The following is a 72,089-nucleotide window of genomic DNA, read 5'->3' as shown; positions in this document are numbered from 1 at the left end:
AGGAGGTTTTGGGCATGTGAAAAATACAGGGTATTGTGCTAATTTGAAAGAATAAAAGTTTGAGAAAATCTATGAAAACAACTTTTGTTCCACAATTTTTGCAACAACCTGACATGCACGACTGTAAATTTTTGAGAAAAAACAAATAGGTCCATGTGAAAGTTCATTGAGAAAATTAAATGATATACTATAAAAATTTTCATAATCAATTTCACAATTTATTGACATGTTAAGTCACGATTAGAACAACATTTGTATATAGGTCTATTATGACATGACATTGTTTTTACTAACACTAATTACAACATGTCATCTTAATAATTATAAAAAAATTTGTGTCCCTAATTATAAACTACTTTTTGATTCTTTCTTCTAAAAAAACACTTATCGAATCTGAAAATATATTATCATCTCTCTATCTCTCTCAATCAGTTATTTAATTATGGGTCATGCTAATGAGTGCCCTTAAGACAATGGCTAATAATTTATTTTAAGAAAATTTTGACACCACTTTTATAGAAAATGAAAAAAAAAAACTATCAAATTTTTTTTAAAATTAGATTATTAACCATTACCGTAAAGTAATCTCTCAACATTTCCTTTTAATTATTAATTAATTTTTGAACCTCTCTATTGCTGCAAGGTTGATGATACTTGTGGATACTTTGCTTGGTTTGACCCTTCTACATGTGCACGTGATAGAGAATTGCTGCCTTTGCTTAGAGAGAAGATAGATATCTTAGAGAAGGCGGTGGCAGCAGCTCATGCAAAGGAAATTAAGGGTGTTTGGAAGAGTAGTTTAAATTATGTTGTTTGAGTGTTTTTGATATACGTGTAGGTGAAAAGACATGTAATATCATTTAAAATGTGTTGAAATGTGTTAAAACTATGCTGTGAGATGGGCCCTAAAATTTCTCCACTTTTCACTTTTATAACTAATACTATTTTTGGGTTTTTTTTTTTATAATAGTCTTCTGGGTCTATTTATCGGATGATATTTATGTACTCTTAACCGGGATATAGTTTAAAAAAAAATAAAAAAAGTTTGGTGGAATAAAAATTCTCACTTTTTTTACAACCAGAGAATGTCTTACACAATGCATGAATATTTTGCAGTTTTTATATATTTTTCTTTTATGTTTTAAAATATTTTGCAATTGTATAATATCTATAATGTTTTTTTTCATAGTTTTGTAATCCGAATCAGACCGTACGGTCTGGTTGAGTTAACCGAAAACCGTTCAACAGTCCAGTTTTTTAAACTAATAAAATCGGATATTTGACTTTTGCTGGAAACTGCGTGAACCGCGGTTAAAACGTACGGGCTTCTAAACCGGTCACGGGTTTACGGGTCGGTAACATATTTTCTTTAAATATTTTCAACAAAAAAAAAAACTGGTAATATATTTGCTCGCACAGCCGAAAGTCCAAACTGTCAAGACCGTTTGGACAAGGAATGAACAAACTTGACTCCATTCCTTTTGCTGCAAACAACTTACCATCGCAAGATCTTGATTTTGGTCGGAGGGGAGCTTGACTGTCGTACTCATGTTCGTTGTGAAGAAGAGAGAGAGAGAGAGAGAGTGCATGTTGAGGAAAGAAAAATCTGAGCCTCTGAGAGAGAGTAGGTGAGTTCTGAGTCTGTGTGAGAAGGAGCAGGTGGGTTTTATATTTATTTTGGGGAAGAACACCTAAGCTTTGGGAATTGGGGGCATAGTGATAGTTCTTATCAGAAGCTTTGGGAAGTGCGGTAATATATTTAAAAATAATATATATGTTAAATAAGACTTTTCTCTTGGGACGAGTGAGTGAGCTCTAGTTTTTTAAATTTTAAAGTGCATTGCATGTTTTATATTTTATTATTATTATTATATTTTGGTTAAGAAAAGGTTTGTTATGTTTAAAACTTTAAATTTTAAACTATCAGTATTAATTTTTATTTATTAAGATTGAAATATGAGTATTTTTTATTATAAATAAAAAATCTGACTATTTTTAGTTGAGATTAGTTTTTGAAATATTGTTATGTTGTACTATTGTGCTAAAACAATTGAAATAATAGAAGAAATATCTAACTAATCTTTGAAGATTGCTAATTTTACATTTTTATTTTATTTATTTTTATATTAAATTAATTATTATATCATCACGGTTCAATATCAGTTCGATCTCAGTGTAACTTTAAAAACTTTAAACCTCTATCTTTTACGGTTTATTGAACGGTTCGAATTTTAAAACTATAGTTTTTTCATGCTATTGTTGAATACTTTCAAATTTGATTTCTTAATTCATATTTTGTACTCTAAATAGGTGTTAGGATAAGATGTGTTCTTGAAGGTACAAATCATGCTCATGTCTCATAGATATATGTTAATAAATTATAGAATAATTTGAACAACAAACAAAAATGTTTCTAATAGATTCTGGCATATTCTGTTTGAAATATAAAAAATCAATTTATATACATAACCAAACTTCAGCAAATACTACATACCTAATTAGTCAAACTGTGCATTGAGCGAAACAACTTTCACGCAAAAATGTTAGCAAATTAAGTCAGTCGACCAAGTCAGTCGACTATACTCCAACCAAGTCAGTCGACTTTCATATTTTGGAGATGTTTGGTAGAGTAGTTTAAAATAAAATTTTTAAAATTTTTTAAAATTTATATAGGTAAAAAAATATGTGAAAAAATATATAAAATTGTTTAAAATATAAAAATGTGAGTTTAAAATTAGAGACCAAACAACCCCTTTATGTCACAAAAAATGCCCCTCAAAGTCAGTATTACTATTCCCCAAGGGTCCACACTCACATCGACAACAAAGGGGCTGGAAAATCCTTCATAATCATAATTTTTTTTTTATAATTATAATAATAATTTAATTAAATGAACGATTCAATGATACCGCATGAAAATTTTAAATCTCTAAAGATTAACCAAATCTCTCCAATATTATTGTCAACCAGCCTTAACCAATACCAAACCAATTTTTTTTTCTTTAAGAAGAAATGGCCGGCACCAAATCCTAAAAATTAAAAGATTATAAAGTTACGAACTAAGTTAGTACTTCCATAACAAAATTCTACAAAATCACATTGTGCTCTTTATAACAACAAGGTTACGGATGTACTAACTTGATTTTTTTTTTTTTTTTTTTTTTTTTTTGAGAATATACTAACTTGATATGTTTACAATTTTTTTAGCATTATTTTTTCCCCAAATTTCAGAGATTAAAATAAAACATGATCCAAATTCAGTAATTAATTATATATTTTCACCTTAATTAATTTTTTTAGAAGATTAATTAAGTTAATTATAAGAAGGTTACACGGTCTACATTTTCAATGATCTTATTGGGTAAGTCCTATAGGGGGGCTGACTTAAATGTAATCTTTGGTTTGTTAATAGAGTTATTAATGTGCTTTTCCCTAACAACAAATAAAATTACAACATCAAAAACAACAAGAATTAGTCCAAAAACTATTGGGCAAGGTTATAAATCCTTAATAGATTGGTTATAGCATGCATTCCTTTGCGTCATTTTATTCTATTCAAAATCATACTTCTGGTAAATTCTTTAATTAATACATTTTTTTTCTTCTCTTTCTACTAATACTATTTTAGGGTTTATTCATTTTCTTAACTTGATTGAACTCACTCTTTTTTAGTAGTCATGCTTTGATCGCTCTCCTTTATACATGACCAAACAATCTCAAATAACTCTTTATTATCTTTTTATTAATAGGGGCTCCTATCATTAAACAAAATTTCTTATTGTGAATCATTTTTTTTTCTTAATATATACTTTTATTTCAGTCACACTCATTTTATGAACATATTACTTCTTAAAAATCAAACATTCGGAACTATAAAGCATAGCTTGTCAATTAAAATATGGCCAAAAAAGAAAAATATGAGGGGGCTTAAATTTTAAATGACGTGGGAGACTTAGAAAAAAATCATTATAAGGCCCAACCCATATCCCTCAAAGTTGATGCCTTTACCTAGGCCTAGCTCCTTCTAATCGGCTCGTTGTCAAATCTCCTGTTAGCAACAATAATGATGGGAACTTGCTTCATGCTTCCTGTCCCACTTACAGAAAAGCAGCAACTCTCTTGGTAATTAGGGAAAATCAAAGCAATTGATTGTGAATTTTTTTTTTAAAAAAATTATTCTTTTTATCTTTTGAATTATATAATAACAATTGATTATGAGGGTATAAAGTTAATTTTATACAAAATCTAACTCTCCTCCATTTCACAAGGTAATAGATTAAATTCGCATAAAAATTAATATTTTTCTCCTCTTTTCTATCCAAATTGGATGGAAAGCAACAGAGTAACACTACAAATATAATAATTTTTTGCAATAGTTGAGTGATCAAGTTTCTACTAATTCTTATTTACCACACAATTAACATTAATTTTTTACTTATCGATAACAATTTGTCACCTCAAAAATTGTGAAGCTTTTTCATATTTCTAGACTTATTGAAAGGAATAGGTGAGAAATTAAGAATAATGCTAGAGTCAAAATATTTTTACAAATTACTGACATGGTCCATATTAGCTATTAAATTATTAAAATACCATCAAATCTTTAAAAGAACTCTAAAGAAATTTCATCTAAAAATATATATATATAGTGAAATTTTTTTTAGAACAATTTCTTATATTGTAATTACAATTTATTATAAAAGTGTTATGAATATAACATTTTTCTATATTTATTACATAATAGCCTATTCTTTATTTACTTTATTAAAATGTAATGTCACAAAAGATAACTGAGCAGAATAAATATTGACATAAAATAAAACACACTAATCATTACCTTCATAAGTCATAAGTCATGTACTCCGTTTGAAACAATGACATGAATATACTTTAAATTTTGAATTACAAATTCTCAAAATTTAAAAAAAAAAAAAAAAAGAAGTTTTTAGTCAATACTTTATGATGCGGCATAAAAGGTTAGCAGGGTATGTGTGCAACATATTCTTGACGCAAATGCACATAAAAATTTGGACGCAAGTGATGCTGTAGCCTGTATATGAAATTAACAGCTTATGCGTGATACATCATATATATATATATATATATATATATATATATATATATATATATATATATATATATATATATATATATATAAAAGTTAAATCTCGTAATTAATTCAAAAGTGAATTCACTAATAACTAATTCTCTCTTAATAGTCCCAGTGCGCTCCAAAAGCCTGTCAGCTAGCTAGCATGAGAGAATAATTTGGATTTTGGAGTCTCAAAAATTGACCTCATATTCATCATCTCATCTGGACAATATATGTAACCATGAATTTAAGACGATATTTTTTGACAAGTTGTATTGTATCATCAAAAAATATTTGGGGTTAAGGATTATATTTATGGTTCATGATTTTTTTGGAGTAATGTATAATGTTACATCCACAATATTTTAATAACAATTTCATAACAAATTATCAGTAACAAAAAAAGATGATGGTATGCCTCCTATGCTTGGAGTTCAAGGCCAAAGAGGTTACAAGAGCTAGCCCTCAAACAGATGCATCTAAAAAAAGCACCAGGACATGATGATATGCCTCATCTTTTTTATCAATATTACTGGTCTTTAGTTAGAAATTGTGTTACACAAGCTGTTTTGGATTTTCTAAATCATGGAACTATCCCACACAAATATAATGAAACCCATATTACCCTAGTCCCCAAGTGAAGAATCCAACTAAGATTACCCAATATAGACCTATTAGTCTTAGCAATGTTGTGTCTAGGCTTGCTTCGAAGGTTCTTGCTATAGATTAAAAAATTTCATTCCAAATATTGTTAGTGAGAATCAAAGTACTTTTATGTCCAAGTGTCTTATCACTGATAATGTATTGATGGCTTTTGAAACAATGCATCACATAAGCCAAAAGAAGAATGAGAAGGTGGGAGAGATGTCTTTAAAATTAGACATAAGTAAGGCTTACGATAGGGTGGAATGGGGATGCCTAGAAAAAATTATGCTCAAGGTGGGTTTCAATACATATTGGGTTGATCTTATGATGAGGTGTGTGCACTCTATCACTTATGCTGTTAAAATCAATGGAAAACCCCGAGCCGTTATTATCCCAACTTTAGGACTATGCCAAGGGGACCCCCTCTCCCCTTACCTTTTCTTGTTTTGTGCAGAAGGTTTGTCAACCCTAATTAGAAAATTAATGGAGCATGGTGCCATTAAGGGGATTGCCACCTGCGCAACGAGTTCATCGATCTCCCACTTATTCTTTGCTGATAAAATGTCCAAGATGAGATCAAGAATAGATTTGGAGTAGAGATCTTTTAACAACATGAGAAGAATCTAGGGCTTCCATCACTGGTAGAGAAGAATAAATGTAACACCTTCCATCAATTAATGGAGAGATTGGATAACAAACTATCTGGGTGGAAAGATAAGCTATTGTCTAATGTAGGAAATAAGATATTGATGAAAATAGTGGCAAAGGAAATACCAAGTTACACTATAAGTGTATTTAAACTCCCAAATGCTTTATGTGATGAAATGACTAGTATGGTTCGCAAGTTTTGGTGGGGACAAACCAACGAGAGAAGCAAAATGGCTTGGTTGTCTTGGGACAAGATGTGTTTACCAAAGGAGAAGGGTGGCTTGGGTTTTCGCAATCTCAAAGCCTTCAATCTCACTTTACTAGCAAAGCAAGGCTGGTGCTTACAAACTAATACTACATCACTCGTTCATAGGATCTTCAAGGCATGGTATTTCCCCAATGAGAACTTTATATCGACTGAATTTGGCAACCATCCGTCGTTTGCTTAGCGTAATATCTTGATAGCACAACCCATTGTACAAAGAGGGCATCACTGGTAGGTTGGGAATTACCATTCACTAAATATTTTGAGACATGAATGGCTTAATGAACCATGTACATTTAAACTTACATCCAGACCAATTAGTGTCCCATTTGATGCTCGAGTGTCTTTGCTTATCGACCTTTACACTAGGGCTTGGAAGGCTGACATGGTTACACAAATCTTCTCCCCTTTAGATGCCTCTGTTATTTTTAGAATTCCCCTTAGTTTTTGACTTCCAAGTGATCGGATAATATGGGTTTATACCAATGGAGTCAATCTCGTATCGTACCGGCCGGTATGGCCGGAATATTTCGTACCGGCGCCTGAGACGGTACAAAAATGTGTTTGTTTCGTACCGATTTAAATACCGGCTATACCGAGTCATTTCGATTATACCAGGAAACAAATCGGATTTCGGCCGGAAACTTCATACCGGACCAAAATAACAAACAAAAATTTTTTAGATCTAATAATCTCTCTCCTTTCTCAATAACTTACTGACTTGCTCTTGCTCTTGGGTCACTGCCGTCGCTAACACGTTGTCATTGTTGCCACCACGTTGCCTGTAGCATCTCATTTGGCGATGTTCTCTTCAGCTTTTGCTGCTGCTGCTTCTTCTTCTTTGTCTGCTTAGAGTTCTCAGTACATACGTTTCTTCCTCTTTTTGCCGTTTATGATTCTTTTTATTTTAATCTTTAAGCTTTTGCTATTTCATGTGCTTGACAAGTGACAAGTCACTAGTAGCACACTTGAACATCAATCAAAAATTCAAACTCTACCATTTTTTTTTTTTTAATATAACATTTTAACCACTTATGTGTGCTTTGCCCCACACATCAGAACACTGCCACTACAAGTACAATGACTAGACTACTTATTAGAGGCCTATTTTAGTATTTTAATACATCAATATCAATTTTTTATATTTATTTATAAGTATCAATATCAATTCTATTATAAATATTATATATTATTTCTTTTTTGACAAGAATACTATATATTATATGTTACTTGTATAATGAATTAACATTTTAGCTAGAGTTTAAATTATTAAATAAGATATGAGTTGATAATTTTAAATATTATAAACAAATTATATGGGCCTTGACTAATGGATATACAATTAATATATATATATATATATATATATATATATATATATATATATATATTTAATACTTAGCGATAAACCAAAAACGGTACACTAGTATTGACTGGTATCCGAAATATATCGTACCGCTGGCCAAACCGGTACAGCCTCCGGTACAGTATTGACTTCCTTGGTTTATACTCCAAAAGGAGATTTTATTATTCGCAGTGCTTATAAGATCGTGTTGGATGAGGTGATTAATGGAAACCCGGGGGAAGCATTAGACAACGAGGATTGTAATATATTTTGGAAGACACTCTGGGGTCTTAACGTTCCTAATAAAGTCAAGTCATTCGCATGGAGAGCATGTAGAAATATCATTCCAACAAAGGGTAACTTGCGTAGACGAAAGGTAATTGATAGTTCCATTTGTGAGGCATATGGGTTGGAACCAGAAAGTAGTGGGCATGTATTCTGGGGTTGTGAGAAAGCACGAGAAATCTGGGCACTATCAGCTATTCCTTTTGAAGCACATGGAGTTAACTTCCCAAAATTTGAGGACCTGATTTGGTATTTGAAGTTCAAACAAAAAAAAGGGAATGACCTGCTGGAACTTGTCATTATGGTATCTTGGGCCATTTGGTTCAACCGTAATGAAGTGTGACAAGGGAAAACTAAAAAAAAATGACCTAGCTATTTTGCAAAAGGCACGATACATACTAGAAGAATTCCAAATGGCCAATCTGAAGTTGTTTAAGGTCGGAAATAAGGATAAGGTCCGATGAGAAGCTCCAATTGCACCATGGTTCAAGTTTAACAACAGTGCTACAATTTTTACTAGTAACAACTCAATCGGATTGGGAGCTATTATTCAAGACCATGGTGGGCGTGTTGAAGTAGCTCTTAGTAAATCACTTCTATCACTGTTGGGGCAATTGGAGGCTAAAGCGAAGGCATTGGAGGAGAGCTTACTATTTGCTTGGGATGTGGGAATTCATGATGTTCTATTTGAATGTGATTCCAAGATTGTCTATGATATTGTGATTGAATTTAGTGATCCTCCTTCAGTAATAAGCAACATAATTGAAGTTATTCGATACAAATTGCAAGATTTTCAACAGGCACAAGTATCATATGTTCATCGACAAGGTAATCGTCTTGCCCATTTATTAGTGCAATATGCTAGGTATATCATTGATTATGTAACTTGGATAGAGGAAACACCTCCTATCGTTGAGTTTGCTATGACTCATGATGTAATGATGTTATATTCGTTTTAATAAAAGTTACAAGTTTCTTATAAAAAAAAATTATAGGTAAAAAAGTGATGTTAATAGTATGTCCAGATTAGAACCAGTACAAGCTTGCCACCTAAAGTTTATTGTGAAAATATTGTAAATGCAACATAACTCTTATTTTTAATGAACCAAAATTTTTGAAATTTTTTATTTTCAAGTGAAGATATTCTGTCAAATTCTTTAAATTTTGTTTTTCCAAGTCAAGGTGTTACCATGAACACCATACTATAATGTAGAGCCGCCACTAGCACAGGCTCTGTGTCAAAGCATTTGACACATTGCGAAGAAGAGTACTTATTCACTCTTCACGGAAATTATTAAACCCATGAACTCATTTTTCGTGGCAACATCAGTTTTGTCCGGCCCTTTCGGGTAATTGAAAATGTGGTAAATCAATGTAATTATGATCCCATCTTGAATTTGAACACGATTTCAAATCAATACTTTGCTGTCGCTAGCTATGTTATGGGCACGTGCTTGTTAGCACAATATTACATACGTAGTTGGTTTTGTTTTCTTTTTTAATAGCTACATAGAATAAGTGGCTTCTATACAAAGGAACACAGTTTATGTTACAACATGTAACACACTCTAAATATTCCTCAAATCAAAATATCAAAATTACTATACTCCAACCAAGTCAATCAAGTTACAAATTTCAGCTCACAAAAAAAGTGAGTTTTTACATTTGGTGTCCAATCTTGATAATGTAGCTTTATCATCAGACTAAGACATCAATTAGTTTTTGGTGTAGGCAGGAATTAAATTCGAGATCTCTTATTCAACTATTAGAGACTTTACCAGTTGAGCTAACTAGAATCTACTTTTCCTAATTCTTCTTCTAATTGGCTCGTTATTAAATCTCCTCTTAGAATAAGAAACAAATAATGATGGGAACTTATGGCATGCTTTCCAGTCCCACTTCCAAATGCATTAACTCTCACCACAAAAAACGGGGTCTATAGGCTATAGCCGCGTTTACAATCCAGGCCTAAGCGGCGCAGCAATAGCCCCTGCGAGTCTGTAGCCGCGTTTTTATAACTGCGGCTATAGATCAGACCTATAGCCACGTTTTTAACCGCGGCTATAGGCTTCGGGTCTATAGCTGCGTTTCAAAAAAATGCGGCCATAGTTTGAGACCCATAGCCGTATTTTTACAAAACGCGGCTACAAACCCGTTTTGAGCTGCATTTAAACCACGGCTATAGGTTTTTAAAAAAAAAAAAAAAAAATTACTGGGGTTTTTTTTCCCCAAAAAATTCAAAAATTCAGGTTTTTTTAAAAACAAAAAAAAAAATTCTGGGTTTTTTTTTCACCAAAAAATTCAAAATTCAAAATTCAAAAATTCAAAATTCAAAATCAAACACAAACCCAAAAATTTTAAAATCAAACACAAACCCAAAAATTTTAAAATCAAACACACCCAGAAAATTCAAAATTAGACACAACATACTGACAATACAAATACAACGTGCTCCAAAATATAACAATACAAACCCAAGAATCTCCTCTCATTCAACAAAACCAACCCAAATTTAACACTAAATCCATTCAAAGAACACAAAAGCTCAAGAACACAAACTCATTTAAACATAAGCACAATATCAGCAACACAATAGCAAAAATAACCTCTAGCAAAAGTATAATACCCATAAGAAGGTTAGAGAATTTTTACCTCAAATAGTAGAGATGAGTGAGCCTTTAGCTTTTCTTATGAAGTTTTCTAGTGACCCTTGCTTGAAAAATGAAGTATATGGTGGTGTGGAGTGTACCGGTGGGACACTGAGGGAGAGGAGTGTGTGCGTTGTGTTGAAAGAAAAAAAGAAGGAAAGAAAGAAAAAAAGAAAAGAAGAAGTAGCAGCAAAGAAACAAAGAAAAAAAAGGAGCTGTGTTGGAGTGAAGAAGGAAAAAACAAAAAAAAAAAAAGAGAGAAAAAAAGAAGAGCTGGCTGTGATTTGCAGAGAAGAAAGAAAGAAACCCAAGAAAGCAGACAAGAATGACCAAAGAAAGAAAAGATAAGAGTGGGGGTAGGTGGGAAAGTGGGGTTCTGGGTTTTTTTAATTGGTGTTACCTATAGCCGCGTTTTCGAAAACGCGGCTATAGCCCCTCTCTTATATAAAAAAATAATTTATTTGGATGCACAGGTCATCTTTTTTAAAAAATATATATTATTTGACTGGACCTATAGCCGCGTTTTTGAAAACGCAGCTATAGCCCCTTCCTTATATAAAAAAATAATTTATTCGGATGCACAGGTCATCTATAGCCGCGTTTTTGTGAAACGCGGCTATAACCCTCCCTTATAAAAAAAATTTGTTCTACTGTAAATACCATCCTCATAAAAAATATTTTTTGCCTGGACCTATAGCCGCGTTTTTGAAAACGCGGCTATAGTCCGGACGTAAAATGCAGGTCAAGGTACTTAGAAACACGGCTTTAGACCTAACCTATGGCCGCGTTAAACAAAACGCAGCTATAGGTTTGTTCTATAGCCGCATTTCTTTTAAACGCGGCTATAGGTCAGGTATAGCCGTGGTTTTTTTATAAATGTAGCTAAAAAATGCGGCTATAGCCAGTGTTTTTTGTAGTGTCTCTTGGTATTTAGAGAACTTCTTAGGCAGCATTAAATCAAATCATGAAGTTATAATTTTTTTTTTTAACCAAATTATGAATCAACTTATTCTATTAAAACAAGGTTACAAATCTACTACTATTAGCTACTCATTATGAAAAGCTGTTAGCTACAATAAATGAGGCAAAGTGGATTAGTAAGTAAACATAATTCTTTGCACTAAACAATGGCTAATTAATTAAGTACACTATTGATGCTTATGATGAACCCTGAGTGCATCCCCGAATCAGTTTGAAACTATGTTGCCAATCATTGAATCAATGTAATAGATTTTGAAATTGAAAGAGAAAAAAAAAACATTAATTTTATTCTTTTATCTTTTTGAATTATAAAATGACAATCGAATATGATTATGAGGGTATAAAAGTAATTTTATACATCATTCAACCTCCTCCATTTTACAAGGAATAAGAGAAATTTTGCACATAAATAGATATCTTTCTACTCTTTTCCATCCAAATTGGATGAACAAAATAGTAACACTACAAGCACAATAATTTTCAATAGTTGAGAGGTCAAGTTTCTATTTGTTCTCATCTAGACCCATCATTAACATCATTTTTACCTATCAATAACAACCTATCATTGTAGCAATTGTAATTTTTTTTTGGTAACACTAGACTTCTTGAAAGCAAGAGATAAAAAAATAAATAAATAAAACTAAGAGTAATACTAGAGTTATAAACTATTTTTACAAACGGCTAATTTGGCATGGTCCATCTCAGCTATTAAATTACTAAAATACACATTGGATAATTTGGCATGGTACATCTCTACTCTAATGAAATTTTTCTTAGAACAATTTATTGTATTATAACAACTAATCACTTAGGATTTGTTAAAAATACTGTGAATATAACATTTCTTCATATTTATTTCGTAATAGTCCATTCATTACTTTATTAAAATGTAATGTCACAAAAGATAACGGAGCAGTATAAATATTGAATTTTATGGTGAATTTTTATAAAATTAAATTCATCTCTCCACCCACCTCCCTATGCACAAAGTGCTTGGGAGTCTAGGAGAGAAAGGATGCAAGCTATAGGATTAGCAGTATATTGTAATTATCTCAAATAAAAAAAAATCATATGCTATCAATCCTTCAACGATCATGTATTTATTTTCATTTGCAAGATTGAAGAAGCTGAGTGAGATTTCTAAATATATTTTAGTGTGAATAGCTAGAGAGAATTGTATTTTTTAACTATGCTAGCTAATTGTATATATAAAAAAAAGGGAAATGTTAACGGATGTCTTAAGGGTATTTGTAAATAAACCATTTTAGGAAAGTTTTTTTGAGAAAAAAAAAATTTGACAGCTTTTTCTATTTCCTATAAAAGTGATGTCAAAACTTTTTTAAAAGAGAGAGAGATGCTACGTCTACAACATTTTTACAACAAATCATAGGTGGTTAGTTGTTAATGGTTCAAATTTAAACCTAACACGAAAATTACTTTTTTACCCCAACAATAACAACCAGTAACAACTTGCCACTTAAGATTTGTTGTAAAAATGTTGTGAATATATCATTTCTCTTTCTAAAATGATTTGTTAACAATTTCCCAAAAAACACCTGTTAACATGATCAAAAGAGAAAAATAATAGATACATATATAAGCTTCCTCATTAAAATAAAAACATACTAAGTAATCATTACCTTCATAAGTCATGTACTCCATTTGAAACAATGACATGAATAATTTAGATTTTGAATTACAAAGTCTCCAATAAAAACCAAGAGAGTCAATATCATACTGGAGGCCGTACCGGTTTGGCCAGTGGTACAATATATTTCGGATACCGGTCAATACCGGTGTACAGTTTCGAGTTTATCGCTAAGTATTAAATATATATATATATATATATATATATATATATATATATATTAATTGTATATCCATTATTCAAGGCCCATATAATTTGTTTAAAATATTTAAAATTATTAGCTCATATTTTATTTAATAATTTAAACTCTAGCTAAAATGTTAATTCATTATACTAGTAATATATAATATATAGTATTCTTGGCAAAAAAGAAATAATATATAATATTTATAATAGAATTGATATTGATACTTATAAATAAATAGAAAAAATTGATATTGATGTATTAAAATACTAAAATAGGCCTCTAATAAGTAGTCTAGTCATTGTACTTGTAGTGGCAGTGTTTTGATGTGTGGGGCAGAGCACACATAAGTGGTTAAAATGTTATATTAAAAAAAAAAAAATGTAGAGTTTGAATTTTTGATTGATGTTCACGTGTGTTACCAGTGACTTGTCACTTGTCAAGCACACAAACCAGCAAAAGCTTAAAGATTAAAATAAAAAGAATCATAAACGGCAGAAAGAAGAAGAAACATATGTATTGAGAACTCTAAGTAGACAAAGAAGAAGAAGCAGCAGCAGCAAGAGCTGAAGAGAACATCGCCAAATGAGATGCTACAGGCAACGTGGTGGCGACAACGGCAACGTGTTAGCGACGGCAGTGACCCAAGAGCAAGAGCAAGCCAGTAAATTATTGAGAAAAGAGAGAGATTATTAGATCTAAAAATTTTTTGTTTGTTATTTCGGTCCGGTATGAAGTTTCCGGCCAAAATCCAATGTGTTTCCCGGTATAACCGGAACGACCCGGTATAGTTGGTATTTAAACGGGTACAAAACAAACACATTTTTGTACTGTCCCAGGCGCCAGTACGAAATATTTCGGCCATACCAGCCGGTACGGTACAAGATTGACTCCACTGATAAAAACACTTGTTTTTAGTCAATACTTTATGATGCGGCATAATAAAAGTTTAGCAGGGTTTTGTCAAATGTGAGCAACATATTCTTGACACAAATGCACATAAAAAGTTATGGCTAGTTGATCTTTTTTCAAGTTATCTTAGGTTGCGAAATTCTTTTTTGAAAGCTCAATTCAAATGTGAATTGACTAATAACTAAATTCTAACCTCAAATCTAGCAGGAGACAATAATTTGGATTTTGCAGTGTCTGAAATTGGCCTAATATTCTGGTATATATCATCTCATCTGTCCATGTAACCTAGAATTCAAGACAATATTTTTGACTCTTCGGATCGAACCTGTTTGTATGTTCCCATGAGTACCTACTACAAACAGATTAGATTATATATATATATATATATATATATACAAAGACTTTACGTGGGAGTGCATGGGCTCCTGTCATGTGACACTAATATTTCATGTAGCCTAACTTCTTTCTATTAAGTTTTTTTTTAACTATTACCCAATTAATCGTAGTAACTTATTTTTACTATTTTATAAACTTTGTTTGTTTGGATGGAAAACATTTTGTAAAGATAGTTTTCCGTATTTTCTAGTATTTGGTAGTATAAAAAAAAAAGTCAAACGAAAAATATGTTTGGTCAATAAAAAATTTATGGCTTATTTTTAGAGATTGTTTCACATTAATTCGTTTTTTGAAAACAACCCTATCTCACAACAAGCTAAATAAAAGAAGTTAGCAGATTATTTTTCAACTCATTTAAGGTAATTACCAAACATAGGAAAATGAAATAATTTTACCGAAAATACCTTTTAAAAAATGACTCATTTTCTAGAAAATATTTTTTCCTAAACAAACAAAGTGTTAGAACAAATGTTATTCTCTACAAAATGGACTACCTTTTAAAAATAGACCACTTTATGAAAAGCCTAAGGATTCAGATCCTCTAGATTTTCTAGGGTACTCCACCAGTAGATTTCTTTAAATCTTAACCACTCTTTTTATGATTTAAAGGTCTAGATTCAGCCCTGTCAGCATTCTACTAACAATACTCTTAATTTTTTTATTTGTAATATTTTTTTATTATTTTAAGAGTATTGTTAGTAAAATACTGACATGGCAGAATCTAGACTCTCAAATCATTAAAAAAAAAAGTGGTTAGGATTTAAAGAAATCTACTAATGGAGTACCTTAGAAAATCTAGAGGATTAGAATCCAAAGCCTAAGCTCAGCTATTACCTTACATGTTATGACTCAAGTTTGACCATTTTCACATGTAGATCAAGGCCAAAACTCTTACCCACTTACATAATCTCTTCTTTCTCGCCCACATGTAGATGATACTTTTAGAAAATCGCATTCTCATGAAAATAGATCTTCCATTTTCTCAATTTTAATTTAATACGCTTTTGTTTACTAATAATGTTCTATGAAATTTATGCAGGCAAATTCTCTTTGTCATCAACTAGTGCAACAAAAATATATATAAATCTTGAAATTCCTGAGGTTGTTGAAACAACTGACAGGTCACGAGAGCATATTTTTAAATCTATTAGTAACAAGAATACCAACTAGTGTATTAATGATCCTATACAAGAAATACCAAAAATACTTGCAAAACAATTTTTTATAGGAGGATCTTTAAACAATATGAAGATAATATCATAGATCAAATGCATTGAATGTGATCCTATGAAACAAGTTTGTTAAAAATTTCAAATTATACTTATCATTTACATGAAAAAATAATAATACATCATACTCATCATTTACATTAAAAAATTATACGTATTAATTTCAAAGTTCATTGTAGAATGTGAACTGCTACTGTGTTGCAACAATATGCAACATTGATACAACATTAATACAATGAAAGGTTGGTATTAGATTTCATGCGTGTTTTGTGGAAAGAGAGTTAAACCACAATCAAGATCATTTTGGTGTGCAAAATGTGAAACAAAAAACAAATCTCCCTAATCTAAGGTTAGAAGATCTCATATTAACTACGTATTCTCCAAATATTTATAACATATTTATCTCACTATACCTACTATACAATTGCAAACTAATTTAGATACATGATTCAAATTGAAGTTTTTGATGCAACTGACAAAATAACTTTTGTGATATTTGATCGAGATGCTAAGAAAATCCTAAATAAATTTGCAAGAGATCTTGCAGGAAAACAAACTGAGATACAACTTATTTAAATTACTGTAAATTGATCATAATATATATTGAATTCCTCATATGCAGATTGATATTGGAGAAGGGATCTCACATGATTTGAAGAAAATTTTAGGAAGAAAATACATTTTCCTACTTCGTTTGAATGAATTCAATCTAAAAGATGGTTTTGAAAATTACGCAGTTGCTAAAACTTTTTATACACCTTCAAATGACAAAAAGGTATGGAGGAATAAAAAAAACTACACAATCTAATATATTATATTAATTCTTTCGCTACACTATTCCTAAAGTAACCAAAAAAATATAAAAACATTTATTAAAAAACTGTCACATCACATTTACATTGATGTAAATAACATGCTGAAATTTAGTATAAGTGCAGATACCTACACAAAATCTTAGTGACAACAAATCTGTAAGTCCAAACTTTGTAAGATCAAGTCAAATTTCTCCTAGTGCGAATACATTAGTGATCAACACAAATGATGCAACAAAAGGAAAAAGTGATAAAAGCTCAAAAATTGAATAAATAGGGATGGACTAAACTTCAAACATTGAAGATGAAGAAACAGATGATTATAACATACCACTTAACAAGCTTTCCAAGTGTCACCATACCACAAAAAAAAAAACAAAAAGCATTGAAAGAAAAAAAAAAGACTTCACAATGAAACTCTTTATTACATCACATAATAAAGATCAATAATATGGAATGAATTAACATGTTCTTATCAAATTTTATTATAAAATATTACTCCAATTTGTTTTTATTGCTCATTACTTGAATAGAATAATTATAATGGATATGTGTGTGCAATTTATAATTGTTGTTTCTTATGATGAACTCATTACTAACAAAGTTTTAAATCAAATATGCTATTATATATATACAACATTCTCTAAAAAAAATTACATAAAATATTACAACATTATCCGTGCATCACACGGGCAAGTTACTAGTTATTTATAATGCAATAGGGCATATATCAAATTAGTGGCGGCTCTACGAAATTTAATTTTTTAACGAACTTAAGGTTGCGTTTGGTTCAATGTAAATCAAATTCCGAGTGTAAAATGAATGCATGGGAAAGTGAATTCCTGTAAGGAAAATGAAATTCGAGTGTTTGGTTGTGCAATGAAAAATAGTCCGGAAAACGATTTTCAGTGTTTGATAACATTCTAAAAATGTTATTTTCCTACAAAATTTTCACATTTTCTCAGCATCCAAACAAATTTTATTACAGAAAATTTCAATATATACACTTAACACAACCAAAAATAAAAATAAAAACATTGAGCAAGAGGAAGAAAGAGTGAGATCAGTGGGAGAAAGAGTGACAAATTAGAGTGGATGGAGGACGGCAGTGTCGATGAGCTTTGGGTGGATCTAGATGGCGGTCGAGAACGAGAACGATGGCGAGAACGAGAATGGCGGTGCCGATGAGCTTTGGGTGGGTCTAGATGGTGGTCGAGAATGAGAATGATGGCGAGAATGAGAATGAGAACGGCGGCGCTGATGAGCTTTGGGTCGAGAACGAGATCAGTTTTGGGTGGATTGGTATTGGGTGGTGACGACCTAGATGGCGGCGCCGATGAGCTTTTAGCGATTGGTTTTGGGTGGTGACGATCTAGATGGCGGGGTCGATGAGCTTTTAGCAATTGGTTTTGGGTGGTGACGATCTAGATGGCGGGGCCGATGAGCTTCTAACAGTAGCTCCAATCTCTCTCTCTCTGTCTCTCTCTCTCCACTTTTTCAGTTTGTAAAATTTTGTGTGAAGGTAAAAGAACTATGGAAATGGTTTTACAGGTGTGAGGGGGTATTTTCCAGTCAAAGTGTAAATTATTTTTAGTTTGACCATATTTTCAGTTGGTGCCAAACACACACAATGGGGTAAAATGCTTTCCAGAATTGGTTTTCATGTGAAACAAATGCACCCTAAATATATCAACATTACAATAACAAAAAACAATATTGTTAGGGTTTTAGATCACAGTTGTCTCAAGTTTTATCAAATATTAACCAAAAAATTTATTAGATTAATTATGCAATAGATCTAAATCAATTAAACATCAAACATGCATAAATCACATGAACACAAAAAATGATGACCTAGGAAAACTTTTGAAACTATGGTTTCAAAGTAAAAGACATGGGGAGGATTTAACCTAAACATCCTCAAGGAAACATTTGACTAATAGAATCGAAGTTTGTACCTCATGTAGTACATATTGGTGTAATCACACATAGTTCCAAATCCATGGACTCTACCTTCTACTGTAAAACTATTGTACACAAACTCCTATGGTTGTGACTTTGAGATCTCCACTCAAATATTTGGATCAGCAACACAAACTCTCTAGTTTGTGACTTCGAAATCTATACTCAAAGATTTAGATTAGCATTTGTGGTTGACTAAATGTAGCAATTTCACTTTATGACTGGGTATGTTGTTTGCACAAGGTCTCCAGTTGTAGCCCCAAAATGGTATGGAAAACCTCCATATCTGTATACAGAATACTCCCCCTTTGAATGTGTAAAAACTTGCTCTAGGGTTTGTATTTATATATGCTTAAAATCCATGAAAATCATAAATCAAATGGTTGAGAGAAAAAGCCAGATCCGCAATGCACGAATCTCGATCGGTCGAGATAAGTAAAACTTATCTGCACATGCTTTTTCTAATTTCTTGAGTCTTTAACTGTGCTAAACTTCATTTGTGTTGTTTAACTGAATATTTCTAGACTAAACAATTGCACAAACTAAGTTCTAAGGTTATAATTTGTTCATGGTTTCCAACCTAAAAATATGGACTTTACAAATATCTTCTAAAAAAAAAAAAAAAAAAACAATAGATGAAGTTTTACAATTTCCTTCTACAAATAAAATAAAAAGGCAAAAGGACACTAATTAGAGAAAAAGTGAGAACTGAGAATGTAGAGATGGAAGTAATAAAATGAGAGGGGGTCTAAAATGATTATAGAAAAAGGAAAAATGGAGAACATAAGAGAGAGAGAGAGAGAGAGCAATGGACAATACTCATTGTGACTACGAGCCAAATGCCACAATATCTCTCTTAGGACCTATTTCAGGAAAAATGAAATTAAAGATATTTTTATGAAATGGGTTTAACAAATTACAAATTAGAATGAATAGAGGTTTTTTTTGTTTTTTTTTTTTTTATAAAAAATTTAAGAGCTTTTTGTTGAATTATTTGATTATTTGTTGTTGTTTGAGTTAGTCTTGTTATTACTTGGACTGTTATTGCTATTATTTGAGCTCATTTTTATTGTTGTTACGTGATCTTTTATTTATTTATTTTTTTTTTTAAGGGGTTAAGGTTCATATTTGGGGTCCAAGATTTTTTTGGAGTAATGCATAATACTATATCTGCAAAAGTTTTACAACAATTTCACAACAAATTATAAGTAACAAGTTGTTATTGGTAGTTAAAAAAAATTTGTTAGTAGTAGGTTCAAATTAGAACCAATAACAACTTACCACTTAAAATTTGTTGTGAAAAAATTATGAACGTAACATTATTTTAATTTTTATTGAATCCAAATTACCGGGATCCTTAAGTTATGGTGTTCTTTTTTTTTTTTTTTTTTTTAAGGGTAGACAAGACTAGTTAGTTGTGTGGTTGTGTGTGTGTGTGTGTGTCTATATATATATATATATATATATATATATATATATATATATATATATATATATATATATATATATATATTTTTTTTTTTTTTTTTTTTTTCAAGTAAAAATTTTGTCAAGTTAGAATGTTCCTGTGACACTGAACACCCTTCTGTAGAGCTGCCATTGTGTCGAAGCATGCGATTGCGACACATTAGAGCAATTGAAAATGTGGGAAATTGACGTAATTAAGATCTCATCTTGCATTTGACTATGATTTCAAATCAATACTTTGCTGCCGCTAGCGATGTTATCGGCATGTGCTTGTTAGTACACATTTTCGAAACGTTGATTGCTGTCTCTGAACATACAATGGGGAGAATCACCAACAGGATGGTCCTAATTAATGCAAAGAAGTGGCTTCTATACAATCGAACACACTCTAAAGAGTGGTTTCACTCATGGAATCATTCCTTTATCAAAAGTCCTTTTCGTTGCAACTTCATTTTGGGCGCCTACTTTTTTTTTTATATATATTATATTGTATTATTATTATTATTATTATTATTATTATTATTATAAGATAGAATTTCTATTTTAGCATAATCTAAGTATGTATGCGTGTAAAACTTTTTTCTGGAGAGTTGAACCCCAACCCTTTAAGTCCATCTTTAAGGCTGTAATTATTGACTGTTTTGTATTTCTTTACAATCCAATTCTTTTCAAATTAATTTTTTGTATTTCTATCGATATGATAATTGGATTCTCTCAAATGCTTTCTTTTTGTTTCGGTAGAAAACATTTTCGTTGAAAAAACATTGTTTGTGGAAAAAGCTTACTGAAAAGAGTACATAGTTTTCATGTTTATTGTTGCAGTTCTGAATACGAACTTGAAAACGTTTTATATATATCATTTAATACACTTAAAAATCATTAATATTTCATATAGACACAATACAGGTTTAGGTGAGAGTAATAGTGGTAGCGGCCTCAAAGATAGTGGCAGTGACAGTGATAGAGCACTTCTAGTGAATGAATTTTTACAGGTGTAAAGTGTAAACACAAAATCTCAAGTTTGAAAATCAAACAATTGAAAAAAGTTTTACAAATATAAACTTGTATTTATTGAATAGTACAATTGTCTAGATTTAATTCTCTTAGAAAAGAAAAATCCTCTAATTCAGTGTTCTAGAAAATTTCTTCAATTCATGATTTGTGTAGACGAAGTCTTGATTCGAACACAAAATCCTCTCTACTTTGGTTGGACGATGGATCAAACAGTTTTCACAACGAATCGTTGGCTTTGAGCTTGTTAGATATTTGTTGTTCTTTGAGTTTTTTTTTAAAAAAAGGATTCTTTGTATGTAAAGGCTTTTGGGTGGAAGTTCTTCGTGGGTTTTAGAGACTTAATTGATAGAGTTTCAATGATTCGGGGCTTTTTGATGTTTTCGGAGGCCTTTGAAGTTTGACTCCAGTGAAACTTTGAGTTTTAGAAGAAGGATTCGAATAAGTTTCTTAAAATAATCTTTGAATGTTCTTAAGGTAGAATTTCTCTAGAGTTTTGACGTGTAGAAAAATGGGTGTTGACTAAGAGGGATGCCCTTTATTTATTATGGTTTCTTAGGATGATTCTAACTTTAAATTGAACTCCTTGAGGATAAGTAGTGATTTTTTATTGGCTCAAAATTAAAGAGTCCCATTAGGACATGTTATTTGTAGATAAATATCTCTATTTTTTTTAATAAAGGTATTTATCAAAAAATTTAATTATAAATTAATATATTTTGTTGGTCCAAGTGACATATGGAAAATTTTAATTTGCCAATGTGATGTGATCTTGGATGACACATGTTAACACTTAATTTATTTTATATAATTAATTTAGTAAATTTGGTATTTGTCACTAAATTTGATGTGATGCTTTGTAATTGGCTTAATACATTTTTCTCTCCTACAATAGATAGTAATCTTGCAGCATGTATGAGCAGGAAGTGAAATTTCATATCTTTGTTCACTACTAAAGCAAAATACAATCCCATTGGAAGTTGTCGTACTATGCATGGCATTAATCAAGGCACTCGCTTTTGACGATAGTTCTTTATCATCAGACTAAGACACCAATAAATTTTTGGTGTGGGCCAAGATTGAGCCTCAAATCTTTTCTTCAACCATCAAAGACTTTACCAATTAAGCTAATTGCACCTTGATTGTTCTTGTTGACAAATACTGGTGCTATTAACATCTCTAAGAAGTTAGGGAAGAAAAGAAGTTATGAACCTTATCTAACATTATTGTACTATTTTTTTTTATTACTATAAATTCACACACACTCACACAAGATAGAGGAAAGGGGAATTTTGAAAGACTTATAATACGATACATACTCAAAATGGCCTAATATTCTTGTACAGTTTATTGATGATCTTTTAGAAAACTAGGTTGTGTCTCTTAAGTTCATTCGTACTGAACACCAACTTGCTAATATTTTCACTAAGCCACTCAATTGCCTTCGCTTTGAGTTTCTTTAACAAAATATATCGGTGTCTATTCCATTCCTTGAGTCAGCTGATACTTCTACTAGGTTTCACCTTCATGTCCATCATTCATCCTAGGAGTTAGGTTCCACCTTGTGTTTGAGTGTGGGAGTGTTAGAGATAATATGGTTGTGGTTGTTGTGCAATGGCCCAAGTGGCTCAATTTAGTGTAAAGCCCTTCTAAGGCTAACCTAAACTCTGCTATTCCTATATAAACCCTATTAACGTCATTGTAATTTACACTTCATCATAATATAACAATGTAGCCACTAGGGCTTTACACCGTGGACATAGGCCGTCAAACCAAACCATGTAAACCAGTCTAGCCTCAATTTCTCTCTTTCTCTTCTGCTTCCACATCTATCTCTTTTGATTTTAACACTATCAATCATCAAATACACTATATAGTTGATGTCCTTAATGTAGGAACCAAATTGACTCATACCAAAATGTAGAGACCAAAATGGTATTTTTGTCATAAATAAATAACAAAAGTCTAATTGATCAATCCTCTCAAACTTTGGGCAAATATTCTCTACCAAATATAATGGGCATTTCAATTAAAAGATTAAAAAAATTAACTAAAACATAAAAGATTAATGTATAAAAAAAATTTTAAAAACGTACACTTGATGCTTTAAGATGAACCCTGAGTGCATCCCCGCATCAGTTTGAAATTACGTTGCCAATCATTAAATCAAAGTATAGATTGTGAATATAAATTATAAAAAAGAAAAAAAAAACATTTTCTTCTTTTATCTTTTTGAATTATAAAATAACAATTGTTAATGAGAGTATAAAAGTAATTTTATACAAAATTCAACCTCCTCCATGTTACAAGGAATAATAGAAATTTTTAATAGAAATGAATATTTTCTCCTCTTTTCCATCCAAAAAAGAGTAACACGTACTGTAAATACAATAATTTTCAATAGTTGAGAGGTCAAGTTTCTATTAGTTCTCATCTAATCCCACTACCAACATCATTTTTTTACCTACCAAATAAAACTTGTCACCTTAGTAATTGCAAAAAAAAAAAAAAAAAAATTGTAACTCTGGACTTCTTGGAAGCAAGAGATAAAAAATTAAAGGGTCATTTGGTTGGAAGGGTAGAAAAGTGGAAAAACAGAAAAAATTTTAATTTTCCTCATTTTTGTTTGGTTGCAAGTAAAAAAGTAGAGAGATGAAAAAAGTGAGTTTGTATAAATTTACTCATATACTCTTATTAAAAAATGATGCCCAATGAAAAAAAAAAAAAAAAAAGCAATCACCCAACTTAAATAAAAAAAAATCATGTCCAAAAAAAACAAATCATGTCTAGTTAAACAAAAAATAAACAAAACAAATCAAAGCACCATGCCACAGCCCCAAGAAAAAAGAAAAAAAGAAAAAAAAAGAAAAAAAAAAAAGAGGAGACAAACGCCTAGTAAAAAAAAAAAAAAGGAAGCAATGTTCTGAAGCTCATGTGCAACTTGCACATGAGCATTTTTGTCATTCAACCATCAAATTTCTCCTACCAAGTTTTCTCCCCATTTTAGGGAGAATACTTTTTGGTGGGCCCGGGGAGAAAACACCCGAGCCCTGCCATCATTTTCCCCTCTCTCCATCCCAACTAAACATTCTCCAAAAATTCTCCCCTCTTCATTTTGTCTCCTTTATTTTATTTTATTTTATTATTATTATTTTTTTCATCCTCCCTAAAATTCACTCTACCAAACACACTCTAAGAGTAATACTAGAGTTACAAACTATTTTTACAAACATTTTACAAATAGCTAATCTAGCATGGTCCATATCATCTATAAAATTACTAAAATACATGTGATAGATAATTTTTTTTTCTTTTGAGAATACTAAATATTTTTAACACACATACACACACGGGAAGAGGGGAGAAGATCTTAAAGAAGTATAATGAAATATTTTTAGAAAAATTTATTATGTTGTAACAACTTATTACGTAAAATTTATTGAAAATATTATGGATATAACATTTCTCTAAATTTATGGCATAACAGTCCATTCTTTACTTTATTAAAATTTAATGTCACAAAAGATAAAGGATCACTATAAATATCAAATTTTACGATGAATCTTTATAAAATTAAGTTCACATCTTCATCCACCTCCCTATACACAAAGTGCTTTCGAGTGTAGGAGAGATATAGTTCAAGTTAACATATTAGCAGTATATTGTAATTATCTCAACAACGAAATAATTTCATATAGTATCAGTCCTTTTATGATTATGTATTGATTTTTATTTGCCAAAATGTGGATATTTTCGTTTGCAAGGTTGACGAAGCTGAGCGAGATTTATGAACTTATTTCAGTGCAACTAGCTAGAGAGAATTGTATTTTTCAATTATGCAAGCTAATTATAAATAATAATATTATTAAGAAACCACCGAAAGAGGAAAGTGATACATATATACATATCAGTGTGGGTGATACCGTACTGTACTGGCCGGTATGGCCGGTATATATCGTGCCGGCCAATGCACCGGTACAAGTACACCTCTGTTTCGTACCGAAAAAAATACCGGCCGCATATCGGCGAAATCTGGCTGTTTCGGCCGGTAAATGGATATCGGGCCGAAACACAAAAAGTCTCATTTGTAATGAAAAAAAAAAAAAAAAAACACAGAGAAGGAGAAAAAGAAGAACAAAACTCTCTATTTGCTTCTTATCAGAAAATAGCGGTGAAGTACAAAATCGACGGAGCTCTCAATCAAAATACAAACTCAAATCACAATTTTAAAACTAATCAAATTAGAACCAAAAAAAAAAGAAAAGAAAAGAAAAGAAAAGAGCAAAGCTGACCCATCTGAGCCTCGGTGGGGAGGAGGACCTGCGCTGGTGGTAGGGGAAAAAAGGTTGTCCAGATGAAGTGCTATTGAAGAAAAGAAAACAGAAAGTTGAAGAGAGCTCTAGATGAACTGATGAAGTGCTAGAGAAGAAAAGAAAGAAGAAAAGTCAAGAGAGCTGCAGATGAACTGATGAAGTGCTAGTCTGCTAGAGAAGACGTGAAGATAGAGATAAGGGAAAGGTGTGGAGGAGAAAAAAAGATGAAAAAAAGAAAAGAAAAGAAACGTGTGGATGAAAAAAAAAAAAAAAAAGAGATAAGGAAAAAAACAATAAAGAATAAGAAATTAAAATTGAGAAATGCTACTACAATATTTTCACAATAAATTTTAAGTAGTTAGTTGTTACTAGGTATGATTTATTGTGAAAATATTGTAAAATGTTAATAACGTAACGCTTCTTATTAAACAATAATACTCCCATTGACAGCACACACTAATAATACTGCTTCACCTTTTATTTTTTGAGATAATCTACTGCTATACGTTAGACTCAAACTTTTTACTGCCATCCAACTGTAAACAATAACTTTTGATAAATACAAATGGTAATTTAAAATATTTTATAACCACTCTTCTTTTTTTTTTTTTTTAGGATCTTCTTTCTTTTTTCTTATTAGATAAATTCTATTGCCATTTTTGTTAGACTTTAGATAAGTACAATCATATATTCTTAAAAAATAAAAAAAGAATAAGTATAAACTTACAAATTATATGAATTTTGACCAACCAACTTATAAAAAAAAATTTAATGTAAATATTTTTTACATATTTATCTATATATATACTTAAAGGAATTTCAATTTATGTAAGGATATATAAAATTAGCAGTAAACCCGAAACGGTACACTGTATTGATCAGTACCCGAAATATATTGTACCGCTTGCCAAATCGGTACAGCCTCCAGTATAGTATTGACTTCCTTGATACATATATAAGCTTCCATGTTAAAATAAAAACATTATAAATTAATCATCACCTTCATAACTCATAAGTCATATACTCGTGAGATTCAATTAGCTCAATTAGTAATGTTTCTAATGGTTGAATAAAATATTTGAGTTCAATCTCTGCTTATACCAAAAATCAATTAGTGTTTTTATCCCATATATTGAAACTCTCTCTAAAAAATAATAAATAAATAAAAACTCCATTTTCTTCTATAAAAGAAAGTACTCCATTTGAATTTTGAAACAAAGACATGAATAATTTAGATTTTGAATTCCAAAGTGACCGTTTGGATCCGGATTATAATTGTTGCGTTTTGAGGCATTTTCTCCTTTTTTTTATTTTTTTTTCAACGTGCGTGAACAGTAATCGGTACTGTTCATGCACGATATTTCACTGTACTAGTTACTGTTCATGAACAGTAATCGGTACTTTTAATCACAGTGCAGGAGATAAAGTTACTGTTTACTCACTGTTCATAGGACCCATAAACACTTTATTTAAGAAAAAAAAATTTAAAAATGGGTCTCACGGTACTATTTACATATTTAAAAATTATTTTACTACAGTATTTTTAATTTTCAGCAATAAAGTCTCAAAAAAAAAAAAAAAAAACTACTTATTTAGTCAATACTTTATGATGCGGCATAAAAGGACGGCATGGTTTTGTCAAACGTGCGCAACATATTCAAAAGTAGTCTAAAAGGTTTAGTCACTACTTTATGATGCGGCATAAAAGGACAGCATGCTTTTGTCAAATGTGCGCAACATATTCAAAAAGTAGTCTAGGTTGTGAAATTGGTTTTTTTTTTTTGGTTAACACAAAATTGGTCTCGATATTCAACATCTCATCTGTCCACGTAACCATAATTCAAGACTATATTTTGTTACTTTCCGTACAGTACCTGTATGCATGTTCCCATGAGTAGCTAATGCATACAGATTAGTAATCATTCTTCTTTTCTTTTTTCAAGAGTGATTCTTGCATTGTTGTCAATCGATAATCTTTAAAATGCATGCATTAAACATTGTTTCCTAAGTCAGGGCTAGAAGGAATAGGAGCTTATGTTATCTTTCATTATAGTTATGACTGGTAATTCAAGAAGACAATTATTTGTAATGCAACAGGGTACATGTCGAAGTTGGGGTCCAAGATTTTTTTCGAGTGAAAAGTAATGTTACATCCACAATATTTTAATAATAATTATTTCACAACAAATAATAGGTAACAAATTGCTATTGGTGGTTTAAAAAGTTATGTTAGTAGTATGTCCATATTAAAAGCAGTAATAACTTACTACTTAAAATTTGTTACGAAAATATTATGAACGTAACATTACTCGTATTTTTATTGAACCCAAATTATTGGGATTCTCAAGTTATGTGTGGTTGTATGTTCCCAACAATCTTGGACTTTCGGGCCTAGGCCTCCAACATACTTATACTCTAGGTTAGGCTTATCCTACAAAGGGAGGTCCAAGAAATGGCTCTAAAGGTTACTGAGGGAGTTAAACTGTTGTTTTTGGCCAAAAATTCCCTTGATCCTGGCTTAACCGAGATGATAATTGCATAGCCGAGCCCTTTACCTTGAAATCCAAATAGGATTTCACTTTCCCAATTTTCCAACCCCCAATCCTTGTCTCTCCTCCTCAATTTATAGTCTCCCCTTAGTGGGTTGTCATGATGACCGGATTTTCCCCATGTCAGTGGGTCCTTCTATCCAATATTCCTGACCAAATGGGACCCATCGCAAACTACAAATTAAGGGTGTCAAATGGGTGGGTTTGGATCAAGATAGTCAATATCGTACTGGAGGCTGTACTAGTCTAACTAGCAGTACGATATATTTCGAATACCGGTCAATATTGGTGTACCGTTTTGGGTTTACCGCTATATATATATATATAAATAGTATTTAAAGCCCATATATATATATATATATATATATATATATATATATATATATAAATTCATAGATTAAACTAATTTGTAATCTTAAACCCAACACAAGCCCAAGCCCAAGCCCAAGTTTATACATCTATATCTATAAAAAGAATTAAAAATCAAGTTAAATTTAAAATACTAAGCTTACCTTTCACGCCTTCTCAACAAAAAAAAAAAAAAAAGAAAAAAAAAAGAGAAAGCTTACCTTTCACGTGAACTAGCTGAGGGCTTAGAGGGCGTTTGGATCCGTGTTTGTGCGTCCACGTCGCGTTTTTGTTTTGTTTTTTTTTTTACCCAGCAGCATATATTGACTTTTCAGCCATGAACAGTGCACAAATGCACTGCTCACGGGTCCCACAAATTTCACTTTTCAACAATTTTTTCATTAAAAATGGGTCCCACAGAACTATTCACACATTTAAAAATTATTTTGCTATAGTGTTTTCAGTTTCAGCAAAATAAGTTCTATCCAAACGGACCCTTAAACAAAAAAAATAAAACAACTGACATTTGAGAGACATTTGAGAGGACTTTTACAGGTCTTAAGGGCTGGAAAATAATTAAAAAAAAAATTGACATAAAAAAGTTACTTTCCACTTTATTAATAATTAAACTTTGCAAGCTGTCATTGGCTGTTTAAAGAAGCTGAAAGCAAATCAAGGCTGGCTTCAGTTGGAGTGTTGGACGCACCAAGAAAGAGGAAAGAGAAAGCTAATCAGAGAGAAAGATAACGTTGGAGGAAAAAGAGAAAGAGAACGCCTGAGAAAAAAGAAAGTAGATCTGATAGAGAGAAAGAGAACGCCGGTTTTGCAAGTCAAGAAGATAATTTGAGTGACGCCGGTGAGTGAAGAGATGAGAGAGTGAGAACGTTTTTTTTTTTTTTTTCCTTCTTCTTTTTCTTGTTTCGGTCCGGTATGCATTTACCGGCCGAAATGCAGTATTTTTTCTGGTATGGCCGGTATTTAAACCGGAACGAAACAACCATCTTTCTGTATCGGCGGAGCTATCGGAACGGTAAATATCGGCGGTACCGGCCGGTACGGTACGGAATCAACTTCCTTGGTTTGGATGAGTTTGCGGTGGGCATAATTGGGTTGGGTACATAAAACTCATTTACCCATTTAACTAATAACTTCTAACCCAAACCCAACCCAATTATTATGGGTAAACCCTAACCTATCCAATTATCCAATAATCAAAAATACTAAAATGCCCCTAAAACTTGAAAATGACCAAAGTACTCCTAAAATCCTTTAAAATTACCAAAGTATTCTCTAAACCTAAAAAAAGACCAAATATACTCAAAACCACTAAAAATTACGAAAATACCCCTGAAACTTAGAATATGATTGAAATACCCTCGCAATCTATAAATCGACAAAAATACCCCCATAAATCTAAAAAAAATGACCGAAATATCCCCAAAACTTATAAAAGACCAAAATGTCCCCAAAGGCTAAAAATTTACCAAATACCTTTGAAACTTAGAATATGATTGAAACACCCTTGCAATCTATAAATTGACAAAAATACCCCATAAATCTAAAAAACATGACCGAAATATCCCCAAAACTTATAAAAGACCAAAATGTCCCCAAAGGCTATAAATTTACCAAAATACCACCTAAACCTAAAAAATGACCGCAATACCTTTGAAACCTAAAAATTATCAAAATAACCCCAAAAATCTAAAAATTGACCAAATACCCCCTAAACCTAAAAAATGACTGAAATATCCTCCAAAACTTAAAAACTGACCAAAATACCTCCAAAACCGAAAAATTAACCAAAACACCACCTAAACCTAGAAAATGACCAAAATACCTCCTTGAAACCTAAAAAATGACTAAAATACTCCCAAAACCTAAAAAATGACCGAAATATCCCATAATCATAAAAAATGACCAAAATGCCCCTTAAACTTATAAGATGATAAAAATACGCCCTAAACCTAAAAAAATGACTGAAATGCCACCAATTTTTTTTTAAAAAAATGACCAAAATACCCTGAAATCTAAAATATGACCCAAATACCTTGAAACCTAAAACATTACCAAAATACCCTCAAAATCTAGAAAATGACCCAAATATCCCTAAAACATTAAAAATGACTGAAATACCTCTGAAATCTAGAAAATTACCGAAATAGCCCCAAAATAAAAAATTAAAAAATTAAAGAAACACCCCTAAAACCTAAAAAAGTACCGACATTCCCTCGAAACCTACAAAATGACCAAAACACTATTAGAACCTTTAATTTGATGAAAATACCCTCGAAACATCCAAAATACCCCAAACCTCTATTTTAGTAATTTTAGAGGCTTCAGGTGTATTTTGTTCATCTTATAGTTTTAGTGGTATTTTGGTCATTTTAGATATTTTGAGGGGTATTTTAGTCATTTTGGAGATTTAGAGCTATTTTGGTTGTTTTAGAGGTTTTAGGGTATTGTTGGTAATTATAGAGGTTTCGAGTTATGTGTGGTCATTTTAGAGGTATTTTGGTCTTTTTTAGGTTTTAAGGGTATTTCGGTAATTTTTTAGGTTTTGGGGGTATTTTGGTCAACTTAAGGTTTCAAGGGTATTTCAATCATTTTTAGGTTTGGGGGGGGGGGGGATATTTTGGTCATTTTAAGGTTTCAAGGGTATTTTGGTCATTTTTTAGGTTTTAGGGGGTATTTCGGTCATTTCTTAGGTTTCGAGGGTATTTCGGTCATTTTTTAGGTTCAAGGGTATTTTAGTCATTTTTTAGGTTTAGTTTGGTCATTTTTCTAGGTTTAGGGGGTATTCGGTCATTTTTTAGGTTTTCGTGGTATTTTGGTAGTTTTTTAGGTTTTGAGGGTGTTTCATTCTCTTTTTAGGCTTCTAGGGTATTTTAGTTATTTTTTAGATTTTGGGGTATTTTGATCATTTTTTAGGATTTGAGGGTATTTCGGTCATTTTCTAGGTTTAAGAGGTATTTCGGTCATTTTTTAGATTTAGGAGGTATTTTGGTAAATTTTAGGTTTTGGGAGGTATTTATGTTATTTTTTTAGGTTTAGGGGTATTTTGGTAAATTTTTGGTTTCAGGGGGTATTTATGGCATTTTATTAGATATGGGGGTATTTTTGTAATTTTTAGGTTTTGGAGGTATTAATGTCATTTTTTAGGTTTAGGGGGTATTTTTAGTAATTTTCAAGTTTAGGGGTATTTATGTCATTTTTTAGGTTTAAGAGGTATTTTGTTTATTTTTGAGGTTTCATAAGTATTTCAGTCTTTTTAATAGTTTTAGGGCATTTTAGAGTTTGGTGATTTGTAAAAATAATACTTGGGCCCAAAAAGTAAAATGAGACCTATAAATAATTGTAAAAATAAACTTATTAGTAAAAAAATAGTCCTAATGTGGAGAAGTGGCTTCTATTCAATCGAACACAGCTTATGCTGCAGCATTTTACACAGCTCATGGAATCATTACGTAAAGTAGGCGCTCAAAATGAAGTTGCAACGAAAAGGGAACTTCATTTTGGGCGCCTAATTTTTTTTTTTAATATTATTATCTTGACTAAACATATGATAGCTAGGTCCATATTCAATGTATCAGAGCTAGGTCCATTTCAAAGGCTGTAATTATTGAACATTTTTCAACTCAACTTTTTTGTATTAATATGCTACTTAGGGCTAGGGAATCACTTGACCTAAATTTTTAATTAGAGAGAGATGGTGAGAGCTCCCTTCTATGATAAAAATGGACTAAAGAAAGGTGCATGGAGTGTAGAAGAAGATAATAAACTAAGGTCTTATATTCAGAGATTTGGCCACTGGAACTGGCAGAAACTTCCCAAATTTGCAGGTAATTAAGAAACTCTTTGAAGCTGATAGAAATCAATCCAAGGACATTTGTATGATTTTCCTTTACTTTATTGTTCATTTTTATGCATGATTTGCCTTTATTGACTATCATGATTGTCTTCCATTTTCTGTCATAGTTTTCTTTCCTGGGAAAATCCAAATATAAAAAAATAAATTTGAATCCTATGGCATTACAGTACTTCATGTTAATCAACCTTTTTCTGTTATACATTGGTTTACAGGTTTATCAAGGAGTGGGAAGAGTTGCAGACTGCGATGGTTGAACTACCTCCAGCCAGATGTAAAACGAGGAAACTACACAGAAGAAGAAGAGCTTATGATCATCAAATTGCATGAAGAACTAGGCAATAAGTACAGACTTAAATCCTTCTTAATTTTTCAACAAGAATTTGGATGAACATAACTTTATTTACAAAATCTCCCCTTCTTTCCATTCGCTTTTTTTTGTTTGCATGTTTTCATACTTGATAACAAATATTTATGAGCGTAACCTACTTCACCCATGCCAGTCATTTTGAAGAATTCAGCGTAAACGTGTTGGCATGGTGAATACTCCTAAACATCTTATGTCTGCATTAAATGCGTCTGTAAGTAACCAAGATATGTCACCATAATTAGTCAGTTTTTCTTTGAAATGATTCAATACGAATTTTTCAATGAGCTTAAATATTTGAATATAAATATATAGTAATGTAACTACATATACACTTTTGAAATTGAGTTAGATTTGGTGCATATACTGGTATTCCAGTTCTTCTTATAGGTGCTGTTACTTGAACTTTGTGCAATAGACATTTGATGCAATACGATCTTCTTATTCATCGAAAAGAAGAAACAAAAGAAAACCTCTATATAAACCCCATGTATTTTTCTTTGTAGATGGTCTATGATTGCAGCAAGCTTGCCAGGGAGATCAGATAATGATATAAAAAACCATTGGCATGCCCACCTAAAGAAGCGCACCAAGAAAAATCCTACAACATCAAAGATAACACTATCCAGTGAAGCTTACCTTAATGACGCTGATACAGCAAGGAAAACAAAAACTGACAGTTCTGTAAGTTGTTCTCCCTCTTACCAAGTTCAAGAGAGCTCCCAATTACCCCTAGAAACATCTTCTAGTGAATTCTCATACTTGAGCTTTGATAATGCACCTTTATCTGGCATAAATTGGACTGCAAAAGATAGTCTCGCTACATTGGAAACACTTGAACAATCGTTTAGTGACTTTTGGACTGAACCCTTTATATTGGACAATACCTACATCCAGAATAACTATCCAGAGTCCTTGGCAGATGGAGGATTTAGTGCATCACAATCGTGCTACCATGAAGGTGTAGATTCCATCTACGAGGCAATGCAAGAAATCGAGAACTACCAGAAAATCAATAAGAAAGATCCATCTTTGGTGAACTAGTGTGTTGGTGCATTTTCATATTAAATGAATAAATGAAATATTTATCAATATACTAATTAGGTTTTTCTTTTTAATGTGAATAATTAGATTAATTGAATGAGAAAAGGTGGGAGTTTCATGAGGTATTCATTTCATATAGGGGAGTTCAATGTTAAGAAAATAGATTCCTACATTAATAAAGAGAAAATCTACATTATGTTATAATTGATGATATTATTTGCTTAAGAACATGATGCATAAAAATGATACAATCCACACTGGGGAGGTGAAACACCGGAGATTTCCAATCCAATTCCATTTTCCCTTGTAATTTTTAATTAATTTTTGTATTTCTATTGACAAGATATGATAATTGTATTCTCTCAAATGCTTTTTTTTCTTTGTTTCAATGGAAAACATTTTCCTTGAAATTTTTTTTTGCAAAAAGAGTGACTAGTTTTCACGTTTATTGTAGCGAATCAAAATATGACCTTGAAAATGTTTTATATACATAATTTTATACGCTTAAAAATCATTAATATTTCATAGACTCAATGCTGGTTTAGGTGAGAGTAATAATGGTAGCGACCTCAAAGACAGTAGTGGTGGCAGTGATAGAATTAGCGATGGTCATGGTGAAGGTAGTGAAGGTGGTAGTGGTGATGGTGATGGTTTTAGGAGCAAGAAGAAATGAATAGGGGAGGCCATAAGGAAATTGTAGAAAACTACTCCCACTTCTCATAGAAAATGCTTTTCACCATTTTGACTTATTTTATATAAACCATGGAAAACATATTAGGAAAATCTTAGACCCCAAATTATTTATGCAGTGGATTAATTAGTTGGCATCAATTGAATAATTTATGTGTATTCCAATAAGCAATTCAACCACAGTAATCAATCACAAATTCTAAAACAATAATAGTAAAAGCAATAAAAGGCACACTAATTTTGGTGACAAAGTGGAAAGTTAAGATTTCAATTGAGTATGCAATGTGTTATCGAAGTTCAAGTTGTAGTGTTCAAGATGTATGTCAAAGAAGACAAAATTTAAAAATTTTGACTGCCCAAACGCTCAATTGATCAAACATAGCATGTTTATTTATCAAGTGGTTGAAAATAAATGGACACTGTGAATTTCATGCTTCCTGCCACTAATAATTTACATTATATAGATAGATTTACTCAACTTTTTCTTTCTCGATAATGTTATGGTGACCTCTTTTAACTTCATGTTTTCAAACTTGCACTAAATGTTCTTCATGGTCTACTTGGATTATTAAAAGAATTTCTTAATATGTCAATTGTGATCTTATTATGCTAAAGATATTGTGATGCCGAGAGTTTTGTGGTTCAACTGGTTGACACTTCCTAGTATGTTCAAATTTCTCCTCTCCCGTTGTAGCTATTAAATTATCTACAAATAATAATAATAATAATAAAGATATTGCTTGTACATTTTAAATCTTCTATCGCCTCATATGCCTATCTTCTTTCTGAAAAAGATACCCATATAACAATTTTCATGAACAAAGCAGCTCAGCAATGGTTATTGTTTACTTTGGGTGGTTAAGAATTGAAAAGGACTTTTTAAACCTCATTTTGAAAACATGTTGATGGACAAATTAATCCTTGGTTCAAACTTTTTAATCCTCATTTTGAAGCGCATTTCTTATCAGAACAAAGTCACTATTAAGCTAATTGTCATACTAAAAAAATCACAAGAAACTTGTCATTTACGAAGAATAATAAGAACTAGCTGCTCTAATGAGTGTTTGGAGATGTAGTTGATTTAACTTTTTATCCTTTGAGCACCTATCATGATAAATCTCATTAATTAGATGCACTGAACTTTGCCAAATAGACTATATATATAACATTTGGTAAATACTTAAAATGGTAATATAGACATCCAATCAATAGCGAAGTGTGTAAAATGTGAAGCTACAATTGAATTCAAAGAAATGCACTTATATAAGAAATTTCATCAAACACATTGTGGGTTTTCTAATTTGACCAATTTTGTAGTTAGGAATCAAAGTTACATAATAAAAATTAAAGAAAAAAAAAATGAAGTGATTGATTAAGCATAAAAAAAAAAACCCCACAAACAATTACTTGAATGCCATGAGTAAGTAACAATTACTTTAATCTACCATTGCTTTTTGTACATTCATCTTGGATAAGAAAATAAGTCTCTCTAGACTCCAAGCACTTTGTGCATTAGAAGTGCCAATTCAATTATAAGGCTCTTGATAATTGTTTTTTTTTTTTTAATTTTAATAATAAGAAGATCATCATTTTATTAAAGAGAAGATAAATGTATTACATCATGGATCAAAGTTATTTCAATAAAAGTAAAATTTTCCTTTATCCAGGTTACATAACCATCAATGCCCTTGGCATACTAAGCCAAGATATATGCTGAACCATTTTCCTCTCTTCGAACATGTGTTACTTGAATGCTGCAAAAATCTCTCATCTGATGTTGAATTCCTTCAACTAAATCGCTAATAGCCACTGGAGGTTCACTTGACCCATTCAAGGCTTCGGACGAAATCAGGGATTCACGCTCAAAAATCATCTCCCGTACCCCTACATCCTATGCAAAGTTAACCCTAGCCTCCATTGTCTTAGCTTTGCATTCCAAAGGTCCTAGAGGACAAGGAATCTTCATGCTCATTGCTGCCGTTACACAACTGTTGCTGTCCCTGATGTCTGCTCCAACCCCAGACGAGGGAGTAGCAGTAAATGTGGCCCTTGGCAATTGTACTTAAATTTTAGTGTTAAATTTAATTTTTTCACAAGATCAAGAAAACAAATGAAGTCAAGTTAAGTTAAAGTTAAGTTAGAAAACTATAATGCTTTACCGTATTAAACTTTCATATTGCCATAAAAAATTTTCTCAAAAAGAAAAAGAAAAAAAAAATATATATATATATATTAGTGATCAGAAACGGTGTGGTAATGACTTGACTAATGTAAAATAAAATAAAATTACAAAAAGACCACAGCACAAATCACAATGCCACAACAACAAAATTAGCATCAGTACATATATTAATATAAATCCGACATCATTTTTGGACTCAAGTTTAATATGCGTTGATTTTAAAAAAGAAATTAAAATTTTTTTAATTTCTATTTGCTTATATCTTGATTCTTTTCTAGTTTTTTTTTTTTTTTTTTTTTTTCTCTCTCTCTCTTAGTCTCACTTTCACAGCTCCTCTGATGAGCTAGCTAGGTATTTACTTCCAATCCCGAAAGACAACCAGCATGATGCCAAAGACAACGAACACTCACTAAAAAATTAATATGATTACATATTTTAAAAATCTAATAGTTGAATTGAATTTTTTTGATGTTCAAATATATGTATTAATTTTTATGTTAATTAGATATTATTTTACTATTTGATCCAAGAATATAATTTTTATGCATATAAAAACTTAAAATTGAAATATTTGATTGATGACATAGTTATTAATATTTGATTTTCTTGAATTTTGGAAGCAATTTTAAGAAAATATAATTTAATGATAGATTTGACAAATTTCATATCCAATAAAAATATATTAAGACAATGGATTTGTCACAATTCATATCAAATATAAATATATTGAGTGCAAGTTTTTGCTAAATTTTGTTTTATATGTTGAGAGTCATTTTAATCTACCATAATTTTTTGTCCATGCATCTTGGAAAAGAAAATAACAACTCCAGACTCTAATCATTTTGTGTATTGAAAGTGTCAATTCAGTTACAAAGTTCTTGGCAATTGTATTTAAATTTTATAGTGTTAAATCTAATTTTTTCACTGGATCAAGAAAACAAATGAAAGCAAGTTAAGTTAGAAAATTATAATGCTTTACCATATTAAACTTTCGTAATGCCATAAAATATTTCTTACTTAAAGGGATAAATGAAAGAAAGAGAATGCAATGAATTACTCCTTGTTTATTGGTGATCAGGAACGGTGTGGTAGTGAGTCTAGTGACTAGTGAGGAATGACCCATATGAGAAACAAAATAAAATTACAGAAAAGACCACGGCACAAATCGCAATGCCACAGGTGACAAAGCCCACAAGTCCGCGACGACAAAATTGCATCCATATTGATTCCTAAAAATAAAAAAATAAAAATAAAACATCCATACATACAAATATGGATACGACATCGTTTTTGTACACAAGTTTACTATGCGTTGACTCAAAACCAATGACTATAAGGTGGTGAGGTTTGTCACTCCTGAGGATGGTGACTTCGAAGAGGGTAAATCTACACCCAAGGTTGAGGTCTACTCACTTGCCACTGGGAAATGGAGACTGGTTACTGCTCAATGTCCCAAATGTGCTGTTCCTGATACAATGTTGGTCTGCCTACGCCTACAGGCTTTTGTCAATGGGGCTTTGCATTTGGTCTGTTGCAAGAGAACTCAAGAAATCAAGATTTCTATACTTTGTTTTGGTGTTTGATTAGGAGGATGAGATATTACGATATGTTATATTGGAGGTGGGTATCTATTATGGCATTTGGGAATTCCATTGCGCTGCTCGAACCTCGGTATGTTCTTCACACTCGAGATATATGGGTGTTGAAAAACTATGCGGATGCATCATCATGGACCAAAATTATAAGTTTGAATGCTCAAGCGTCCCCACAGGACATATCAAGGCCATTCATAATAGAGAGAAAATACCTAGTGCAAAAGCTTTTAGGAAGAGTGGCGAGGTTGTATTGGAAACATATATAAAAAAAAAAAAAAAAGGCTCGTCTCGCGAAACCTTGAGACCCAAGAGGTTAAAGACCTTGGGATTACTGGATCTAAGTATAGTTTTGTTGATCCTTATGTTGAGACTTGAGAGTCTAGTTTTGCTAGACAAACCCGACCTTGCAGTTACTTACTAAGGGAAAGTAATAGGAACAACAACAGGCAAGATGCATTTTATTTTCATGCTTATTTTCATGATTTTCTGTTTTGTTCTTCATATGTTCCTGGCATTCATTATGAGTTAGAGATAAATATATTGCTGATTAATTACCTTAATTTAGTGGATTTATATTTATGATAGATAGCCTATTAAGGTTGTGCTTGCTGTCAATAGTAAGTGTTAGATTCTAAGACCTTAGGGACTAATGTATTAGAACTTCAATATGTATTATGTTGACAAACTATGATCAAAACATTTAGTCTAGGTTTAGATTTGCTCAAAGTTTGGTTTAATGTAAGTTTGGAATCGAGTAGTTGCAGAAAATTACTGTTCTATTTCTGCACGGCTCAATCGATCGAAGAATAAACTCGATCGATCGAGAATCGTGCATCAAGAATTTTCTGCAGAATTTTAAGTCGGCCCAAACACAATTTAAGCCCATTTAGGATTAGGGTTTCTCCCACTATATAAAGGAAATCTTAAGCACATTTTTAAAGGCTTCTAAGAGAGAGAAGAGTGTGTCTTTTTTTGTATCTAAGGTTTGTACCCAAAAACTCTCTAGAGTTTAGGTTGCTTATATTGCTGTTTGTGTGAATCTCTTGTGAGATCTGAGAGGTGCTTACCTTCGCACAAGCTTGGGATTATCAAGAATGAGATTTCTTCGAGAGCTTGATGATCGTTCAGTTGCTGCCATAAGAGCTTAAAGATACACAAGCGGGGGTGCTTATACTTGCTGGAGAATTTAAGAAAGAAGGAGTCCGTGGTTTCGGAGCTTGCACGTGGTCGTGTCAGTAAGTTCTACTGGTGGGTAGCAATAGGATGTTAGTGCTTTAAATCGCTATTGTACAACTTCGATTCTTTCGTAGTGGATTCAGGTTTATCTTGAGGATAGTTAGGTTAAATCCTCCCCAGGTTTTTTACAAGTTTGGTTTTCCTGGGTCATCATATCATTGTATTATTTATTATTTTTGCTGCTTTGCATGATATGATTGTTATTGTTTTAACCTAGATCTGAATAATAAACCTAAATATTCACTTGGTTAATTAATTAGGTTAAACAATCTAGTTTTACAGGGGTCTAAATTCTAACAAGTAGTATCAGAGCAGGTAACTCTTCTGTTGTAGATCTTTTGATCTCTGAGCTGATCCTTGATCCATGTTATCATGGATAATCTCAAGTGTCTTACTGTTTTTGACTGTGATGATTTGAATAAAAAGGACACTATTGTTTCTCTTGATCTTTTTGATATTTGTGAAACTCTTCCTAAGGAATTATCTAAATCTTTGAAAATTGCTAAGAAATTCAAGGAAGAGTTAAAATTGGCTAATCTTGAAAAAAAGGAATTGGTTGTTAGATTAGATGAATCTAATTAAAAGAATGAATTATTGAGAAATCAAATTTCCTCTCAAGACGAGAAGATAAAAATCTAGGAATAAGAGTTAGTTGAATCTAAGTCTAAAATTAAAAATTTGACTAGTACTAAGCTTGCTGTTGATAACAGAAGTGTTTCTGTTTCTCTTAAGCCTAAAACTGAGAAAGTTTATATCTCTCATTTTAAGAGGAATAATAAAGAAAAGACTTATTTTGTTAGGTTAGACAAAGGTAAAAATTTTGATGTAGACGCTGAATTTTTTAAACCTACGTCTAAACATACTACTAGTGTGCATAAGAAATCTGTTTTTGTGCCTACCTATCATCTTTGTGGTGTTGTTGGTCATATTAGACCAAATTGTTCTTTGTTGAGGCAAAAACCAAAATTTGAAACTGGATTTGTTGTTAGAAATACTGATGTTCCTAAATTTGTTTTTGTTTGTCACTTTTGTGGTGTCTTCGGTCACATTCGTTCTAATTGTCATTAATTAAAATTTAAACATTCTGTGTTTCAATCTAGGATATGTGATGACATTTCTCCTGTCATATAAATTGTTTCATATGCTTTTGAAAAATTTAAGTTTGTTGGCTTGTAAAAGGAAATTGCAGGATTTTAGTCTTTCTCAGAAGATTGGTGTAATCTCTTAAATACACTCTGCTTCTAATGGATTATCACCTACAAAGCTGAAGACTCGTGCTATATTTGTGAGAAAAGATTCTCTAAGGTGAGTGTTGTTAACTTGTCCCTGATTTAATTCTTTCAATTGTTTGTGGACATTTTTTTTTTTTTTTTTTTTAGTTTTTGGTTGTTTTATTTTCTAAGGTTGTTTTGATTATTCAAAAATCCAAAAACATTGAAAAATTTTAAAAAGACAAAAATATTTTATTTTGTGTCTTGTTTTATTTAATTTGAGGATTACATGAATTATAATATCTCTCTCTAGATTTAGAACATGCTTGACATTGTGGAGAAACTTGAATAGTCTGTGTTATATAAGGGCTAAGCTATTTCTAATTTTGTGTGAGTATGTACTAGTTTGTACATGTACTCATGGGTTAATTAAGAAATTAATATTTCTTATTTATGTACCCTCTATAGCTTAGTTTTGCATTGTCATGTATTGCATTTGCATTTTTAAACATTTAGCATAATGTGTGTTTTTTTTTTTTTTTGGTCATAATTTTTTTAAAACCAAAAATATTTTTGTATTTTGTATTACATATCACAGATTTGTAATCAAGGTTGGCCACAGTATTTTTACATAACTTGTTTATGTACCTTGTTTAGCTTAGATGAACTTATTTTACTGCACTTTACTAGTTTGAGCTTTGTAGTGCATGTTGTGTGGGAAGATGTTTATAGTTTTTGATCACTTTGTCTTGATCTTGAAGTCACATACCTTTGATTGTCAGACTTGATCTTAATGAGAAAGACATAAATAACCATCTCACCACTGTTTATTAGCCAATCATGAATACCTTAGTGCATATCATAAGATTTTGTGCTCGAGAAATTGTAGCACATGCACAAAAAGAACATAAGGTGTAGCTTTGGTTTAAATGCTAAAATTGTTGTGTACATTATTGGACTAAATTAAATCACTCAAATAAAATTGGTGTGTACATTATGAGGAAAATCAAGAAACTTACATGATTGCAAGCTTTTATTCTAGGAGATGTGAGAGTTATATGATGTAACTCTTTGAGGGTTAGTCTCTTTTAAATGTATGTGATGTAGAAATTGCGATTGATTTCTATCTACATATCACCTCACATGTATCTCAAGCTTTTGCTAGTTGCACACACTTCACAAGTTACTCTTTGTTAAACTTGGTACATGATATTGTGTGTGAATTTGGTTTGGCCATCTAAGATTATGTGTTTTATGGTGTTTGATGCAAAATATGGAATATCTGGATTGACTTTAAGTGTTTTTGAAAAACTTTTAAGCTCATACTCATGCATTTCACTTGTGAAACACTATGCTTTAAGGAATTTCTACATTAAACTGCTCTGTTTTTCAAAAATTTGTCTTTTCCAGATTTTTGATCAATCGGAACTGTCTCTCGATCGATCGAAAATGCGTTAAAATTTTTGGTTAGGGTTCTGCCTGACTTGATTGGTCTTCGATCGATTCTCGATCGATCGAAACTGAAAAATTTTCAGTTTTTAAGCATTTGACCAAAATTTTTTTCCATGCATCATTTGTGTTTAGGATTCACATGCATTGCATTAATTCTTGTATCCATCTTACGGTTTTGCAGTCATATCTCTCATTGTTTTCACACATACCATGCATACACTTTGTTAAATTGGGTACTCAACTTGATTTAAAAATTGATTGATTAATTTTTGAGTCCTTTGTACATTCTAGTATATGCTATTTTTATATGTGAACTATAAAAAATATTTTTCTTAAGAGATATGATGGATAATCAATGTACAAATATTTTCTCTACTCATGCAACTGTTTATGGGTCACATAGTGTCAAGTTTGCATTTATTGAAAGAGAGAATATTTTTCTTTATGTGTATCCTCAACTTTATTTTTTTAAGTTAGGTTTGTGTGTTTTTTATTTTCCCTACCTCCTATATTTTTCCCCAAAATTATTTTTCCCAAACTTGTTTTGTTTTCCTATTTTTATAGGGGGAGAAGCTTGTTTTTAAACCTTTTTTGTTCATAAGGGGAGTTGTCTCTATTTTCTATAGAGTTATCTTGTTTTGTATTCCCTTAATTCTCTATTTCCTCTTGTTCTCTTTTGAGTTGTTACTCTTTGTTTGAGTTATCTTTGTCAATACGTGACAAAAATGGAGAGATTTAAATGAAATGTGGGAATATGTGTGGAAAATACAAGAATGTTTTGTTTAGGGGGAGTTGAAATTGTTTTTGATGTATCTAACTTAGGGGGAGAGTTAGTTTGCATATTTGTTGTTTTACTGTTTTTGTCACTCATGCGTTTATGTGTTTGTTGAGTGTTTCAGGAATATACAGGTTGATTCAGTCGTGTTGCTGTCTACACTTGCAATTGATAGATAGTAGTTAGGTTGAATTGAGTTTAGTATTTTTTAAATTTGATTGGGTTTTTTGTAACTTTGAGCATTTCATGTTTGTGATGTGTTTTGTCACGGATTGCCAAATGGGGAGATTGTTAGGTTCTAAGACCTTAGGGATTAATGTATTAGAACTTCAATATGTATTATGTTGACAAACCATGATCAAAATATTTAGTCTAGGTTTAGATTTGCTCAAAGTTTGGTTTAATATAAATTTGGAATTGAGTAGTTGTAAAAAATTACTATTCTATTTCTGCACGGCTCGATCGATCAAAGAATAGACTCGATCGATCAAGAATCGTGCATCAAGAATTTTCTGCCGAATTTTAAGTCGGCCCAAACACAATTCAAACCCATTTAGGATTAGGGTTTCAGATCTACTTCTCCCACTATATAAAGAAAACCTTAAGCACGTTTTTAAAAGCTTTTAAGAGAGAGAAGAGTGTGCCTCTTTTTGAATCTAGGGTTTGTACCCAAAAACTCTCTAGAGTCTAGGTTGCTCATATTGCTGTTTGTGTGAATCTCTTGTGAGATCTGAGAGGTGTTTACCTTCACACAAGCTTGGGATTATCAAGAAAGAGATTTCTTCGAGAGCTTGATGATCGTTCAGTTGCTGCTATAAGAGCTTAAAGATATATAAGCGGGGGTGCTTGTACTTGCTGGAGAATCCAAGAAAGAAGGAGTATGTCGTTTCGGAGTTTGCACGTGGTCGTGTCAGTAAGTTCTACTAGTGGGTAGCAATAGGATGTTAGTGGTCTAAATCGCTATTGTACAACTTTGATGCTTTCATCGTAGATTCAGGTTTCCTTTGAGGATAGCTAGGTTAAATCTTCCCCAGGTTTTTTACTGGTTTGGTTTTTCTGGGTCATCATATCATTATGTTATTTATTATTTTCACTGCTTTGCATGATACGATTGTTATTGTGTTAACCTAATCTGAATAATAAACCTAAGTATTCATTTGGTTAATTAATTAGGTTAAACAATCTAGTTTTACAGGGGTCTAAATTCTAACAGCAAGTGTACTCAACTATGAAAAAACCAAGTTGTTTGTGTTGATTATCAACTTTTAGCATGTTTATTTATTAAGTGGTTGAAAATAAATGGGACTGTGAATTTCATGTTTCTTGGCACTTATAATTTACATTATATAATAGACAGATCTACTCAACTTTTCCTTTCTTGATAATGTTCTGGTGACCTCTTTTAACTCCATGTTTTCACAATTGCATTAAATGTTCTTCGTGATCTCCTTGGATTATTAAAAATGTATTATTAATTAATACATTTTTCTTAATCTATCAATTGTGATCATAGTATGCTAAAGATATTGCTTGTACATTTTAAATCTTTAATTGCCTCATATGACATTCTTCTTACTGAAAGGATTCCCATGGCACCATATTCATGGGCAAAGTAGCTCATTAATAATTATTGCTTGCTTTGGGTGGTTAAGAATTGAATATAACTTGTTTACAAACCTCTTTTTTAACTTATTTTGTTATCACTTTTTCCTTAGCATCGTTTGAATATTTTTATCCCAATAAAGTGGTTATGCTTAGATGTATTTTTTTGTTGACTCCATTTTATTCCATTGTTCATCTTTTTCCCTCTTTAAATATTTTGTGAATGAGTTAGTATATTTTTTTACACAATTTTTTAATGTAGAAGTAAAAACCAACTAGTATAGACCCTTATGCAAGAATTGGGGTTTCACATTGGCTTTAATGGAATGTAGTTCAATGTCTTTGCAAGTATGGTAGTTTTAATGGGATGTTTTTTCTTTGTCAGAATATCGTCTCAAACTTACACGATTTGGTTACTACTGTTACTATAAATGTGTATAAGCACTCGTGCTTGGTAATTGGTTTTGCCCCTGTTGTAGCTCACTAATGACTATATTCACTTATTTGGAATGGAAAATCCTAGAAGTCCATAGATAGTTAGCATCTTTTTAGCCTTTTAATTTTATGTAATTGAAAACGTGTTGGTTGACAAATCAATCATTGATTCATAAGAGTGATTTATTAATGTAGCAGTGAAGTTGGTGTCAAAAATCAAAAGTTACAACCCCCAAAATTTAGGTTGTCGTTTTCCTACTGCATAAGATTTCTTGTTTTGCCTGTTTGGGTGGTTGTTTCTCTGCTATGTAACTTTTGCTGATTTGGATGCAGCAACAAGCTGTAGGCTTTAGAAGCCTTTCCCTATTGTCATTCCTCTCACCCCATACCAACCTGGTGAAGGTGAATCTCAATCCATAATCGTAACACCACTCCCACAAAAAAAAAAAAAAAAAAAAAAAAAAAAACTCCCAAGAAGCTAAGTTGGAAACTTTTTCTCAATGATTTATAATGCTGAAAATTATTTCATCTTATACAGTTGATGACATATATTGTGTTTGTGTTGTTTCTTTTACTAAGAATTTTGTATATATATTTTTTGATAAGCAATAAATTTTATTGATATAAAAAATAGACACCCTAATATGTAGGGAGTGTGCTAGGAGCCAACAAAAATTACAAGAATCAAGAAAGGAAGAGAATGATTGGTTTTGCAAAATAGCCAACCAATCTAATAAAGTCTTAAAGAAAAAAAACTTGAGATCTAGTATGGATCTTTCATTATCTTCAAAACACCTACTGTTCACTTCCTCCAAAGATATTACATTAAGTAATGGGAAACAATTAACCATATATGACCATTTCTATGATGACCAAATCTGCTTTGCCAACAAGCTAGAAGCCGCATAACAGATTGTGGCATAACCAAGCTTACTCCAAATAAACCCAAAATCATAGACCACAAATCCATAGCAACCGGACAATGAAGAAATAGATGGTCAATAGAGTAAGAGAGAGTAAGAATTTTGTATATTTCTACTCTCTTAGTTTCTTCTGGAACACGCCTTCTCTTTATGATTGCCCTTTGCTATTTTGCTAGATTTCTTATTATTAAATAATTGCTGGCTTTGGAACCTGCTTTAGATCATTTACCCTGGTCCTTGATCCCCCTTGGTACACTTGTTTTTGTGGTAAAGGTTTGGAATGTTTCTTAACATGTATCCAGAAAACCTTCGAGTATTGGTGCAGATTTTTTCCATATGATACTACACTGATATGTGTTATTTTATCTCCTTTTGCTTTTAGCATAAATCGATAAATGGTCCAATTACTTATTAAAAAATAAATATACTTCTGCTATAAAATCGCAAACAATCATGGTTGGTAATGAGCTATAGATAAGTAATAGACTTTATCTCAGCTAAAGAAAAGATTCAACAAAGCTTTTTGATGGTGTTTATTTTCTTATTATTGGCTTGATTTTATTCTGTGAAATTGTGTTGTAGTTTTTATAACGTTAAACTACATTTTGTTTACACCATTCTTAGCATTTCTGGATGATTTGCAGTTTGGTTTCAGTGTGCTTTCAAAAATGATGGAGTGCTTAATTGTGTCTGCCATGCTTCATGCTTGCATTGGGATGAAGATGCTTGCCAATGTTCTTTGTGTGTGTGTATTGTCTTTGACTTAACAACATTTGGTTACTGAGGTTTCTATAATTCTGGAAGTCGATAGGTTTTATCATCTTTCTAGCGTTTTATTTTTCGGTATTTGAAAACATTTTGATCGACAAATCAATCCTCGGTTCATAAGAGTGATTTCTGACAGTAGCAATGAGATATGTGATAATATATGATTGTTGCTTTGCAAGAGATAGTGGATCACTTTGTGGTTTTTGGATATATTTTTATTATTGAGTATGCTAAATTTTGCACCTAGCTTATTTCACCGTTGCCCCATTTAGGTACTTGTGCCTCTACTTTGAATCTTTTCCTGGTTCGGAGGCAGCAATAGGCTGTCGTCATGCGAAGCCTTTTTTTTTTAGACATCCCTCTCATCCACACTAACCTGGTGATGGTGGAATTCAATACCGAAAAAATTTACCAAAAAGCTAAGCTAGCACCTTTTTCTTTGTGATATGTTTTTCTGAAATTTATTTTCATCTCATACCAAGTTAATGTTCAGTTTTTTTATTACTAAATCTCGTTAATGTTCTTAGTTTGTTATTTAGTTCAAAGTTATGCCTTAGAGGAGGGATAAATATTTCTCTTAAGAATGAAGACATTGGTGTTAAAAACATAAAGAATATATGGGTGATCAATTATTGTTGAGTAAGGGACACTAGCCTGCACATAAGACACGCTCAACACTTGGCCAATTTGGGTGGTTGTTTCCCTACTGCATTATGTTTCATGTTTCACCTGTTTTGGTGGCTGTTTCTGTGCGATGTCACTTTTCCTAATTTGGTGGCAGCAACAGGCTGTGCGATGTTTCACCTTTCCTACCAACCTTGTGAAGGTGAAACTCAATCCGTAATCCAAACACAACTCCCAAAAATAAATAAAAAATCTGCCAAGAAGCTAAGTTGGAAACTTTTCTCAATGATTTATAATACTGAAAATTATTTCATCTTATATAGTTGATGACATATTTAGTATTTGTGTTGTTTCTTTTACAATGAATTTTGTATATTTCTACTCTCTTAGTTTCTTTTGGAACACACGTCTTCTATTTATGATCACCCTTTGTTATTTTCAAAATTTCTTATTACTTCTAAAAAGACGCAAAAAGAATTGAAAATGACTATTGCTTGCTTGCTTTGTGTGGTTAAGAATTGAAAATGACAGTTCCTCAAAAAAAAAAAAAAAAAAAAGACTTGTTTATAAACCTTTTTTTGAAAACATGTTGATGGACAAATCAATCCTTGGTTCATATCAAAAGAATGCAATGAGATCTGTGATAATTGTGATTGTTTCTTGGCAAGAGATGGTGGTACTGTTTGTGGTTTTTGGATATATTTTTCTTATTATGGAGTATGCTAACATTTGCATCTAGTTTTTTTAATTGTTCCCCCATTTAGGTGGTTGTGCCTCTACTTTGTAACTTTTCCTGGTTTGGAGGCAGTAATAGGCTGTAGTCTTGCGATGCCTTTTTTTATTTAGACATCCCTCTCATCCATACCAATCAACTTGCTGATGGTGAATACTTCAGATGGGTATGTGAGTAGGTTGTTCTGGTTGGCTACCCACACACTTGTCCCTGGGGTCTTCTTGTACCGTAAGCCCAAATAACTGCTCTTGTTTCCTCAAGAGAAGAATCCTAGCTCAAAAACTTGGCCTGAGGAAAGCAAAGTTTGGACACCTCCAATCGATTGCCCGGGACTATGGTGTCGAGTGTCATCTGCAATGAAGAATTTCAAGAAAGTTGAGAAAGCAATGGGACAATAAAAGAGAGTGGGAAGAGCAGGTACCTCCATTAACAATCCCCTTCTCTGTTTTTGGTTAACTGCTGCTTCCAGCAGAGAACAAAAATATTAGCACTTAGCAACTGCAAAGTAATAGAATTGCGTGAACAAGGACTTAAATTTACAGTCTGTTAGCTCTTTCATAACAACTAGTAAGTTTCTCGTGCGATGTACGGATACTGTTGTAATGTTTTATATAAATTTGTTTTTGAAAAATATTATATATATATATATATATATATATATATATATATATATATATATATATTATAGCATATTTATTATAAAACTTTGTTAGTAATGAGTTTATCATAAAAAGTAACAATTATAAATTACACACATATATCAATTATAATTATTTTGTTCAAGTAATGAGCAATAATTAAAACAATTTGGAGTAATATTGTATAATAAAAGTTGATAAAAGCATATTAATTCATTTTATATTACTGATTTTTATTATATGATGTAATAAAAAGTTTCATTACGAAATCTTTGTTTTTCTTCAATTTTTGTTATTGTGGTATGGTGATGCTTGTTATCATCATCAGTTTCTCCATCTTCAACGTTTGAATTTTAGTTCATCCATATTTGTTCAATTTTTGAGCTTTCATCATTTTTTTTTCCTTTTGAACGTTGCATCATTTGTGTTAATCACTAATGAATTGGCATCGAGAGACTCTTGATTGGATCTTACAAAGTTTGGACTTTGTCACTAAGATTTTTCATAATATTTGCTTTTATATTAAATTTCAATGATGTTACAATTTTTTGTAAATATTTTTATTTTTTTATTTTGTTAATTTTGGAACAGTGCAGCAAAAAGAATTAATATAGCATATTGAATTGTGTATTTTTTTTTCTTCCATATCTTTTTATCATTTGAGAGTGCATCAAAAATCTTAACAACTATATAATTTTCAAAATCATCCTTTAGATTGAATTCATTCAAATGAAGTAGAGAAATCCATTTTTTCCTAATTTTTTTTTCAAATTACGTGGGATTTGTTCTCCAATATCAGTATTTTTACAATAATTTAAATAAGTAATACCTCAGTTTATTTTTCAGCAAGATCTCTTGTGGATTCATTTAGGATTTTCTCGGCATCTCAATCAAATATCACAAAATTTGTTTTGTTAGTTGCATCAAAAACTTCAATTTGAATCATGTATCCGAAGTAGTTTGCAATTGTATATATATAGTAGTTATAGTGAGATAAATATATTATAAATATTTGGAGAGTATATAGTTAATGTGAGTGCCTCTAACTTTGGTATAGAAATATTTATTTTTGTTTCATATTTTGCACACCAAAATGATTTTGCTTGTGATTTGGCATTCCTTTCATAAAGTACGCACAAAATGTAATACCAACTTATTGTTGTATCAATGTTACTTATTATTGCATTACCTTAGCAGTTCACATCTTGCAAAGAACTTTGAAATTAATATGCATTATTTTTTTAATGTAAATAATATGATGTATTATTAATTTTTTACGTAAATGATGAGTATAATTAGAAATGATTAATAAACATGTTTCTTAGGATCTTATTCAATGCATTTTATCTTTACTATTGTCTTCATATTATTTAAAGATAAATCCTCCTATGAAAATTGTTTTGCATGTATTTTTGGTTTTTCTTGTATAGGATCATGTTTTTTACCATTCCTATCATTGAATTTTTTTAAAGAAAATACTAAGTTAATGGCATTTTGTGAGATAGTATATGATATTTATTAGACATTTTTGTTATTATAAATTTTAGAAATATGCACTTGTCAATTATTTCAGCAACCTCAGGGATCTTAAGATTTATATATTTTTTTGTTGCACTGGTCAATGACAGAAATTTGTCTGCATAAATTGCATAGAACATTATTAATAGACAAAAACATATTGAATTGAAATTGGGAAAAAAATGAAGACATGATTTCATGAGAATGAGATTTTTTAAAAGTATCATCTATACGTGGGGGAGGAAGAAGAGAGTTTGTAAGAGGGTAAGAGATTTTGCTTTGATTTACACGTGGAAATGGTCAAACTTGGGTCATAATATGTGAGGTAAGAACCACGCTTGAGTTTTTCATAAGGTTTGGACTACTTTTAAAAGGTAGTCCATTTTATAGTGAACAAATTTTGGTCTAATGAGTCTAATTGTCAAGAACAACCCATATTTTATATAATAGTAAAAAGAAGTTACTATGATTTATTGGGTAACAGTAAAAGAAATTTAATAAAAAGAGGTAAAAAATGCTAAATTTATATAATGGTAAAAATAAGTTACTATGATCTACTGGGTAATGGTTAAAAAAACTTAATGAAAAAAGGTAAATAAAGGTTAAATACAATATTAGAGTGCCACGTGGCAGAACCTCATACACTCTCATATGATAGTAAAAAGAAGTTACTATGATTTATTGGGTAACAGTAAAAGAAACTTAATAAAAAGAGGTAAAAAATGCTAAATTTATATAATGGTAAAAATAAGTTACTATGATCTATTGAGTAATGGTTAAAAAAACATAATGAAAAAAGGTTAAAAAAAGAAGTTAAATGCAATATTAGAGTGCCACGTGGTAGAACCTCATGCACTCTCACATGATAGTAAAAAGAAGTTACTATAATTTATTTGGTAACAGTAAAAAAAACTTAATAAAAAGAGGTAAAAAAATGCTAAATTTATATAATGGTAAAAATAAGTTACTATGATCTACTGGGTAATGGTTAAAAAAACTTAATGAAAAAAGGTAAATAAAGGTTAAATGTAATATTACAGTGCCACGTGGCAGAACCTCATGCACTCTCACATGAGGTCTCTGCTTTTATATATATATTGATATTGATTTTAGAAACAAAAACTTGTTATTGGAGGACTTAAATGGGTTGTAAATTCAAGTCCTATGTAGTTGTGAATGGTGATGATATTAGAGTAATGCGGACAATATTCATCAATAACTTTATATATATATATATATATATATATATATATATTCTAACATTTGCAGTCCGAATTCAAATTTGTAAGTTACACTACTACCTCTTTTGTTTCTCAAGAGAAAAAATAAAGCTACTACCGCCTCATTTCATTGCATTGTGCACCCTTCTTAACAAAAACCTCATCAGCAATTGAATAATTAATTTATAGTGTCAGCTTGTTGATAATTGATCTTCATTAAAAAAAAAAAAAAACCAATGGCGCATTGGATTGTATGTTGAATCGTATATCACACTAATGTGGACTCCTAATCCAGTTGGAATATGATTTAAAAACTAAAAAAATAAAAATTATGATAGCATATACCAAACCAAAATCACATTTCTAGCATTAACCATCTTCATTTGTTAGCTCTAATCTTTCCATGGGCACAGAGTTACAATCCCACACATCAAAAGGACCATAAAATAAAATGTGGATTTTCTTATTAGGTTCTATGCGCGCGGTTAATCTTTGATCTTGGAGGGGAAAAAATTTGTAGGCTCAAAATTATTGGGCTAGTACAAATCCCACAAGCCAAATCCTATCTCAGCCTGACTGACCCAAGACTGCAAATTTCAAGTAACCTCTACATACTTTATCGAGCCCAAAGTTGTCGAACCGAGAAAATTGGTTACCAAGTTTAGCTTTTTAGGCATAGTAACTATACATGTCTTTATCCAACAGGATGTTGCTGGCCTTCAAATCTTTGTGAATAATTTTTAACCTAAAATATTGATGTAGGTAAAGAAGCCCTTGAACAATCCCTTCAATGATGTGAATGCAAGTTGTCCAGTCTATCACCCCATGTGCGCTTGGATCTGTCTCAATACCACATACAGATAATAAGATAGAAGGTAGGAAAGAATTGGCGGGCATTAAGTGTGTGAAACCTTTAGTGTGGAACTACATACCAAAAAGGAAATTATCTAAGCTTTTATTGGGCAAATACTCATAGATCAAAATCTTTTCATCTCCTTCAATGCAGCATCCAAGAAGTTCTTGTTGGGTACTCCCATTTCTGAAATCAAATGACAAAATGTTCTCTCCTACTTGATCAAGAAGACGGTTCCTATAATCTAATCCTAAAAGATTCAGAAAAAGTGCCATGGCTCAGCAGATAACTAAGTTCTGTCACATGGTACCAGAGGAATTTTATGCATATAATTTCAAAAGCATTTGATTGGTTTTTTGAAATCCTTGAAGAGTTTTATCTATGAGAAAATCTAGGATGTTGTTTCAGGAAAGAGGACTGGTTTTTTTTGGAGCAGATCAAGTTTAAATGTTTGGTTAAAATTGAAATTTTGACTCAAATAAATAATAAAAAGATCAAATGTATGGAAAGTTTAGACAGTTCTATATTTTAATCAATATAGCTTAGGTTCAAAACTAGCAATTTAGAGCCTATTGAAATTCAGCAAAATAATTTTAAATTTATGGGTTTGTAAATTCTAGTCATACGTGATTGTGAATTGTGATGATGTTACGATATTCATGAATGACTTCTAATTCAAACAGCACTTTCTATTTTTCCAACACGTGCAGCCCGAATTCAAAACTGATTTATGTTAAACGTGGGGACCTCTTTTAGTATTAGTTTGGTTGGAAAGATTTAAGGCTCTGTTTGTTTCGGCAATAATGTTTTCTAGAAAATAATTTATTTTTCAAAAAATATTTTTTATAAAATTATCTCATTTTTCTATGTTTGGTAGTAACCTTAAATGAGTTTTTTTTTTTTTTTTTGAAAGGGGAATGTGCATTCAATTAACAACATGAAATGTCATGATACAAAGCTCAAGAGCTGGTGGGGGAGAGTCCTTCATCCAGTATACATCATCATCTAAATTATATCTAACATATTGTGCCAAAGCATCTGCTACTCTATTCCCACCCCTCCTAATACAGCAGACACTAACCCATTGCAAACTCCGCATCAAATGTCGAATATCATCCACAACATTACCAAATGGTGAAGAGTTTTCCAAATAAGACGCACTTGCATGAATAACATTAATGTTGTCCCCTTCAATTATCATCCTCAAAAATCCAGCATCCACAGCAAACTCTATGGCTCTTCGGCAAGCAAGAAATTCTGCATCATCACTTGTGCGCACCATCTGACCACTAGCAGTCATAGCAGCCATAACCTGTCCTTTTTCATTTCAAATAATTGCACCGTAACCTGTTCTGCCTAAATCCGAAAATACAGTTGCGTCAAAGTTCAATTTGTACTCCCCTGTTGGTGATGGCTTCCATGTATCTCCGTTTGGTTGCCTTGTCAACTGTGCATCCAGCGTGCGCAATCTTGAATTTTGCAATATACTCCTCAGCCCAGTTAGTCAAGCTACTTGGTACCTTCATTTTTCCTCCATGCAGCAAGCTGTTACGCAGGTTCCAAATTAACCACGCTTGGGTCCAAAATAACTCAAGCTCATCTTTAGTAAGGCGCTCCAAAAATTCCTCCATCAAGTGCATCATATCAAGCTATCTGTGTCTAGCTTTCTGCAGCTTTCGAGAACTTCCAGCCCAGATATCTTGGACCACTACACAATCTCAAAGTGCATGAATGGTGGACTCCATTTCCCTTGTACAGACCGAGCATTTATCCTCAGTAATCACCTTTCTTCTGTTCAAATTCGCTGCAGTTGGGAGGATCTCGTGACAAGCTCTCCAAGCGAATACTTTTATTTTGTTTGGGAGCCGAGGCTTCCATATTGCAGTCCAGACATCTTTTGCAGCACATTCCCTCGATGATCCACTCCGATTCACATCAGTTAAGAGCCTCTTAGCCACGTGATATGCAGACTTAACAGTGAATAGACCCCTTGAATTTTGCAACCAAAAAACAGAGTCAGGAACATTTCTTCTACTCAATGGAATTTGGCAGATTGCTTCAGCTTCATCCCTATGAAATATAGCCATAATATTCTCATATTTCCATATGTCCAGCTCCGGATTAATCAAATCTGCCACCATCAACTCCTCCCAATTTTACTGAACTGAATTAAGGACCCTGTTTGTTGGGAAATTCAGCAGCCACCTGTTCGTCAATGCATTGATTGAGTGTCCATTACCAACCCTCCAACAGTGACCGGATTGAATAATTGGTTCTGCTGCCATCAAGCTCCTCCACACATCGGAGCAATTAGGGGATTCTTTAGCCTCTAGAAATGATGATCTCGGAAAGTACCTTGCCTTAAAAGCATTGATAGAGTAAAGAATCATTGCCTTGAAGCATCCTCCAACCTTGCTTGGCCAACACAGCCAAATTAAAAGCTCTCAAATCTCGAAACCCCATTTCACCCTCTTTCTTTGATGATGTTAGCTTATCCCAACTCTTCCAATGAATTTTAAGTTCGTTGCCAATTTGACCCCACCAAAATTTTGCACACAACGCATCCAATTCATTACACAATTTCAGAGTGATTTGAAATACACTCATAGTGTATGTGGGTATGGATTGTGCCATAGCCTTGATAAGGATTTCCTTGCTAACCCTAGACAACAACATGCCCTTCCATCCTTGGAGCTTCTTCCAAATTCTGTCCTTCAAGTATGAGAATGTGTTATACTTAGCCCGGCCAATCAGAGTTGGTAGGCCAAGGTAATTTACAAACCGATCAACCTCCTTTATTCTCAAAATCTCCAAAATATGGTCTTTTTGCCTTTCCGGAGTATTGCTGCTAAAATAGGCTGAAGACTTTTCCAAATTGATACTTTGCCTCGAAGCTCTTGCATAGGTTTGGAGGATTTCTGCTATAATTTTTCCTTCAACCCAATTTGCCTGACAAAATAGTAAAGAATTATCTACAAACATAATATTAGTAATCTTTGGTGCCCCTCTATAAATGGAAACTCCCTTAATCCTCCTTTTTTATTCTACTTTTTTTAACAAAGCGGTAAGGCCTTCTGCACACAAGAGAAACAAGTATGGTGAAATCGGATCTCCCTAACGTATTCCTCTAGTTGGCTAAATCATACCGTAGGGTTTCCCATTCATCAGAAAATGACGGTGTTGTAACACAGCTCATCAGCCTCTCTATCCAGCCAGTTGGGAACCCCATCTTCTCCATAATACTTTGCAGAATTGCCACTCAATCCGGTCATAGGCCTTGCTGATATCAAGCTTCAATGCCAAATAACCCTTCTTCCCCTTTTTTCTAGCATGCATGGTATGAAGTGTCTCATAGGCCACCATCACATTATCAGTGATCAATCGCCCCGGTACAAAAGCACTTTGTGTGGGTGATATGATTTGAGGTAGAACCTGTTTCAACCTGTTTGCCAAGACCTTGGAAATAATTTTGTAAATAACATTACACAAATTTATAGGTCTAAACTCAGACATTCTCTCCGAATTTTGTACTTTAGGAATGAGCACAATATTTGTATGATTAATATTAGGGAGCATGTTACCATTATTAAAAAAATTCAGAACAGCTGAAACAACAGAATCACCCACAGTATGCCAGTATTTTTGATAAAAATGAGCATTCATACCATCAGGTCCTAGAGCTTTAGTTGGTCCCATTTGAAATAGGGCCACCTTCACTTCTTTAGTAGTAAATTGAGTTGATAGAAATTCCCGCATGTCATCAGTCACCCTACTCTCCACTGCATCCAAGCACTCTTCCATCTGATCTCCCACTCCTGCCTGAAAAAGGTTATCACAGTAATCTGATGCTACCTCAACCACCTCCTTCAAATTCTCCACCCACATCCACTGAGAATTCCGGATGCCATTTATATAATTTTTCCTTCGTCTTTGTGATGCCTTGGCATGAAAAAATTTTGTATTCCTATCGCCATGTTTCATCCAATTTATTCTAAACCGTTGGGCCCTGTACATTTCTTGCTTTTGCAGAAGTTCGTCCATCCTTTTGCTCAAACTCAAAAATTTTGCTTTAGAAGCTTCAGTAAGTTCGGCCTTATTCAGTCTATCCAGCTGCTTTTGAGTTTCCTTAATGGCAATAGTATCTGGATCAGTTATTGGAGAACCCCAAGCCATGAGGTCCACCCCACAAGCCTTTATTTTTTCCTATACTGCAGCCAAACCAGCCCTATCCACTCTTGCCTTCCCCCACGCCTCCTGAATAACATCTGCACATTCAGCCCGAAGTAACCATGACTCCTCAAATCTGAAACTTCTCCCATGGTTTTGCCTTGGCTGTGCAAAGGATTGAATATGCAACAAAAGTGGAAGGTGATTCGATGCATGAGTTGCCAAGTGCATAACCCTACTCAGCTGGAATCTATTAGTCCATTCTTTATTGGCAACACCTCTATCAAGCCGAATCTCAGTATTAGCTTCCCCAAGCCTCTTATTGCTCCAAGTGTAGGGATATCCCTTAAATCCAAGGTCATGCAATTGACAAGAACTCAAAGCCTCCCTAAAGGCTTCAATCTATGAAAATTGTGGTTATCTTGCACTCTCCTTCTTTGATGCGTGTAGATATGCATTGAAATCTCCAATCACCACCCATGGTCCCACTACAAAAGTTTGTAGATATTTTAACAGTCTCCATGAATTTTCTTTTTGTTGTGCATCCGGCCACCCATAAAAACCAGTCAGATACCATACATAACCATCTCCTTCCGTGACTTTAGCCAAGACATGGTTAGCAGTAAAATTATTAACCTCCAAACTCACATCATTCTTCCACAAAAAAGCCAATCCTCCCCTAGAATTCGGATGTTTAACGATGATCTTATTCTGAAATGGTATATTTCCATATAACTTCTCAAAACCTTCCTTATCAAGTCTAGTCTCCATCAAGAAACAGACCATGGGAACTTGGCCCCTCACAAGTTTTTAAAAACAATCTTTTAATTTCCTTTATTTAGTTTAATGTGAGATAGAGTTGTTTTTTAAAAAAAAAAATAGTGAAATACAATCTATAAAAATAAGTCATATTTTTTATGTTGACCAAAAATAATTTTCTTTTGACTCATTTTTCTAGTGCTATTAAACACTAAAAAACATGAAAAACTACAAATAGAGAATAAGGATGATTTAAAAAATATGAGAGAATAACGAAGAAAAAAATTATTTTTGTAAGTGTTTTGTTAGAAAGAGGAGATGATGGGAAATTGGTGCAATCAGGTGTTCTATCTTGGGCCTACCAAAAACCAATATCTCCAATTTGAAGAGAAACACAGAGAGAAAACAGAGCTTTATTTTGCAGAACAATTTTGCCCCCCTTTTGACGTTAGTAGACTTCAGCCACAATTTTTTTTTTTTTTTTTTTTTTTCTCTTCTTCCTTTGTCTACCTGTGGCTTCTATCCTATTACAGTTAACTTTAAGTCTTTAACTTATTATTATTATTATTATCATTTTGGTCTTATCCAAAATCTAAATGAGCAAACTATCAACGTTTTAACGTTCTCGACAATTCATTTGAGACTTTTTTTTTTCTTTTTTTTTTTTAATATTTTGTTTTAGCCAATTTAATTAATCACATTTTACATAATAAAAAAAAGATATAAATAAATTAATAATTATAGTGTCAATTTCATAACGTGTCCAATTATTTCTTATATACTATATAATTGAGGCATAAAAATTCATAAAAACTACATTTTTTCACAATTTAACTATAAACCCATCGCTAATTGAATAATTATTCCATAATGTCAGCTTTTGTTGATAATTAATCTTTACTTAAAAGTGAGGAAAAAAAAAAGCTCATAAGATTGCATCGAACATTTCACTAACGTGGACTCCTAATCTAGTAAGAATACATTTTAAAGAAAAAAAACAAAAACAAAACAAAAAATTATGATACCATGTACCAAACGAAAATTACATTCTCTAATTTTAATCATCTTCATTTGGTATCTCACTGGCTCAGAGTTACAATCACACACGTATAAAAAAGACCATAAAATCTTATCCCAGAAAAAAAGAGAAAATGACCATCAAAATAAAATGTGGGTTTTCTTATCAGGTGCAATGCGGTTAATTAATCTATAATCTTTGATCTTGGAGAGGAAAAAACGTCGTGGGCCCAAAATGATTGTGCTGGTACGAATCCCACAAGCCCAAAGTAGTCGAACCGAGCAACCCACATCAAAAGTCGATGGCTGAACCTTAAACATGGCCACAGGCACAGAGCCCAAAGTAGTGACTCTCTTAAGTCTTAACCTATGTTTTTTTTTTTTTTTTTTTAACCTATCCTGGCTACCTTGAACCAGCCCCAAAACCACCCTCTCCAAGTTTATTTGAGGCACTTTTAGTAGCGGTAGATACACTAGAAAAACTGAAGAGTGGAAGCTCCATATCCTTATTTCTACCATTCCCAGCCCTCTTCTTGTTGATTAGTCCTCGTTGTGTAGCCCTGTTGCTGAAATCAAATGATATCAAGTCCTCCCCTGCTTGATCAAGAAGACAGTTCCGATTAGTCCAAGTTGTGTGGTCCTGTTTCTCAAATCAAATTATAACAAGTCCTCCCCTACTTGATCGTGAAGATGGTTCCTCTAATCTAGTCCTAAAATGATTCATAAAAGCCGTCATGGCTAAACTAATAACTGAGTTCTGTCACATGGTTGCAGAGGAATATATGCATATAATTTCAAAAACATTTAATTGTTTTGTTGAAGTAAATCTTAGTTTTATTTTATTTAATTATTTTTAAGTTTCAGGGGAAATTAGTAGTTTTCTAATTTCTAGGGGTTTTATACGTGCTCTTACTCTTCCAAAATTATAGAAGGTTCTTAAACTTTTTAGCCAAAAGATGCATATCATCCTCATTAGAGGTATTGGTTCTTCTCTAAAAGTTTTTAGAGCAATGGACTTCTTTTTATTAGTCCGAGGTAAAGAAAGTTCATATATTTGTAGTGATCCAACTAATTCCTCAATCTTGACAGTGTCAAGATCCTTACTCTCCTCTATTATAATGACCTTGGGATGGAACCTTGTAGGTAAAGATCTCACGACTTTCATAATTGGCTCGGGGACCTTCTACGTAGGTTAAAGCTAAAGATTACTATCTAATTAAGTTTGTCATAGAATTCAAGTTTTGTCCTAATTCGTTCTAATAAAAACTTTAGTAGTTTAGTTCCCTCATGTGTGGTTTCTAATCCCCAGCCTCCTAAGCAGTTTCACAAATAAATATTCTTCTAAATGTATATTACAAGCCATGCATAAAGATGACATCTAAGAATTTACTATTACAGTTGAATCTGAGACTAGTTGTTCATTCGACCATTGTTCTACTGGAATTTCAAGTTTAGTCCAACCCTTTTAGACATATGTTAAATTTCAGGTTTTAAGTGTACCTATGCTCTTATTCCAACTGTTAAATTTGGTTTAGAGCCCTTGGTTAATTATAGAGTAGAATTATTATTATTTACTTTCGATATAAACAACCCCAAAACAAGTAGTCACAAGTCATTAAGCAGAATAATAAAAGTGATAAAAGCACAAGACACACGATATAGTGATGATATGGAAAACCAATGGAGAACTCACCAAGGTTGAGTTTGGATACTTGAATTTGGATTTGAATTTTAAAGTTGTGAATTTCGAAAATTTTATGAGATTAGAAGTTATTTCGAATTCAAGGATATTAAGGTTTAAAATTCTTGGTGGTTTGTCAAATCCAAATCCTTAACCCTTTGTAAACTATCCAAACAAAATATTTGGATTTTAATCGCCCAAATCCAAATTCATGTGTCCAAATCCTACCACCCAACACACCACAAAGGAACAACCACTGTCAGGGTAACCTATCCCACTAAGTCAATCCACTATAAAAGGAGTTTTACTATCTAGAAAAAGCACTTTATACCTAGAATCTACAATCTTAGTAGATGACTGACTGTTGCAACCCACATCAGTTTTAAAACTCTAAACTTCTTCCTATGCTGCCCTTTATGAATGTCATGTCCACGTCAATGAACCAAAATCTCTGACACACTCCAAGGAACTAGACTCCATGGAAGCTCACGAGATGAAAAATGGGTTTTCTCTCTAAAAGCTTTGCGTTTCTTCCTCTCTAACCTCACTAAAGATCATTCATAAGATAATTTAAGTAGGTGCTTACATGTAGGGTTAGAATTCTACTCAAGTGAGCGTTAGGGTAAGCCTCAATTAGCGGGCTTTAATGAGCTGCTTGAGCAGACATTTTTTTACTTGCTTGAGTGAGCTTTGGTCTTTGCTCGAGTGAGCCTCTTCAGTCAACAATACTTCGAACAATCACAAGTACATAATTTAACCTCATTTACAAAAAATAAAATATATCAAGAGATTTACCAACACTCATATTTGTTTGTTATCGATCCCTTAAATTTATCTTTTAGATTAGAATTAGACTCGATTGTATATGCCTCATTACGTTAATGAAAGTAAGTTCCCTTCCAATGTTTTGCTTTTCATGCAATTAGTTAATTGTAGTCTTAAGTTTAATTTCTTTGCAACTCTGAATACTTCGAAGTATAATAGAGCATACTGACTTAGCCTTGAAAATGCTTGTTTTAAGTTCTTCACTTTAGTCCTAGTTATCGCATCGAAAGTAACTTAGCCCTCGAGGATAGAATGATATTTAGCCTCGAAGTGCAAAATTTTCTATCAAATAAAGACACTTTCTGCAAGTACTACAAGTGATTCAAGGTTGCACAAAATCCTGGTCTAGTGACACAGTTTGACTTGCGTAATTCTTTCAAAAAACTGTTTAGTGACGCAATTTGACTCTTCCAAAAAAAAGCAAAAAAAACCTTGATAAAATGACTTGCGTTTATAGAAGTCATATCAAAGAACCTTGATAAAATGACTTTCGTAATATTACCTCTGAAGTTTGACCTTTTGCAAATGCAGTAGGGAATCAAGAGTACCCCAAAAACTATGGCAATGGCAACCACAACTATCACTATCACCTTCACCTTCACTTCATCTTTTGCTTGTATTTCACCTCTTTTTGATTGACTTTGCAATAGAAAAGCAAAAATAGTTTAGTAATGCAACAAAACTGACAGAAACAAAGATTTTAGCTTCAGTGTCATGTAAAAATACGAATTAAAGAGCAACGAAGATTATAGGCACATTACCTTTCTCTGAAGCAGGCATTCGAATATATATATATACATGACTATTAACACCCTTCCTGTTATTAGCTGCTATCTGTCTAATATCAATTTGATCCCCATGCCACATGGTGCAGCCACTTTTTCCATTTCTGATATCTGAGTATATATAAACCGTACAGGTACAGTTGTTCAAACATTTGTCGCTGCATTCCTCAAAATCCGTGCTTTCTTCCACCCAAGAATCCGTAGAATCCGGCGATTTTAGCCCAATAAATTTAACAAACTCAATTTTATCTTTATCCTGGCAGCTCAATTCCGTACTGCGTACACATCCCTTATACCACTCTTCTGGGTTCCATGTTTGTTTGATTTAGGCTTGAATCCTTCTAGACATTGACAGAGAGGTGACTCACCCATGATACAATTTCCATTAGGACCACATAAATTATAAGTGTCGCATTCGTCTTTTGGAAAATTCAAGAACATGCTCCATTCTTTTTTTTCTTCAACCCACATATAGAGCTCAAACTGTGATTGGTTCAAAACTGCTCTTGTGATTGCAGACTTTTCAATCATTTCGAACATTAAGTATACCTCGTCTTTGCTGGAGACAAACTTGAAGTTGTAAAGCGGGGTGTCCTGTAACTCCGCCACACCACTGAAAAAATGGCCATTCCATGGGCCGGACCGGAAGTACTTCTGGGAGCCTTTCATCATGACTAATTCTGGGTAATTATGAAGTTCTAACCCCCAACTTTGTTCTACTGGTGATGGGTCATCTGGACTCTTCCATGCAGTTAGGCGCCTTTCAAGCTTCATCCCTGGTAGCCACGTATCAGAAGGATAGTCAAAGCTTTGCCACAAATAATTGTCTACATTCTCTTCTCTTAATACTAGATTTCCTGAATATAAAAGCTGTACTATTGGATTCCTGGCCTCTTTTGTTGAATTTGCCGACCAAGCAACAGTCGAATTCTGGCCGAGAAGAACAAGACTACCTAAACTGTTTACCATCAACACGCCAGACGAGTCTGTGATTGGATTACCCCGGTTTGCTACCCCAACAACCGTTTGTACTGGGATATTGTTGTACCAAATTCCTAAGTAACGGTTATTAGAATTACCTGGACTGAAGAACCCGAGGGCAAAGCTTCCATCTTTAGAGACCAAGCTTGTGTCCTCAATGTCACGGAGGGATTGGGATTTATAAATGCTATCAGCAGCATCCGAGAATTCAAAGAAGAAAAGAAGCAAACTGCTGGAACTCAACACCACAAAAGCAAAGATGTCCATTGATTGCTGGTCGAGTACTCACAATGACGTTGCTAAAAAGCCAAATTGCTAATTTTAACAACTCACACTCACAAGAAAAGAACAAAATTGATGGAGGTATTTCTAAAATTTTTACCACTTGAACCACAGGCCAGGGCTGTTCACTTCAGCTCAAAACTCGAAAGTATTAATAAATATTATTATTTTATTCCAAGATTCCAATTTTATATTAACAATAACTTTTCTCTCTCCTGTCAAAAAAATAACTTTCCTCTCACACCATTTTCATCCACTCTTTCTAATTTTTTTCCCCCAAGCCAGAGATGTGCCTATGCCCTCCCAGTGTTTATCAAACTACAAAAACTGCGCAAATTGTAATAATTGTATCAAAATTACTCGCAAAATGGTATACACTCTATAATGCAGCGCAATTTATAGTTTTATAATAAGAAAACCACATAAACTACACTGTACCCTCTCTATAAATTAATATATTTATTTTTTTAATATTAGATATATTATTAATAGTTTAATAACCTTAGTTTTCAAAAAAAAAAAAAGTTTAATAACCCTAACAAGTATTGATTAGGAAAGCCAGCCAAAAATAAAGAAAAACTAGCTCAATAGTTTAAAACTTGATCCAAAACAAAAGGAAAAATTAGTTTTAGGCTGAGTAAGAAAAACCCAAAATTTGAAAAATATACTGTCTTCAAACTGCATCTTATACACCGCACCACACATTTGACCACAAAAATGAGATGCAGTGTGGTTATGATTTTGGCTAAATTCTAAATCGTACCACACCACACGTATGACTGCAAAAATAAAGTACAGTGCGATTATGGTTTTGGCTAGACCGCACTGCAAAGTGCGGTGCTAAAAATGACCTAAAATTGCACTACGAACACCACTACACACACGCATATATAAAATTATTTGAAAATATAGAAATGATATATTTATAATATTTTCACAACATTTTCACAACAAATCTCATATGGCAGGTTGTTATTTGTGGAGTATGCTAACGAGTGCTCTTAGGCAATGATTAACAATCTATTTTAGAAAAGTTTTAACATTACTTTTATGACAAATAAAAAAAAAAAAAACTGTCAAAATAAGTTTTTTTTTTTTTTTTTTTCATTGCATTTCCTAAAAAGTAAAATGGGAAATTTATTGGTTACTTCCGCAACTGAAGGTAGGCTCAATAACTTCCACATAAAAAACATTATAATGATCAAAGACTAAGACATGGAAGGTCATGCATTGACTCAAGCAAATGGTTGTTCTGTCGCATTAAAATGAGGAAAGACTAGCACACTTTAACATTGATTTGCTTGTTAGAAAATTCCACTTTTTTTTTCTCCTGCGAACAAGAATTCCTATGGCATTGGTTATACTCTTTTGCAAATGTCGCATGGATGTGAAAGGGCGACAATGTGATTGAAAGGTGGGCACCCCACAATTTGGAATTGTATAGTAGGCTTAATTAACATTTTCATGTGGATGTTTGTTTAGTAAATGGGCCTTCTTCTTTGGCCCGTGGTAAACATGTGGATGCAAGACATTCAAAATGGAGATGTTTAATCCGTGAGTCTTCTTTAACTCTGCTGGTCTCAGAATGGTATGATGCCAAAAAACGTCCTTTTTTCAATGTTTCACAAGATGGAGGGTCTAAAACTGCTCATCAGACAATGCAATTCCTACCTGGAACTACTGATAAAGTGATTGTGGAGACTATGGAGGTGGCTAAGTTACAGCCTCCTCCCACTCAACGAGGCTAAAGTTTTCCCAAAAAAAAAAAAAAAAAATGCAAACTTCTTTTCACTGTATTTGCAATTCTTGTATTCATGTTTGTTTAAACACTTATAAGTCTTGCCAAAGAGAAAAGGACTTTGTTTTCGTATAAAAGAATGCCTATAAAAGTTTTGCCAAAGAGAAAAAGGCTTTGTTTTGGTATTAAAGAATGCCTATATTTTCTCTTTCCCATTGTATATGTTAATATTATCCAATAAAGTTTACTATAGTTTTCTCTATTTTTTTTTTTTTAAAATTTCTTGATATTAAGAGAGTTCTAGCTTGTCGCATCTCAATATATTTCACTAAAAATATTAACATTTTTTTAATAGAAACCATTAAAGAAATGTGCATTGTCACACGTTTAAGTGGGAGCTAGAATTTTTTTTCTTTTTGTTTTTGCTTCTGTATTTAATAGGAACTAGCCGTAAACCTGCGCGATGCGCGAGAAATTTTGACGTTGTTTTTATTTATTTATTATTTATTGATAAGTGAAAGAAGAAACAAGTACATGGAACTTATATGAATTAGTCTTAAACTCAAAATTATATAATTACTTTTCTAATGGAGTATAATTGATGAGTAATGCTACAGCCACGAACTATTTTATAATATTTTTACAAAATGTTGATATGACCAATCTCTTATTGGTTTTCATCTAGGCCCATTATTAATATCAGTTTTTCATTTATCAAAAATCACTCACCACATCAGCAGTTTGTAAAAAATTTTATAAAATGGTTTGTATCTCTAACATTATGATAATTGATATAATGTAATATATATTTTGTAAGTTAAGCGGTTAATAATTGTTAACCTGCATAATAAAAAATTTGCTTTTTATAAACTCCATTTATAAACAGTTTACTTCTATAAAATGCAAACTTATTCAAGACAAAACTGTTTATAAATGTCCATTTTTTTTAACCTGAATTGTTCTAGGAAAGAGAAATGACACCATGGTCAAAGCAACATTTAGATGTGTACATTTGAACATGATTTAGTTTGCAATTTATCATACAGTCTATGCTTTTGTAAAAAAGTTATGTAAGTTATGTAAATATCTAGATCATGCATATGCTCGTATGCTAAATCTGGTTTGACACCAACATTTGTTTTTGTGATACCATGGAATAATGAAGAATCGCTTCATTATGCTGAGGTACTGATTGGAATATCATCTTAATTTCTAAAAAATCACATAATTGGAATATCATACATGTGCAATACGGAAATGGCAACTCTTAGTGGGCTAATTTTCTCGGAAAATTTGTAACTATATGCCAAATTCCCATCTCACGGAGAAGTCAGAGGGAAAAAAAATGAAACACTTATGAGCAAAACAATTTATACATTTTACTCATTGCTTATTGAAATTTAGTTACATGGACATTGATTGACTTTAAGAAAATCATGGTTCTTCCAAAGCGACTTTACTACTCTTGTTCTCTGAAAATTCATTTAGTAGCTTTCGAATCGCCTACCTCTTCCAGGTATTCGGCTTTCAGCCAAAGCACAACATTTAAACCTATGACCATAGAAAAAGAACCTAGCAACTTAGCAAGCTAAAAACAAACAATTCTTTTATTACATAAAAGGAAAATGGTTACATTGATTGTGAATAGAGAGTTGGACATTGTTGAGAAGAGGGGACCTCTTTGTAATGCACCAAGCCTAAACAAAAAAGTTAACTACAAATCCAACTCAAAATCTATAAGAAAAATTTTAAGTAATCAAAATGTGTACATTACAAAGAGAATCCCGTATCTTATAATCCTAAGATCATAAGATCCTATCCCATAAAAAAGATCCAGATTTGTGTATAAAATCTTTTATGAGGTAAGATCTGCATGAGATCACGATCTTGGATGTTGGAATGTAAGATTCCATGATCCTACTCCACGCAACCTTTATGGTCCTACCTCATAGAATGACAAAACTAACATCCACTAAAGTTATTACAATTATTTTTAATATATCTATATATGGTGAGAATAGGGTTGTTTAGCCCTATTAATCAAGTTGTACTTAATGGTTTTTAGGGTTTGACATTTCTCATTATCTTAATAAAATTGAAACATTTGCAAAGTCTTTGTAACTTTGGAACTAGGAAGATTTTCATTTTGTAGCCAATGATAGATTTGTTAATTTGGAACTTTTTATATATTTTTGGTGTATAACTTGGAACTTGTGAGTTTGAAATTTGAAGTTTGTCATTTATTTTTGTATTTGTAATTTGGTACTAAGTAGTTAGTGCATTTTATGAGTAATTTGTGTCAACTTTACTATTTTTTTTTTTTATGATTCTTTAATATATATTATTATTAGTAATGATTTTTCATTATGTTCTTTAACGGAAAGAATCTCCCAATTCTTTATCTGATCCACAAAACCCTCTCACCAATCCTATGTAGGATCTCAATCCTAACTACCTTGCTTATCACATGTTTCTGGTTAGATAGAACTCTTTGGGTGAATTTGGGGTTTAGGGTAGGATTAGATGGGTGTTGGGGCTAGGTAGGTGTACTTGAAGGGTTGAAACTAAAGGACATTGTTCTTGGTCTAGGTATATTTGAAATGAGATAAAGGAATAGAGCCACATATTTCCTACAGTACCTGTATGACTGGCTTTCTCCTGGCTTCCTCTTAGACCTAAAATTCATTCGTTGTATTTTCCTGGAGTTGGAAATGCAAATACAATTAGATGATTTCTAGCTAGGTTCATTTGAATTCTATCTGTGCGTTGGTGGTACAATTTTCTATTATATCATGACTAACCGATGTCCTACACAATGCTCGTGTATGCTATAAACTTATTTTGAAATATTTAATCAAAATTTATTTTTACTACTATTATAATATTTCAGGAATAAGATTCAATTATTTGCGTGTCTTTAGAAAAAAAAAATGTAAAATTTCAAGATTAATGTAATTTAGAATATGAACATGTTGTAATATTGTTTGTGTAAATTGACAAATATTTAATTCATTTTTTAACTTAAGAACATAATCATTTTCTTTACATTCTTGATTGTATGTTAGATTTATTTTCTAAGAATGCATCACATGTTATAACCTTGGACTACTAAGATTAACAGACTAAAGTGACAATTTACAAAACTGATAGGGCATAAATTGTACTTCTGCATTTATATATATATATATATATAGAGAGAGAGAGAGAGAGAGAGAGAGAGAGAGAGAGAGAGAGAGAGAGAGAGAACTAGCATATTGCCATTAGGGGACCAAAGTATAAACGATTTTTATTTTTAAATGCAAACAATTATTTATTTAGTATTAACAAAATATCAACAACAAAAATGCTAAAATTGCCACTAATTTTACTAAAAAGTTACAGACTAAAGTGACAATGAACTGAATATGGTTAGTGTCACAATAATAACATAATAAATAAATAAAATACCAAAACAAATACCAATTCTATTACAAAATATTTACAAACTGATTTACCAATCAATGTGATTGGTAACACATCAACAATATAATAAATAAAATTATTAAATTACTAATTTGTTGTGTTTTAACATTGATACATCAATTTGTAATGCTTATGTAGTCAAATTTATAGTAGTTGAGTCATCATTCTAAATAAATTCCTTTGGCCTATCAATAAAAAAGGCTTTTTTTTTTTTTTTTTGAATTCTTTGCATTTTTCTTTTAAAAAATATCAATTAATGTAGCTAGGTTTCCCATAATTTACCATTCAAATACAAGTCACAACAATAAGGTATGTATATGATATTCTCAGAGTACAATAATGACTTAGTCTTCTCTCACATCATAATATTTCTTATTAATTAAATTCAATGTAATCCATTATTCATGTGAGAGGAGGACATTATTATACCTAGGTATTGTACAATTTTCACATGAGAATGATATATATATATATATATATATATATATATGTGAACGAATGAGTTATAATTCCCGTAAATTTTGAGTAAGACATGTGAACTTATAAATACACATCTTGCAACATGACCAAACACAATAATATAATAATTATATTGATATATCAAACTGATGTACATATATTTGAGAAAATTTGAGCCTAAAAAAAGGTTTTTTTTTTTTTTTATTAAAATTTTTGGAGTTTTATTAAGGCAGAGTTAGCTTAAGCCATACGAAGATTCAGTTGACATGTTGAATCCTTGAGGGGACAAGTCAAATGAAAATTTAATTGCACCAATTTGTGAGTTTTACTGACTGCAAATGGCTTCAATTTTATATTTTGAGTTCCAGATTGTCACGGATGAGTCGTTTGGTGGAAAAGTCCAGAAATAGTTTTGCTCTAAGTATGCAAGTTGTTTGCTTGATTATATGGCTCGGCCAACGTGTGTCAGTCGTTTGATTTTCCGTCTTGCAATTGAAACAAAAAAATGAAGAAGAAGAAGAAGAAAGAACCTAGTACGCTCTCATTTCCTTCTATTACGTCTCTTTTTTATTTGAAAAAATCAAATTGAAAAGGAAAAAAAGTGGTGGACAGCGACGGAACCACGGATTTCTACGAAGGAATTATCTATAGTATTAATTTGATAGGAAAATGAGAGTCAAAGTAATCATAATTCTAACTTCCAAGTCATTGAGCTTTTCCAGTGAAGTGAAAATGACATGCACCTGCTTTCTCTATCATAACCCAAATCACGAGTTTTTGTCTCAGAAACTACCAAGAAAATGCTATACCCAAATCACACTACAATGTCTATTTAACTGATTATATACTCAAACTTTCCACAGCCAAAATTGTATTTTTCTCCTCACCATTGTCTTCCCTGGGACCCTGTCACTGACAGAGACAAAGCTATATTTGATTTCTCCACAACTGTTGCAAACTCTATTAAATTAAAGAAGAAAATTTAAATGAATTTTTATTTTTTTTAGAAACACACACACATATAAATTTAAATGATTTTTTTTTTAAATGAATTGATTTGATATTATTTGGTAAAACGAAGGTAATCAAACTCTAATCTAAATCTTACTATAATTATTAGTGATAGCTTTTCCACTTCTTCAAAGACCACGTATATTGTTATAACTTGATAACATATGTAATTATGATTAGTAAATTATTATTTTCACATAAACCCATTACTTTTTTTTTCCTATTTAAGTTTACACATCTTTTAGAACTGTGGCATAAAACTTGTGTCCATTAACTTTCTCTATCTTTTTATATATATTTTGAAAGTGTCGCCTATCTATCATCAAAAAATAAAATGTATAAGGAAATTTAAATATAGAAAGGGAAAATATGAGGCCATATTTTTTCAAACCCGTCGGAATTTATGAACCTACCTGTGTCACTCCTTTCCTACCTTATCTCCTTCGACCAAAAGTTAAAATAGTATATCAAAGATTGTTTTTACTTCGTTAAGACTTAAGAGATCGTGATGTAGAATGGAAAGCATGATAGATGTTAGATCTAATTTTAACTTTAATGAAACCCTTAAGTCCATTAGGAGCTGTTACTTGAATCCACTTGAGAAGAGAAAAATTACACTGAAATTTTATTAATGATATTCTCAACTTCGGTTTTTATGTGGTTCTTGTAAGGTTGTGATTTACAATTGTTTTGTGTTGGGTTTAATTTTGTGCTAAATTTTATTGTAATTTTGTTCAATCTTTTATACCTATAATTTATGTGGGATTTTATTGTAAGGGTTGTGTGATAGAGAGAGAGAGTATGAAGGCTCAAGTATGTGAAAACAGAAGTTTTCTAGCAGGTAGCTCGCGACTAAGCATCCCTCAAAATGATGCATGTGCCCTGCACATGACTGGAATGCTAAGAGTCATAGCAGATGGTGACAACTGGTTTTCGCGAGTGTCTCACGAGTAAGGCCTTCCCGCGAGACAATCTGTTTTGCTGTTTTGCTGTTTTGTCTTATCTGCTCCACTACATTCAAAATCACACTATATATACCATCATTACCTACATATTGAGTAGATAGTTTTTCAGAAGAGAAAACCCTAGCCTCAACCCTTGAGAGTGTGAGATTGTCATACCCACAATTCTACACACTATGCATTGTGGTTTTCCTTTACTCTTACCTCTCTATTTCTAAATCCTTGAGAGGTTGATAGATCAAACACTTACCACACCCATACTGAGTGCCCAATGTGTTTTGGTGCTTCTGGGAAGTATTGAAAGAAGCCAAACTTTGGTGGATGCAATAGGGCGCATTGCGGGATCAGGAAGCCTTGTTGGAGTAGGAGCTTGGAGGGCTTAGATGCATCAGGTAGACTAGACTTAGAGAGTCTTTTGCTATTCGTGTATCCTAACTTATTTTCTAGTGGATCGATTTACCGCTTGGAGGGCCACAGGGAGGTTTTTCGCTGAGTTCTTTGGTTTCCTTTTCGATAACACATCGACGTGTTATCTTGTATTTGCATCTCTCTTCCCTACTCTTATAACTTTCATTTTACTGCTGTGCTTTGTTGAATATGGCTTAGAATTGTTGTTTTATTTATTCGCTCGCATTTACTGTATTCCGCACTTAATTTAAGTTAGAGTAAAATCAACCGTGCCGTATTTTTGTTTTGGGGTTTAAACAGCTCGTGTTTTTAACACAATTCTGAGCTTTTAGTTCTCATGGATCTCATATGAGAGGCTATGCAGGTGAAGTAAAAAACACGGCCAAGGAAAAAATCCAAAACCAAGTTGTGCTATTTGAACTTATGTGTGACCCATCAAGAAGTCTGGAATACAACAAAGAGATAATGACATGTGTGGAGAAGATTGTTAGATACAAATGCAAGTGTGGAAGTCCCACATGAAAAAAGAAAGAAAAAAAAAACTAGAGATATTGATATAACATTATTTGAACATAACACAGTCTCAAAATTTTGGGTTAAATTGTTACTGTATGTTATGTTAAGGCCTCCTTTGGAGTGTCCCAACTATTATCCGCCAAGAGAGCTTTCCAGCAAGGAATTACATAAAAACTTGCAAATCTAAAATATTCTTATTCACAACATTTCTCTGGAATATTATTGCAAAGCTTCTAGATTATCAACATTCATTTATGAGACAGTTTATTACTCAAATGCAAAATTGTCCTGTCACTCAAAATCACTCAAAAATAGTTTGTTGTAGGGTTGTAACAAAAACTAAAATATATGTTCTCCAGCATAATATAGCTTCCAATATTAGCATTGCCACTTCGAAGTGACAGAAAGACCTTAAATTTCATTTTAGACATGCTTGTCTCCAACAGAGCAATGCGAGAAGTAATCTCTTGAATGTCAGGTACCAACGGATCTTTTGATGATACATGTCAGAACCATAATACATTTGAATAATGTTGTTAGGCCATAGGCAAAGAAATTGAAA

At 32.1% G+C, this 72,089-nt stretch overlaps 3 protein-coding genes and 1 pseudogene across 3 annotated transcripts; 1 reads left to right on the top strand and 3 right to left on the bottom strand.

Annotated features, from left to right (window-relative positions):
- Nucleotides 1–32,424: 32,424 nt before the first annotated feature.
- On the top strand, nt 32,425–34,151 carry LOC142638206 (transcription factor MYB15-like). Its single transcript, XM_075812223.1, has 3 exons — nt 32,425–32,582; nt 32,824–32,953; nt 33,482–34,151. Exons 1-3 carry the CDS (start codon nt 32,450–32,452, stop codon nt 34,017–34,019), a joined length of 801 nt encoding a protein of 266 aa, XP_075668338.1. The 5' UTR covers nt 32,425–32,449; the 3' UTR covers nt 34,020–34,151.
- Nucleotides 34,152–54,192: 20,041 nt separating this feature from the next.
- LOC142638468 (uncharacterized) lies at nt 54,193–56,647 on the bottom strand. Its single transcript, XM_075812496.1, has 3 exons — nt 55,718–56,647; nt 54,886–55,423; nt 54,193–54,605 (listed from the first exon to the last, which is right to left on the bottom strand). The coding sequence occupies exons 1-3, from the start codon at nt 56,645–56,647 to the stop codon at nt 54,193–54,195; spliced, it is 1,881 nt and encodes a 626-aa protein (XP_075668611.1).
- Nucleotides 56,648–56,677: 30 nt separating this feature from the next.
- LOC142638465 (uncharacterized) lies at nt 56,678–57,427 on the bottom strand. Its single transcript, XM_075812494.1, has 2 exons — nt 57,221–57,427; nt 56,678–56,986 (listed from the first exon to the last, which is right to left on the bottom strand). The coding sequence occupies exons 1-2, from the start codon at nt 57,425–57,427 to the stop codon at nt 56,678–56,680; spliced, it is 516 nt and encodes a 171-aa protein (XP_075668609.1).
- A 1,393-nt stretch (nt 57,428–58,820) lies between these two features.
- On the bottom strand, nt 58,821–63,002 carry LOC142638463 (G-type lectin S-receptor-like serine/threonine-protein kinase At4g27290; annotated as a pseudogene).
- Nucleotides 63,003–72,089: the final 9,087 nt, after the last annotated feature.

Source organism: Castanea sativa, chromosome 6, assembly GCF_040712315.1.
Source record: "Castanea sativa cultivar Marrone di Chiusa Pesio chromosome 6, ASM4071231v1".
Classification (NCBI taxonomy): domain Eukaryota; kingdom Viridiplantae; phylum Streptophyta; class Magnoliopsida; order Fagales; family Fagaceae; genus Castanea; species Castanea sativa.
This window is presented reverse-complemented; position numbering and strand designations above follow the sequence as displayed.

Excerpts from the sequence above, each read along its gene's own strand:
- LOC142638206 (XM_075812223.1), top strand. The coding sequence starts at position 32,450 with ATGGTGAGAGCTCCCTTCTATGATAAAAATGGACTAAAGAAAGGTGCA. Across the intron at positions 32,583-32,823 it reads GAAACTTCCCAAATTTGCAG|GTTTATCAAGGAGTGGGAAG; the intron begins GTAATTAAGAAA and ends ATTGGTTTACAG. Across the intron at positions 32,954-33,481 it reads CATGAAGAACTAGGCAATAA|ATGGTCTATGATTGCAGCAA; the intron begins GTACAGACTTAA and ends TTTTCTTTGTAG.
- LOC142638468 (XM_075812496.1), bottom strand. The coding sequence starts at position 56,647 with ATGGCTTGGGGTTCTCCAATAACTGATCCAGATACTATTGCCATTAAG. Across the intron at positions 55,424-55,717 it reads TTGAGTGGCAATTCTGCAAA|GCAAATTGGGTTGAAGGAAA; the intron begins GTATTATGGAGA and ends CTATTTTGTCAG. Across the intron at positions 54,606-54,885 it reads GGCTGTGTTGGCCAAGCAAG|ATTTGATTAATCCGGAGCTG; the intron begins GTTGGAGGATGC and ends TGATGGTGGCAG.
- LOC142638465 (XM_075812494.1), bottom strand. The coding sequence starts at position 57,427 with ATGGTCTGTTTCTTGATGGAGACTAGACTTGATAAGGAAGGTTTTGAG. Across the intron at positions 56,987-57,220 it reads TCACGGAAGGAGATGGTTAT|GGATATCCCTACACTTGGAG; the intron begins GTATGGTATCTG and ends CTTGGATTTAAG.